The sequence below is a fragment of the Mirounga angustirostris genome, unplaced genomic scaffold (genome assembly GCF_029215605.1).
Source record: "Mirounga angustirostris isolate CCGP_5_RB_7025 unplaced genomic scaffold, mMirAng1.0.hap1 SCAF_4, whole genome shotgun sequence".
NCBI lineage: Eukaryota > Metazoa > Chordata > Mammalia > Carnivora > Phocidae > Mirounga > Mirounga angustirostris.
In genome coordinates this window covers 174530142-174600034 of record NW_026991712.1, presented here as the reverse complement: position 1 = coordinate 174600034, position 69893 = coordinate 174530142, and the positions used below count along the sequence as shown (strand labels likewise).

Genomic DNA, 69893 nt, shown 5'->3' with positions numbered 1-69893 from the left:
CTCTCTCTCAGTCTCTCTTCTCTCTCTTAAGTAAATAAATAAAATCTTAAAAAAAAAAAAAAGTAAAAGTGCATCTCCTTGAAGAAGTGTATCAGCCAGCAGAGCCCAGGTGCTACACACGGCGTGCCAGCCACTCTCTCGAGGTGAGCACGAGGAAACACACTGTCCCCAGCCCGTGCCATAGACTCAAAACCATCCTGTGGAATCTGTGTCCCACCTATTTCCAAAATACCCTAGAGAGTAATTTTCTTTTGGTCCAGGATCAAGTGGCAAAGGACCAGCTTGGGATAAAAAAAAATAATAATTAACAACTTTGTTACTGTTTTCTTTGGGGACTGTTTCCCTCCCTCCCGCCCCTCCCCCTGGGAAAAAAATAATATAAACAAAACTACTTGGACTCGGTTGATACCGTGTGAGTTGAGCATTGTTTTGCAACTAAGGTCTTAAGGTATTTTAAGAGACAGTGATAAGGAAACAGTCAAGTCCTTTCACTCAGAGAAAGATGATGACTTGGGGCCACCAGTCGCAAGGTTAGGGACCTGACTCCCAGCATCAGGACCCACTTTACACCTTTAGATGTCTGAGCACTGTGGTGTCCCTTACCAACCTCTTCTCATGAGATTAGAAGTATAAATAACATTAAACCACAAACATATACCTAGCAGGTACCAAAATTAAAACTGTACTTCTGTATCTTATTTTTAAAAGATTTTATTTATTTGAGAGAGAGACAGAGCATGAGCAGGGAGAGGGAGAAGCAGATTCCCCACTGAGAAGGGGGCCTGACACAGAGCTCAATCCCAGGACCCCAGGATCATGACCTGAGCCAAAGGCAGATGCCCAACCGAGTCACCCAGGCGTCCCTATGCTTCTGTATTTTAAATTTACTGATTGCAAAGTTCTGAATAAGATTGTCAAGATGGACTTTTGTTCTTGGGTTGTTTCAAGATTTTATTTATTTATTTATTTATTTGACAGAGAGAGAGAGAGAGCACAAGAAGGGGGAGCAGCAGAGGGAGAGGGAGAAGCAGGCTCCTTGATGAGCAGGGAGCCCGATGTGAGGCTCCATCCCAGGACCCCGAGATCATGACCTGAGCTGAAGGCAGACGCTTAACGACTGAGTCACCCAGGTGCCCCATGTTCTTGAGTTTTGTTTGGACTCAGGGAGATTGTTTTACTTTCCTGGTGTCCTGGGCACATTATTCGCCTGTACACTGCTTGCTAAGGGAGGGTGGGGCAGGGTGGGAGTATGACCTAGTCTGACTGCTGCTGCACCCAGGATCAGAATGTTGGTGTGTCACCTGTCAGGGTCACTCAGTGCCGTTTGTCTGACATTAGCCTTTTAGCCAGCCGGTCAGGACCTTGCCTTTTGTCCTGGGATTAGCTGGATTCTTAGCAAACAGTCCCAGTTTACTTCACACACACCCTCTGTGTTGGGGACATGGAGAGATCAGGAAACGCAGGTATGGAATAAGAAATAAAATAGTCGACCAGTCATTATCATAATGCAGAGTTGTGACGAGACACCTCAGAGTGTATCAGAGTAGGGCGGGGCCCTAGACCATGCCTTGTCCAACCTGTCATTTCTTTTTTTTTTTTTTTTAAGATTTTATTTATTTATTTGACAGAGAGAGAGATAGCGAGAGCAGGAACACAAGCAGGGGGAGTGGGAGAGGGAGAAGCAGGCTTCCCGCCGAGCAGGGAGCCCGATGTGGGACTCGATCCCAGGATCCTGGGATCATGACCTGAGCCGAAGGCAGACGCTTAACGACTGAGCCACCCAGGCGCCCTCCAACCTGTCATTTCATAAATAAGATTTCAGTGTTACCAGTGGCTCCTGAAAAGGAGGGACTTGGGGCATTTGGCTGGCTCTGCCAGTAGAGCATGTGACTCTTGATCTCGGGGTCATGAGTTCAAGCCCCACATTGTTCGTGGAGCCTACTTTATTTTTTTAAAATTTTTTAAAGATTTGATTTATTTATTTTAGAGAGACAGAGAGTGTGAGCAGGGGTCGGGGCATAGGGAGAGGGAGAGAGAGAATCTCAAGCAGACTCCTGCTGAGCTTGGAGCCCGACACAAGGCTCAATCCCACAACCCCAAGACCATGAACCGAGCCAAAACCAAGAGTCGGATGCCCAACGGACTGAGCCACCCAAGCACCCTTTGTGGAGCCTACTTAAAAAAAAAGAGGGGGGGGGGCGCGCCTGGGTGGCTCCGTTGTTAAGCGTCTGCCTTCGGCTCAGGTCATGATCCCAGGGTCCTGGGATGGAGCCCGGCATCGGGCTCCCTGCTCCGCGGGAGGCCTGCTTCTCCCTCTCCCACTCCCCCTGCTTGTGTTTCCTCTCCTGCTGTGTCTCTCTCTGTCAAATTAAAAAAAAAAAAAAGGATTTTTTAAAAAAAGGAGGGACTAAGTGCATGTATAATTTAATTATAGACACACAGTAGGTGCTAAAAAAAAAATCTTCATTGAAGACCTGCTGGAGGAGAGAAGAGGGTGGCACCAGGTCTAGGCTGAGCTTCTTAGGTGGTGGGGAGATTGTGGGGGAGAAAGAGAGCTGGGTAGAGTCACTCCCAGGCAAATAGAGTGTTTGCCGGTGAGTGGTTGCCTGGGGTCCGGTAGCTTCTGTATCAGCTTCTGTATCTAAGTGCAGAAGCACTGAGACTGGTGCTTGGAGGGAATAGTTTCCGGAAAGTCCTACTCCGGCCCTGCTTTGACATGTCATGACCAGCCCAACTCTGAGGCCCGGAGAAGGTCCCCCATCCTAAAGACCCTCTCCTGCTGCCCTCAGGAATGCAGTGCCCACGCTCTGGGGTGTGAGGCCATAATGTTCATTTCTACAGGCCATTTTGGGCAAGTTGCTTCCTATCCCCTCCCTCCTGGGAAGATCAGGTGATACGGAGACAAGAAGAGTATTGTGGTGCGAACCAGCATTTGGAGTGTCCTTAAATGGATGTGATTCTTGGTGCACGCTCTAGGCACACATATGGGCACATGCCTGCACACCCCCCACCGGCTTTAAGCAGGAGAAATAAGGCGGTGGCTGGGTTCTCTTCTCTCCCTGAAGAAATAAGGAAGTTGGATGATTTGTGGCTCAGGGAGAAATGAGGAAGTGAATTTTTCTGGGTAGGGCATTTTTGGAAACACAAAACAAAAACTGGAGTAAGAGGAACTGTGAGGCTGTCACTGGAAATTCCAGGGATCTCCTTGAGCCCAGGAAACTAAATGCTGTCAGGCTTCTTGTGCTGGAGGCAGGGGCTGGAGAGGCGGAGGCTGGAGCTACTCGCCCAGTGACTCGGGCAGCAGGTCACTCTTAACCGCAGATCTGAGTAACTGCGCCCTTCTCCTCCCTCGGTGGGCATGCTCCACGGCCTCAGGTTCCACACGGCTCCACACGTCCCCCCGGGAGAATCTGACCTTCCCTCTCTCTCGATCTACTGCCCTCCCCTCGCAGTTTCTTAGTTCAGATGGAGTTAGGAGACAAGTATAGGTTTTGGCTGAAACTGATGCAGGCATCTGTGTCCAGGGGCGTGCGCGTGCGCGTGCGCGTGCAGGGGAGTCCTGTGGTGGCTACTCAGAGCGGTGGGTACCGCAGTCGGGCTTCGCCCCGGGACGAAGGAAACTGCAAGCAGGCTCTCTACGTAAGTGTGGAGTGAGAACGAGAGTATGGCTTCTCACTTTGAGAATCAAGGAGTAAAAGTGGTTTGTGAGGAAGAAAGTGGGATGAGGGAATCTCATCACCTGGGTATCTAGACCCACTCCCAAACCTGTCCCGGCTTCCTCAAGGGTGGCCATGTCGGCACCGCGTGGCCCCGCCCCCACCCGGAGTTGATTGGTCCCGAAGAGTGGGCACGTGACCCAGCTGGGCCAATCCGATTCTCTCTCCGGGGCACCGGCACACCACCGCCTGCTGCCCTTTGGTGGGCAGCCCTGGGGAGGCCAGGTCCTGCTGCAAAGACTGGGGAGCGGGGCGCGGGGTCCTCAGGGAGAGGAGCGTGAAGCAGGTGAAGAGAAACTCAGAGAAGGGAAGTAGTTTGGATTGGTGACTGATCAAATCCCAGCTTTCAGTTTCCTCTGGCAGCCTCCCTGCCCTTGGCTGTCACGGACAAACTTTTTAGTAAATTCCTCTTTTCTGTTAGTCCAGCGGGAGTGGTTTTCTGTTGCCTGCAACTAGAATCCTCATTACGGATGGCTAATAAAATGGTAGTAGTAATAGCTGATATTTATTGAATCCTCATGATGTACGACACACTCTTCCAAGGGGGCTTATATACATTGTCTTAAACTTCTCAACAATTCCATGTGGTATGTATTATGCCCGTTTCACGGCAGAAGGACCTCAGGTCACACTGCTCACTGGCTCAAGGTCACTCACATACATGAAGCCAGATTTGAACCCAGGCAGTCTGATTCAGACTCTTGGGTCACCATCTATCACTACAGCCTTTTCAGTGGAAGGTGCTGGGAGGTAGGGGCTCAGGCCTTCTGAGGCCACTTATCACATGCTCACTCCAGTCCTACACCCACACAGAACAACGCACGCTGGGGGAGTTGGCAGCTGAGGTGAAGTGTTTGCCCTCTGCCCTACCCCCCCCTCCCCCCCCCCCCCCACCCTTAGAGGCAGAGGAGGAGTCTGGAGTCCCTGAGTTTCCATGACACAGCACTTTGGAGTGGTAAAGATTAAACCACTGGCTTTCCTTCCTCTGAGTGCTTGGAGCGCTCTGGAACCACCAAGGAGGAGGCTGGAAAGGAGACTGAATTGTCCTGGAGGTGCGGCACATGGTCACTCTCACTTTCCAGGAGCACTTGCTGGGCACTTCGTGAATGAGCAGTAGCAATCCTTCCTCTCTCACTCGGAGGCTGTGAGGCACCATGGTCAGGGGCTAGGAATTGCATGCTGGCTGCCTGCTCTCAACTTATTCTCCAAGCCCCTGTTTCATTATCTGTAGAAGGGGATCATTCATAATAACCCCTATCCAGAAGAAAAAATGAGATAATGCATTCAGAGGTTTGAAAACCCGCGAGGGATTGGGAAAACGTTTACATTATTACATGAGAAAAGCAGGGACCCTCAGTGTGTATTCTATGATCCCATTCTTTTTTTTTTTTTTTAAGATTTTATTTATTCATTTAAGAGAGAGAGAGACAGAGAGAACACAAGCAGGGGGAGAGGGAGAAGCAGACTCCCCGCTGAGCTGAAGGCAGCCGCTTAACCATCTGAGCCACCCAGGCGCCCCTTATGATCCCATTCTTTTAGTTTTTGTTTCGTTTTGTTTTTAAATCTGGAAAGATAAATACCAAGGTGTTAAATGGGGTATTTCTGTGTGATAAGATTACAGGGTATTTTGATTTACTTTTTCCTTATGCATTTAAACTTTCTAGCTTGGGGGCACCTGGGTGGCTCAGTCAGTTGGGTATCTGCCTTCAGCTCTGGTCATGATCCCAGGGTCCTGGGATCGCCCCCCCACAATTGGGTTCCTTGCTCAGAGGGGAGCCTGCTCCTCCTCTCCCTCTGCCTGCCGCTCCCCCTGCTTGTGCTCTTTCACTTTCTCTGTCAAATGAATAAATAAAATCTTAAAAAAAAAATAAACTTTCTAGCACAAACATATATGGTTTATATATTTTAAAATAGATTGTATGGGGCACCAGGGTGGCTCAGGCGTTAAGCGTCTGCCTTTGGCTCAGGTCATGATCCCAGGGTCCTGGGATCAAGCCCCATATCAGGCTCCCTGCTCAGCGGGAAGCCTGCTTCTCCCTCTCCCACTCCCCCTGCTTGTGTTCCTTCTCTCTCTGTCAAATAAATAAAATCTTAAAAAAAAAAAAAAACAGGTCGTACTTTACACATATAAAATACGTTTATTATTATTTACTTCTAAATGCTTTGGCAACTATAAAGTCCTCCATAAATGCAAGCATGTGAGTATTTGCCTAAGTCCCAAAGCCATTGCGTGGGGGGTATTTGTGAGTTGCCTCCCCAGCACTCACTCCCCTCTTCTTTCAGAGCAGATTGGATGGACTGAGTCTCATCCCATCTCCACCAATGGGCCTGGATCAGCTTGACTCAATCATTGTGGTGACTGTGTTAGGGAGCCCACGATGGAGGGTGGGTCCATCCTAAGACTTGTGTCTGTTTGGGGAAATAGATTTCCACTCTTTTGGATATATTAAAGGCTACTTCTGTAAGCTGGTAACATTAGCCTGGGTGAGAATGGGACCAGGACAAGAAGGAGGAAGAGGCACTGAGAAATGGAAAAAGAGAGGAAAAACCAGGTCCTGATTACATCACTGGGCCACTGAGAAAAGCCTCTCTCCTGAATGTAGACTTTTTCATTCCGTGTGCCAGTGAATTCCCTGATTTCAAAACCCTCTCTGAGAAGTTGGATTTTCTGTCAGTTATAACTTCCTAGCCAATAAAGAAACTGGGACCAGAAGTGAGATGTTGTGAGTAATAGACCCCAGAGCTTGTGGGGCTGAAGAGGTAGGGGGAGCATAGGGGGCCCCCCAGGCTCCTGGCTGAGAAATTGGCATTTCTCAAATAGCTGGTGGTGAAGGAGTCTGTTGAATCTTAGAATTCAAGCCAGGTACCTATAAGGTTGCTCTGTAAGGAGACTTGTGGGAAAATTTCAAGATTTTGGAATGGTCATTCCTTTCTTGTAGTCATTAGTAAATTCCTGTAAGAGAGGTGGGATTCTTTGGAAATAGGCCTGTTTGAAAGGAGGGAAGGAAGTGTGAGGGCTTTGTTAAGAGAAGCTCTTTTTTTTTTTTTTTAAGATTTTATTTATTTATTAGAGAGAGATGGAGCACAAGCAGGGGGAGTGGCAGGAAGGGGGAGAGGGAGAAGCAGGCCCCCTGCTGAGCAGGGAGCCCTATGCCAGGGCCCAATCCCAGGACCCTGGGATCATGACTTGAGCCAAAGGCAGACGCTTAGCCGACTGAGCCACCCAGGTCCCCCAAGAGAAGCCCTTTCTACCTGAGGTCTGCAATCCAAGTTGACAGCGAGTCCAGAATTCCTGTCGAAAAGGAGAATTTTCTATGTCAAGCAGTATTTAGTGTAAGTGCACTCCAGGAAGTGGGAACCTTGGCACAAGATAAAACCGAACACCCCTCAGGTCCCTCCCAAGCATATCCTGTCAGGCATTCTTTGTCTGACAAAGACGCCCAACTCCTACTCTTTTGCTTCTGCTGGGATGCAGCCTTGGGACAAGAGGCCGATCAGTGGTACCTCTCCATCCTTGCCATGGTTTTGAGATGCCAAGGTGAAGGCCATCCATGAAACCAAGGGCAGGAGGATGCACTGAGCCCAAGGCCAGTTGCCAGGAGCTAGATATTCTCAGGCCATGTCCTGGACACAAAGATGTGGCAGCCTCTGGCTTGGGTTACTAGTCCATGTATTTGACGAAAAGCAAATAGATTAGACACCTACTAAGCCTTTAAGAATAGAATTTAAGATTGTTTATTCGTAATGCTCAAGCTACCAATGTTGGCCTGCCATTGTCCATGCCCTAAAGCATCCTCAGGTCCCCCACTACATCTGACAGGAAGTGAGAGGCCAAATTGGTGCAGGCTCCAGGAGGAGCATCTCCAAGCGCCATCTCAGACGTGTCCATGGAAGACAGGGAGGTAGATAGATAGGCCGGTGGTGCACAGGCAGGAGGACAGATGAATCTTCAAGGGAAGATTTTATCAGAGATAATGAAAACCCTATGTTTGGAGAATGATCTTTCCCTTGCTATCCTGGGGATAGCCAGCTTTTCTCCTACTTATTAGGAATGGCTTCTCTCTTGCCTCCATTCTGGAAATGCCACAGGACTGCTAAGGCCAGGCCTGCCTGAATCTACTCTGGCCTCTGGAATCCAGCCCCCAGAAGATGGCCTTGACCCTTCCTTTTGGCCTGCAGCCTTCTCCAGGGCTGAGAATAGGAAGCAACATGCTCCCTTTCAGAGCTGGGAACTCGGAGCTCAGAGCCTGCTCACAAGTCCTTTCAGAAATAAAGGACAAAATAGGGACATTGTTCCCTGGACAATGGCGTTTCTCACAAGCGGGCTTCCCCCTTTGTGAGGAGAGCTCCCTTTAAGAGCAGCTGGGACCCAGTTCTTAGGGTACTGAGCTAGGAGAGACCTGGAACTGGGGATGGAGCTGTACGTGTGAAGGGACACCTTGGGTTAGGACTGCCCAAAAGATTGGACTAAGAGAAGATGGGGGCTGGAGCAAGGGTAGGCTCCAGATGGGATTAAGGCAGGGGCTGGGGCAGGATTAGGGAGTAAACCTAGGGCTGGAGTGGAAGCCAGTGGGGGATGAGGCTTGGAGGGTAGAACGGGTCCTGGGAGGGCATGTCACAGACAGCTCAAAAGCCCAGGCATCAGACCTAGGCAGCTCAGGTTCTCCTCTGACTGTCCGGGGGGGCCTCCAGCTGGCTCTCTCTCGCCTTTCATCTTTGCTCCAGTGTCATCTTCTTGCCCTTGAACATCTTATTTACTGCCACAATCTGCCCCCACTTGGCACTCTTGTTCCTCCTTGTAGCTCTTTATCCACTCCCTCAACATCTTCTAACATACTTTATAATGTACGTATTTATAACGTTTATTATGTCCTCCCTAACTAGAATGTCAGCTCCATGAGGACAGAAATCTTTTCTTCACTTGTGTCCCCAGTTCCTAGAACATCTAATAAATATTGGTTGAATGAACCCAGTTGTTAAGCTTCTCTGATTTGAGAGCTTTCCCCTTTGAAAAGCAAGGAGAGACATTCACCAGGCAGCCTCAGTGTTGCAGAGAGGAACAAGTGAGATCACGTTTCCCACCACGCTGGCGGGCACTTCCACCTATGACAGCTTGTATATGCCTCTGTTTCCTCATCTGTAAAGTGGGAACGAAGTCCTACTCTATAGAGTTGTTGTGAGGAGTAGGAGTAGATGGGTTAATAGGTCCAAAGGACTTAGACCAGGGCCTGTCACAAAGTCAGTGTTCAGTAATGGTGGGCATTGTGTTGGTTTAATGAAAGTGCCTTGTCCTTAGTCTTAGTTTATTATTCCACAGAGTTGAAGGTGGGGCTGGAGGGAGCACTGAGAGGCAAGTGGCTGAAACTTTGGTCATGCCTGGGCTTGAAATAAAATGATCCTTTGAATATAAGGGTCAGAACAGTCAAAGCGTTTCCTGACACCACCCTTTAAATATCTTCCTAGACTTCAGGCCGGGTTTCCCCAGGCCCGGGTCAAAGCCGACTCCTCACCGCCCGCCCCCCACCCAAAACAGACCTGAGTTTCGTCTCTTCTCTCTCTGTTCTTTCTCCTTCCTCCCTCTCCACCATGGCCCGACCCATGTATGCCCTCCATCATAGCATTTCCCACTGCAGGAGGCTCCCCAGGGGCAGTGGAAATGAGAATTAACTCTGGGCCTCCTTGCCTTCTCACCTCAAACTTGGCTTTTTTTTTTTTTTTTTAAGATTTTATTTATTTATTTGACAGAGAGAGAGAGATTGAGAGTACAAGCAGGGGGAGCAGCAGAGAGAGAGAGAAGCAGGCTCCCCGCTGAGCCCGATGAGGGGCTCAATCTCAGGACCCTGGGATCATGACCTGAAGCTAAAGGCAGACGCTTAACGATTGAGCCATCCAGTTGCCCCAACTTAAGGCCTTGTTAAAAGCAGGGGGCTCGGGGCACCTGGGTGGCTCAGTCGGTAAGCGTCTGCCTTCAACTCAGGTCATGATCCCAGGGTCCTGGGATCGAGCCCCGCATTGGGCTCCCTGCTCAATGGGAAGCCTGCTTCTCCCTCTCCCACTCCCCCTGCTTGTGTTCCCTCTCTCGCTGTGTCTCTCTCTGTCAAATAAATAAATAAAATCTTTAAAAATAAATAAATAAATAAAAATCTTAAAAAAAAAAAAAAGGCAGGGAGCTCATAGCATGTTCTTAATAGATATGGAATAAATGAATGAGTAGAAAAAAGTAGAAAAAACCCAGCTTTGATCCTGACCTTTAGGTAAATAACATCTTTGGCCTTCAGTTTCCTCATCTCTTGTGGGGATTATTAATACCTGCCCTGTCCACAAATAAAACTGTGGTCAAGGGGCACCTTGATGGCTCGGTGGGTTGAACTTCTGACTCTCGATTTCGGCTCAGATCATGATCTCAGGGTCCTGAGATCCAGCCCCGCATCAGGCTCCAAGCTCAGCAAGGAGTCTGCTTGAGATTCTCTCCCTCTGCCCCTCCCCTTGCTCGAGCTCCCTCTTTTTCATTCTCTCTTGCTCGATCCAAAATAAATAAGTCTTTAAAAAAAAATAAAACTGTTGTGAAGATCATTAGATCATTAGTTCTTAGAGCAAAGAGAGCTTGGAGGTCAAACAGTCCAATTTGCTTATTTTTCCAACAAGGAAGCAGAGCCCCAGAAACAGGGTATGTATAGCTGTAGAAAGACCTAATGTAATAATTGCTTTCTACCAGCCGAGTAGTCCTGGAATCCTGGGCTCTCAGCAGGATTTAGAGATTGCCAGTCCAACCAGCCAGAGGGCATGTGAACCTAGGCAAGGAGAGTGACTTTCTCAGCTCCCCCAGAAAGCTAGGGCAGAGCTGGAGGGTGGGGTTCCTAGTTTCCCATCCAGGCCTCCTTCCTGCTAGGCTGACAGAACCAGGAGGGGAGGTACCCAGGGAGCGGGGGCAACAATGGCTGCCGGGTGTCCCCTGCCCCACCCCACCCCCGTGGAAATTTCCCTGTGGGACAAAGCCCAGGAGCAGGACAGGAGAGGCAGGGGAGGAAGGTGTCAGGGCTGCCCAGGCAGCGGTTTCTCTTGTTGATAACCCATCAAAGGACTCCCAAGGGGGGGTGGTACCTTGGGGAAAATCACCCAGACACAGAGGCCTCAGTGCTGGCCATGTGCAACCAGAAGAGTTATCACCATAGCTTTCGGGAGATCGGAAGGCAGGGGCAGGTGCTGGGGGCTCTTGATAGGTGGGATGCGCTTCACCCAACTTCCTGCTGGCTCAGCCTCCCAGCTCTGCCCAGGCTGTGATGGGCAGACTTTCCATGCCCGCAGCTTTGCCCCTGGCTCACTGATGATGACACGATCTCAAGCCTCCTGGTATCACTAAACCCTTCCTTGGCGTTTGTAAGCAGTGACAGAGCCCCTCCCAGATGCTGGGCTCAGTTCTGGACGTTTTTCACCCACAGCGTTTTATGCAAAAGTGTTGTATTTCTTAAACTTCATTCATTTACCACCTCAATGATTTTCACCATAATAACCTAACCCATTAAATACATAAATAAATACTATTTACTCAATGTTTTGATTAACTTTTTAAAAAACATAAACTTATGTCAAAAAGGAAACTTTGTATCATTCCTGTAAATAAAGAAATAGTATCAGTTTCTAAAACTAGAGGAAGAAAAACAAATACAAAGACATTCTTGGTTTCTGGTGCCAGACCCCAGTTTTGGCTCCAATCTTATTGATAAGTCATATGCTCTTTCTGGGCCTCTCTTTTCTCTTATGTAAAATGAGATTGTTGGGAGATATGATATGCAAGATGCCAGGTCCTGAGCTGCCATGGAGCAGATAAGAGACTTCTGGGTTGGTATTGGTTCTGCTGGTGCTGACATGGTCTCCCCTCTGCTCTGGACTCGATCCCCGCCTCACCTTCAGGAAAAGGTGGCTGCAGGAAGATTGGGGCTTAGATACTGAGGATGGCAGGGATCTGGGGGACCGAAGATCACTGCCTTCAAATCTCTGGCTATTGTGGGTTAAGACACAAATTACTCCAGGCAGCCCTAAGGGCCACTAAAAATACCCTTTTCTTGGGAGGCAGTGAGTTCTTTGTCACTGGAGGCATTCAAACAGAGTTTGGGGGCTTGGAAGAAGATGGTCAGAATTCAAACTCAGTCTGGTTCTCAGGGAAAGGGAGCAAATCCTTCCCCCACCCGCCCTGGTCCCTGGGGAGTAGGGATGGGGCCCATAGCATTCAGCATCTGCTGCTGTCCACCCCCCTCACATTTATCTAGAATTTTAGAGTTTCCTGTATGCTTTTCAACCACTGTTTCATATGACTCTCCCAGCACGTGGTGAGGGAAGCCAGGGGAGACAGCGTCTGCCTGCTAAGCAGGAGCAGGCAGATCCACAGGGGCCAAGTGACTTGTCCAAGGTCACCAGGGTGGAGTCTTAAACCCGGGCTGTCTGACTCCATTGCCTAGGAAGTGTGGCTTCCTCCACTGTCACCCAGGAGGCTTGTGGCTGGGACTCAGGCTGGGACAAGTCAGCATGATCCCTGGCTGGCCCCTTCCCTCTCAGAAGAAAAGAGGTAACAGCCCCTGTCCAGCGGAAGCTCCGCTCCGGAAGCCACCCCTCCTAGGTCATCCTCTGCTTCCTTTGGCCCTAGCCAAGGAGACAGTCCAAGGGCAGGGAAGAGAGCTAGCAGAGAAGAGTGGGAGGAGAAGTGGGAGGAGAGAGGGCAGGGAGAGTCAGACACACAGGTGGACAGTAACAGAGGACACGTGGATAAAGATGGATAGAGATATGGAGAGATCCGAAGAAAACCAGGTAGACAGACAAAGACAGACACACAGAGAGGGGCACACAAGACCGAGGGCAGGAGGAAGACCACAAAGAGACACAGAACGAAGTTGGAGCCAAAGATAAAGACGGCTGGGATACGCACGCAGAGACCGGAATCCGCCCGATCTCGCAGAGAGGGAGGGACAGAGGGTCCCCGCGGGAAGCCGGGAGGTGGAGAGCGCCCGGGAGCGCGGGGGACGGGGAAAGCGCAGGCAGCTGCCGGGCCCCGCCCCCCCCCCCGCCATCCCTCCCGGAGCCTCCGGGTGTGGGGGGCGGGCGATCGGCCCGCTTCCCGGCAGGGGGCGCCCTGGCCGCGTGGCCCGGTCTGCCGGCGGAGCTCCGGCGGGGGCGGGGCGGGGGCGGGGAGGGCTGGGGCCCCGGCCTGGGCCGGCGGCGGGGGCGGGGTGCCCCGGCTGCTCTCCGGGCCCCTCGGCCGCCTTTATAAGCCCGCGGGGGAGGTGGCCCCGGCAGCGTCGCGCTCCCGCCACTCCGCGCCGTCGGTCTCAGCGCTCCGACCCCACGTCGCTTGTGCCAGGAGACCCTCGCCCACGAACTCTGCTCAGGTAAGGACTTGGTGCCGTCCTCGGCTCTCCGGGACCCCCAGGGACGGGGTCGATCCCGGCGCCTCCTACATCCTCCGCTCGTCCGGGGGTGGCGGCGAGGATGGTTGTAAATGCCAGGGCGCGGATCTCCGCACCTCCTCACCACCCACGGCAGCCCATTCGGGACCCCCAGGCACCTGTCGCGTTCCCGTTCTCGCGCGCATCCGGGGCTCCCGTCAGCGCGCGGGGCCGGGCTGGAGGTTGGACGTGGCGCCCGCGGGGACCGCGAGCTAAGGGGACCGTGCTCGGGACCGCTGCTGTAGTCCTGGGGTCTCCTGCCTCCCGGGTCTCTGCCCGGGACTTACACCTTCCATCTACGCGCCTCTCCCGGGTGTCCCGTGACTGAGCAGCCCCGATGATACCCCCTTGGTGGGAGATCAAGAGACTCAGGCTGCCAACCCCAGCACCCAACCTGGTGCCCTGCCATGCCTCCCACCTGGAAACCTCTAGCTCGCGCCACTGCCTCCTGGGGAGGAGGCTGGTGTGTCCATGTGGGGTCCAAAGTAGTTTGGGCCAGAGCTGGGATGAGTAGAGGGAGAGAGGCGCTAGGGTGTCCCAGAGCCACATGGGGTGGGGAGAGGGGACCTCTGGTGAGTGGTTGTTTGTCTGGGAGTTGGGGTGGGCACAGTTGGTGGGGGCAAAGCTCTGGAGCCCTCGAAGCCAAGGGAGCCTATGACTCACCTCTGGCAGTGCTCAGGTGAGTGGGTCACCCAGAGTTGGTTCCCATGCCCAGTTTAAATAAAAAACAGTTCAGTGCCTGGTGACAGTGATGGGGTGGAAGCTGAGAAAAGGCCCATCACTGTCCCTTCTGACCCTTTTCCAACATCATGGGGTAGGGGCCTTTACAAAGGCCTCTGGCTGGTGGAGGAAAAAGCTGGAGATCGAAAGAGGGGGCCATTCTCAGGCCAGAGGGGGCTTTGGGCCCCAGGGAAAACTGTAGGTGTGTAGGCTTCCCTGGGAGGCCAGGGTTGGTTCCCACACTAGCCGGGATGAGAGCTGTTCACTGAGTGCTTGCTGTGTGCCGGGTCTGCTCCAACACTTTACATGCATCATCTATCTGGTTTACAGATGGGGAAACTGAGGCTTACAGACATTAACAAGTGATGAGACTAGGATTCGAACCCAGACTCTAACCCACACAACCTCGGCTTCCTGATTCCATTCTCCCGCCCAAGAGCTGAAGGAGCAGACCCTCAGTTCTGGGCTCCATTCCTGCCCACCCTCCAAACTTGCTTTCTCCAGGTGTTCAGCCCTCCCCACCTGCCCATCTTGGCCCTCTTTCCCTTTTTTTCTTCCTGAACTTCATGCCTCTGAATTCACTAAGCAGAAGAGGCCCCTGAACACAGCTCCCCAACTTCCCCGCCCCTGGAGTGAGACCGGGTGAGTGTCCATGTCCGCGGCACCATCTGTAAATGGGGAGTGTGCCTCTTGCGTAAGACTCTTGTGAGGAATAAAACTGAACTGAGGCCAGAAACAAAATACTATCTTCATTCAACAAATGTGGAGCTTTGCGCCAAGCCCTGTTCTAGGTGCTGGCCAAGGAGCAGTGAAGAGAACAGAGTGATATTTGGACACTCGCATAGAATTGGAATCAAGGAATTCACAAGGGAGGAGATTAAAATGCAATAACACGTGTAAGATTGGTCGGCCAACATTTTGTTCTCACTAATAGAGCAGGCAACCTAGCTGTGTGATCTGGGATGAGTTCTGTCCACTGTTGTGCTTCAGTGTCTTCCTTTAAGCTGAGGACATCAGTAAACTACCTACCGGTGGTGAGTTCTGGGTATGACTAATGCATGCAGGTGTTTAGCTGGTGTCTGTGCTTAAGAAAATATTGGGGGCACCTGGGTGGCTCAGATGGTTAAGTGTCTGCCTTCGGCTCAGGTCATGATCCCAGGGTCCTGGGATCGAGTCCCACATCGGGCTCCCTGCTCCTTGGCAGCCTGCTTCTCTCTCTCTCTCTCTCTCTCTGTCTCTGTCTCTCATGAATAAATAAATAAAATCTTAAAAAAAAAATAAGTAAAATATTGGCTACAGTCAGCTCTAATCTCAGCAAAAAATGCAGCCCTAACCCTGGGTGTACGGTTATGTCACTCAGTGCCCCTGAGCCCTGGTCACCCACCTTCACCCGGGCTCTGCCCAATCTGTGATGGGCTGCCCTGGAGGGTGGCATGGTGCCTTTGCCCATACTCAGAAGCCACCTCCTATCATCCTAGACGCAGCCTTGGTCAGGAGCCTGGAGCTCTGTGCTGGGCACAGGTTTGGGGCTGTTATCTCTGCAGGACCTCATACCCCCTCTGCCTGTTCTTCTGTCTCACTGTGTCCCAGCTTGGAAATGGAGTGAAACAGCACTCAAGCCCTGCCCGTCCAGGGGCTTACATATCCGACATTCCCTGTAAAATAGATGCTGTCCTCGCCTTATGTTTCCTAGGAGGAAACTGGTCTTAGGGGAAGGGATTTGCACGAGGACACACAGATGCTACCGGCGGAGCTGGGGTGAGGGACCAGGTGATGAGAATTCCAAGTCTGGTGATCTCTGTGTTCTACCCATCCCTGGGGATGAGGTCCTCTTCATCCAGGAGCAGGATCCGGCAGCACAGCCCAGAGTTCTCACCTTGAAATAGGCCCGACTGAAGTTATCGATACAAACCCCAGAGCTGGAAGGGAGCATTTCGGGGAGAGTGAGCAAGCTGGGTTGAGAACCAGCGCTCAGAAATCTGCACGTGGCCGCAGGAATGCTGACTCAGCTTTCCCAAGGCAACGTAGTCTAGTCGCAGGCAGGCTGGAGCTAGGCTGGGCCGAATGGCTTCATTTTTTTTTTTTTCCTCCTAGAGGTATCCTGACTTTTAGAGGACAGGGGGCAGTAGCTTGCTGGGGGCAGTAGATTGGAGGTTCATTCCCAGCATTCCTATGTGACCCTGAACGAGTCACTTTCCCTCTGAGCCTCAGAAGAGGAAATCATTTGTAATGTGGGTTAATAATGTATACTTTGCAGCTGCTATGAGGGGCCAGCAAGATCATACATGGTTTTCCAACACTGGGATGAACCAGTGTTCCCGGGGTATTTTCCTTCACCACTAGCAGGCGATCCATAGGGCCCGAGAGAGGCCCTGTTTAGGTTAAAGGGCCCGGACAGCCCGGGAAATCCTGGCTTCGGGGTGGGCATCTTGGGTTCCAGTCCTTGCTGTGTGACCTGAGACAAATCACTTGGCCTCTCTGAGTGTTGCGTTCACAGTAGGCCCTTAGCAACTTCGGCTTAGAATGTTCAGTGTCCAAAGAACATTCAAGAACAGTCTCTATATTTTCCACCTCCCCATACCACCCCCCAACATTTCATGATTGCTCCCAGAAAAAGTTCATGCTTCAAGTTTTCCATGCTGAAATTCTCAACCTCACTGTGGCATGAAATCAATTGTTTGCATTTAATTTGACTTCTCAAATTAAGGGGTAAAATTTGAGATGAGGGTAGGGGGTTGGGGGAGGAGATGAGGAAAACGAAGTTAAACCAGATGTGTTTTTGTTTAACTGTCGGATGGTGGTTAAACTGCCTGAGTATTACCATGGTTCTTTCTGGATTCCAGTAACCGGGAGTCAGGTTTCACTAAAAATTGTAGTGTTCCTTCCCAGCAAATGTGGGCTTGCCCTCCCCATTATTATTATTATTATTATTATTATTATTATTATTATTATTATTATTCTTTTATATTCATGTGCAGCCACAAAGTACTACCCAGTGAGAATACCTCACAGATGCCTGGGATTTCAGAGCTGGAAGGTGTTTAGCAGCTGGCTTGGTCAGCTGGCTGCTTTGCAGACCAGGGAGACTGAGGCCCAGAGAGGGGAAGGAGCTTGCCCAGGGTCACTCAGCTGCTTAGGGCAGAGTTGGACTGGGAATTCAGTCTCTTGGCTCTAAGGTCCATGACTTTCCTAAAAGTAACCACTGTCTTGAATTTGGTGTGTCTCATTTCCATAGTACATCCATAGTATATCTATCTTTTGAAAAGAAAAGTTGTTCAGGGAGGATGCAGACAGTGTGGACTCGTAGGAAAAGGATCTTCAACTCAGGAGAGCAGGGTTTGAGTCCTGAGCTGTTGATACACTACCCATATGACCCTGGGCAAGTCACTTCCCCTCTCTGAGCCTCGGTGTCCTTGTTGGTAAGCCCAAATACCTGACATCCTCAAGTCTAGGAATGGCTCTAATTCAGTCAATTGGCTTTCCCATATTTATGGCCTAGGTTATGGCAGGTCTGTCACAGACTGCCCTCCAAATGGGGCAGGGGACAGCTGTGGCCGATTGTTGACTCCTGCAGTGATTTAAAAACATTGATTTAGTTGTTGCTGTTATTCAGCCAAGTGATTTCATTTTACTTCTTTAGAAAGATCAGAAGACGTGGCCACACTGGGCCGCGTCCCAGCCTGGCCACCATGGCTGGAGCTGATTAGCAGCTGCTCTGTCCACTTGACCGCAGTCCCCACGGCTCCCTTCTCCCTCATGCTCACTTACCTCATGGATGCGATCTGCCTGCCTTCTGAATTTGCAGTTTCTGGGCGAGGTGCTGTGAGGCCTTGGAAGGAGGGCTCAAATCTCATCTGAAGGACGGCATGAGGCTTGGGCCAGCCCTCGGGGGGCTCACGGTAGGAATGTGGGACACATGGACCTAAGTCCCTCTTCTGTGGCTACATAGAGGGAGCTTTCTTCCTGCTCTGGTGGTCCCCGGGAAGAGTCTAAGGGCTCTAGAGGTCTAGGGGTGACGGCAGCAGCCTGTCAGGACTTAGAGAGCTGGGCCCGGGGCCGACCCAGCTGGGGACAGGCAGCTGTGGGAGCTTCAGGGTACAGGTACACAGCTCCCTCAGGGAAGGGACTCCCTGGACTAGGGGCAGCTCACCTAAATGCTCCCAACAGCCCTGCGTGCTGTTGTCACTCACTTCCGAGACAGGGAACACCGTCTTGCGCTCTGAACCCAGGGCTCTGTTGGGCCCCCTTTGCTGAGTGCCAAGCCCTAGCCATGACGGGGCAGGCGTCATGGTGGCAACACAGACCTCCAAGTCACTGTGACTGAGCTTGAGGGCAATGTGGCAGGCCATGAAGCCTCATGGTCAAATACAGGGGGTCTGGAAGCAGCTGCCTGGACGTGAGATTCTAGAAGGTCTCCACAACTGTTCTGGGGGTACAAGATGAACAAGGAGGTCAGTTACCCCACCAGACAACCTGATAGTAACCACAGCCACGGCCCGCCCCCTCCGCCTTGCACTTGTGGAGGAGCTCAGAAATGTGCCCCGTGTGGGTTTGCATTTTCTAAGTACCTGCCAGGGACCAGGCACCTTCAACATTATCTCTGATCCCTTACCTCCTCCCCACGTCCTGCCCTTTTGCAGATGAGACTGAGGTTCAGAGGGTAGACATGCCGGGTTCAAACCCTTCCCCAGTTTTTCTGACCCAGGGAAGGGAGGGGAGGGGAGGGGAGGCTATTTCTGGGAAAAAGACCTCCATGACACCCCCCCTGCCCCCCCCCCCCCAGCCCCGCCGGGTTCCATAGCAGTATCTTCATTCTCCCAGACCTCAGTTTGTGGTTCGGGTGGATGAACTTCACCAGGTCAGGTATGCAGGCTGCCAGGCAAAGCTCAGCAAACATTTTATGTTCTTTAAAAAAGTGTTTAGGTGGCTTTTATTTGAAAAGCCATAAATCCAACCTTTAAAAGGATCTGCCATGTGACTTTTTGTTAAGTCAATCTCTTGCCTTCTTCGATCCACCTTTTCACTTTGTCTGGGAAACAACAAGGTGGGTGTCCTCTCCCAGGCTGAGGCTCCCAGTTCTCTGTCCTGTAAGCCCCCAGGCCTCTTGTAGGCTGTCACTGAACTGTGTCAGGCTTGGCCTTTCTGAGTATTATTTGTCAGTTTCTCCTTCCACCTGTCCCCACGTTGACTTACCACCGGCTTCTTAACATAACATACAGGAGTTAATAACTTACCCATCTGCCACCGTTCTGGGCAGAAAGTGTTTCAGCAGATTCTGAGTCTTCCTCCCCTCCCTCACTCCTACTTAGCACTGCTGTAGCTGCTGTTTTTTCTGCCTCCTTAAGTGAGCGCTCCCCCCCCCCCCCCGCCTCTGCCAACATGTACCAATGCTAACTAATACCTGCTAATATTACCAGGCCAGGGGTGACCTGCAATTGCTCATTGGTCTTAACAGCAGCCCTGTGTGGTCAGTGCTATTTTCCCGACGTTACAGAGGAGGAAACTGAGGCACGAAGTCACCCAGTTGGGAAGTGGGAAGCAAACACGTTTGTCCCCTACCATTGCCAGTCCACCCACTCAGGGCTGCTTCCTTCTCTGTGACATAAATGATACAATCCATTTTCCTAGAAGAATCTGGTTCCTGGGACGCCTGGGTGGCTCAGTCGGTTAAGCGGCTGCCTTCGGCTCGGGTCATGATCCCGGGGTCCTGGGATCGAGTCCCGCGTGGGGCTCTCTGCTCGGTAGGGAGCCTGCTTCTCCCTCTTCCTCTCCCCCTGCCTGTACTCGCTCTCTCTCTGACAAATAAATAAAATCTTTAAAAAAAAAAGAATCTGGTTCCTTATTTATTTTGAAATCATCAGATTTGGTAATTCATGTTTCAGTTCAGTTAGCCAGATAGCAAAGATCAACAGGGCTCCTCTCAACAGCCAGTCCAAACCCTTGCCTGAATCACCTGGATTTTTGTGTGTGTGTGAAAATGATGTGGGTTTTTTTTTTCCTCCTTTAACCTAATCCTGATAATTAACATCTAAGGGCTTCCTCTGCTTCAGGAACACGGAGCTAATCACTTTGAACGGTTGTACTGTATTTTTGTCCTCTTCATTTTACAGAGGAGCAAACTGAAGCTCAGAGAAGCTCTGTAACCTTTCCCACGCCACACAGCTGGAAAGGGGCAAGAGAACCAAATCCAGGTCTTGTGCTGTCTTGCTTAATCAGATTAGCATCTGAATTCAAATCTTTGTTTGTATACAAGCCCTCAGGGGATGGTGCTGTCTGCATTTGTTTTCACTGGAACCATCTGCCTCTGGGGTTTGGGAAGTGTGGTAGGAGGCCTGAGGGGTGGGGGTGGGGAGCCAAGTAGGCAGTCCTGTTTGGGCAGCAGCTCCTGTTTTCAGACAGTGGGTCTCAGTGGGTCTGGACACCCTCTCTTATAGTCCAGAGAAAGGACGTGACAGTCCTGGCAGGAAGCACCCTCAGAAAGCCAGAGGAGCCTGAGTTTGAATCCCAGCCCTGCCCTTTTTTATGCTGTGTGACCTTGGGCAAGTCCCTTTCCCTCTTGGCTTTCAGTTACCCCACAACCAGGGCTGTATTGAGGCAAGGCCTTCAGGCTTTTCTAGTTCACGTATGGCAAGTAGTTACACTCATCAGGTATCACTAATCAACCACTGCTCTCTTTTTCCTTCTGAACTTCAGGGCCTTCTAAATGCAGTCCTCCAGGCAGCCCTTATCAACAAATTAGAGTTGGTACACAAGACTGAAAGATATCCCAGATCCAAATTAGATGTTGTCATTGTGTGGAGGGTGGAGAAGGGACAGGCCCAGGGTAGCCCTCAGGTCAGTGTCCCCCTGCTCCTTAGTCTCCTTTCCCTTGTACAGGAAAGCAGGAGGCGCTCAGAGCTAGACTGGGCCAGAACTTCCCTCTGGTGCCGGGTGGGGACCTGTCCTGGGGCACACAGCGGTGCACATGTTTAGTCCTCAAGGCGGGGGGGGGGGGGGGGGGTGTGCTGGCTTTTGGGGCTGGTGACGACCCAGGCTTTATAGTGAGAGTAGAAAGAGGCTGGTTGCACATAGTCCTGGAGAGTTAGGCTCACCCCTCCCCCACCCTCTATAATAGTATTAATAGTATTAATTATGGTAGAGTAATAATAGTGGAGTTATTAACGTTAGGGACGCCTGGGTGGCTCAGTCGGTTAACTGTCTTTGGCTCAGGTCATGATCCCGGGGTCCTGGGATCGAGTCCCACATCAGGCTCCCTGCTGAGCAGGGAGCCTACTTCTCCCTCTGCCACTCCCCCTGCTTGTGTGCTCTCTCTCTCAAATAAAAAAATTTAAAATTTTAATTTAAAAATAATTAATGACTTTTTCAGCTATATTTTGAATATTTCGAATATTTTATTAATATTTATTATGCACCAAGCCATTCTGCTAAGTGCTTTGTATATAAATATACACTTTTAATCCTTCTAGCAACCCATTCTTGAAGTGAAGGAGATGACTCAGAGGTGAAGCGATTTGCCTGAGTTGCCCAGGCTGGTGAACTCAGTGGGGCTGCCCAGATTTTAATACACATTTGTGCAACCCTGCAGCTGGCTCCCTCCCTGGCTCTGTGCTCTTTCCCAGCTCAACATCCTCACTTCTCCTTTGTGACCGTGCCACCCCTTTACCTGTGGAGCGTGCTCTTCCCCGTGTGGCACCTCCCACAGACCGATGGGGACGGCACAGCAAATGGCATCTCCGCTTTGGCAGGTTAGAAAATTGGGCCTGGAGTCCCAAGGGAAGAAATGGTAATCCCTGATCCAGGGGATTTAGTGTTCTACCTGTTCCCTGGGCCTTGCTGAACCGATGGCCCCAGGGAGCAAGGGCGGGAGGCGGGAACTCAGGAGCAGTGCAGCTGACTGAGGTGGGACAGGGCTTGGCCTTCCTAGCTCCTGTTCTAATCAGCCATATGACCCTGGATGAGTCACTATGATACTCCCAACCTCAGTTTACAGGCTCCTATCATACTTTTCCATTTTTAAAGCCCATTCATTTATTTGTTTGAAATCTCTATATCTAACATGGGGCTCGAACTCCTGACCCTGAGTTCAAGAGTCGCATGCTCCTGGGCACCTGACTGGCTCAGTCGGTGGAGCATGCCACTCTTGATCTTGAGGTTGTGAGTTCGAGGCCCCACATTGGGTATAGAGATTACTTTAAAAAAAAGTCACATGCTCCACCAACTGAGCCAGCCAGGTGTACTTTTGAAGCTCTTTTTAAATTCATGAACTAACTGAATCCTTAAAACAGCCCCCAAAAAATATTGTCTCCGTTTTGCAAAAGGGGAAACTGAGGCTCAGGTCAAACCGATGGCAAAATCAGCCCTCAAATTCAGATCAGGATCCCAGGCTAATGGTCCTTCCCCAGACTCTTGCAATCTGATTATCTATGGAGTGTCTGCCTCGGAGTATGAATTCCTGGAGGGTAAGAGCCCCATCCGAATCCTTGGTGAATTCCAGTGTGTGGCAAGGTGCCTGCCTTCAGCAAGTTCATGTCATCCTTGGGTTAACGAAAGGCTGTCACACCTGGCAAGGCTTTCCCCAGCCCAGCTGGACTCTGTTACCATGGGGAAACCTGTGGAGGCTGTCCTGCTGGGTTTAACACCTGAGCCACCCCAGGATGAGCCCGGCTGCCCTGCCTACATGTCCATTGGCGTCTTCACGTCTCCGCCGATGACACCGACTCATGGTTTGGTGGTGATTGGCAGCAAGACAAGCCAGTTTCCTTACTGACAGCTCAGGCCCTTAGTCAGGTATGAGTTCTGCCAATGATTATCTCCGACCGGTCTTTTCATCTGTTTTGTTCAGAGATGTACCCTCAGCGCCAAACAACCTTAATTTCCTTAGTAGGAACGGCCGTCATGCTGCATCGATGTGTACCATGCTTTTTGGCACATGGTGCACACTTAATGCGTATTTGGTGAATGAATGAATACTTGCACATCACACCCTGAGGCAGGGCCTAAACAGAGGTTTCCAGGAAGGGGAGCCAACCTGTCACCTCCCCGCTGCCTGGGATAGCCCCAGCGTGTCAGCTCCCTAATTGCCCAGCACTGTCCACAGCCGACAGCAACGGAGACTAGCACCTCTCCAGGTGAGGAAGGACAGTGACCGCTCCGAGGGAGGTACTGCTGTGATCTAGAGCCCGCAGGCAGCAGGGAGGCTCAGTGCAGTGAAATAACTTGCCCAGGGTCACAGAGCCGTCGGTGGTGGAGCTGGGATTTAGACCCAGAGCCTGGGGTCTTTCCTCTTTCCCTCCCAGTCGGCTGAGCAGATTGGTTTTGGCTCTGGTGTGTCTTTCTGAAGATGTCTGGTCCAGAGTTCCAGGCCTGGCTCCAATCAACCTCAATGTATTTAATAATGACAGTAAGAGTGGCCTTTCACCGTGTGCCTATTGCAGTGGGCCCCTGCCAAGCGTTTGACACGCCCTTCTCTGTTTGGGCGTCTTAGCCTCCTCACGGAGTAGGTACCCCACGGAGTAGGTACTAGAATCCCTGGTTTTAAAGGTAAAGAATAGAAGCACAGAAAGGGACTCAAGATCCTGCAGCTCATAAGCAGTTAAGCCAGAATTTGAACCTCCAGAGTATGGGCCCGTAATCATTTAATACTAGATAAATCTCTGGAGGCCAAATGTGTAAACTCCTGAACCTCCTGGTTCTTCTGGAGCCAGACTTGGGGAGGAGGTGAAAGGCAGGAACAGACTGCATGACGCTTCCCGGCCCCCTGAGCTGAGGAGTGCAAAGTTTATCTATCCCCTGTGTGATTCCTGGGGGCAGGGAGAAATGGGGGTGAGGGGCACAGCAGGGCAGTCCCTGTGTTTCTGGGAACCAGGGTCAGGGGGAGGCCAGGGCAATTAGCCTGGCTGAAGCCACTGCTAACTCAGAAATGTCAGTGGGAGATTGGCCCCAGCCTCCGTCTGGATCTGGCCTCAGGCCTGACCTTCCTGGGTTTCTTCGATCCCAGCCTTCCAAGGTCTTCCTGGGTTGGGAAATGTCAGAGCACTGGCTTATCTGAGAACTTGGCATTGAAATTTCCTCCAACACCGAATCCCTGGGCTGGGCTGGCCTGCCTGTCCCACTTCCCCCTTTTGGAGGAAGTGGAACCTTACGTGATTTGAATAAGTGTTTCCCAACTGGCACCTGGCCACGGATTGCTCAGCTGTGCAAGCCTCCAGCTCGGGCTCTGAGGCAGGCCCACCAACCTCCTCAGCCAGTCATGGAGGGTGAAATATGGGGAGAACGCCTGTCTTGTTGGTTTGGCCAGGGCAGGCCCGAGAGGATTCCTGTGAGACGCGGTGCTGGCCTTCAGCTTTGTCCCCTCGCGGCCTGAAGTGGCTCCTGGGCAAGAGGGGAAGAAAGGGGCTTCCCCTACTTCAGGGTATTCCTGCTGGAGTGGCCTTGCTCATCAACTCACCTGGGTGTCAACTTCTTAGCACCTGTCAGGGTAGAGAAAGGAAGAAGCAGAGTCAGGAAGGGGGAAAAGATGAATGTGGGGGACACTCACTCACTCATTCATTCATTCATTCTACAAACATTTTCTTAGTCCACCTGCCTGCTGGACCCAGAGCTAGGTGCTGGAATTCATGCATGAATCTGGTCTAGTTTTTGCCTTCAGAGAACATCCAGTGTTTGGGGGAGATGCTTATGTAAACAGACCCCTTCCCAGGTGGTGTAGGATTAGGGAAAGTTCGAGAGCCATGGGACCAGAGGAGGCCTCCCCACCAAACCTGGGACAGAATGACCATAAGGGATCTCTGGAGGAGGTGGCGTTAGGTGTTTTATCTTTTTACCCCTCCAACAAATATTTACTGAGCATCTTCTATAGGCAGGTGTGGTTCTAGGTGCTGAGCATACAGCAGCGACCAACACCAAGTCCTCTAGGAGCTCCATGGTACTGGAAGAGACACACCATAAAGTAATTAAGTTAATTTCAGACAGTGGGAGTGCTGGGAAGAAAATAGGAATGTGAAATAGTGGGGGACTGGGCAGGAGTGGGGGCCTCTTCACCTGGAGGGACAGGGAAGGAAAGGATGCATGGCCTTTGACCTGAAGGAGGAGGAGTGAGCCCAGCATAGTCTTGGAGGAAGGGCGTTCCAGGCAGAGGATGGGCCAGTGCAAAAGCCCCGAGGGGGGAAAGCAGGGCAGAGAAGGTGTGAGTGGTGAGTGGTGTGGGCTGGGGGCCAGGAGGTGATGTCAGAAAAGTGGGCAGGACCCAGACTTGTAGACCTCCCACCAGCTGTGGAAGAATGAGGGGAGCCAGCCAGGACAAATAAAGGATTGGGTGACCTCCCATTTGCTGGGTGGCCCCTTAGAAAGTTTGAGTAGGAATGGCCTTTGGGACTTGACATTGCAGCCTTCTCCAAACACAAATGGGTGGCTGAGGCCCAGAGAGGGAAAGTGACCCGCCCGAGGTCATAAAGGGAGGTGGCGGGACTAGATCTAGGTCCCCTAGCCATCAACCAGTTTTTTGCCAATATGCCCACACAGCCCCTCTGAATTAAGGTGGGCATTTATTAAGCACTTAGTGTTTGCCAAGAAAGTTATGTACGTTGCCTAGTCTGACGGGAGGAAAAGGGGGAAAGGGCGGTACAGGGACCCGGTGAAGGGTCATTCAGACCTGGCTTCCATGTAATTGGCCCTGGCCAAGTGACTGAGCCTCAGTTTACTCATAAAATAGAGACAGTAATGGTTTCTAGCTCATAGACTGTTGAGGATGCAATGAGATAGTATATGTCCAGCACTGAGCATTTTTTGTTTTCATTTAAGTGATTCTATGGACCCTGGGATCTTTCAATGGCCTAATCGTGATCCTTGTATCAGGCAATCTCATCACTGGTCCACAATGGCCCTCTGTCTATTTTATTATTAAAAGTAAATTTAAACCTGGGTGGTTCAGTCGGTTAAGCATTTGACTCTTGATTTCAGCTCAGGTCATGATCTCAGGGTTGTGGGATCAAGCCCCACGCGCTCAGCAGGGAGGCTGCTTTGACATTCTTTCCCTCTGCTCCTCCCCCACCAGCACTCTCTCCAATCAATCAATCTTTAAAATAAATAAGCAAGTAAATCAATTTAAAGCCCCTATGAACTATCATCCACTACCAGGACTAGAATATTGACAGTAATTTACATCTTTCTCTGAGCTCCTTCAACCTCCTCCCACTAACTGTCTTCATGTGCGGTAATCTCTCCTGAATCTAGGGTTTCTCATTCCCAGTTTTAAATTTTTATTTTTATTTATTTATTTTTAAAGGTGTTATTTATCTGAGGGAGAGAGACAGTCAGGGAGAAGCAGACTCCCCGCTGAGTGCAGAGCCTGCCCCAATTCCGGGACCCTGAGATCATGACTTGACCCCAAGTCAGATGCTTAATTGACTGAGCCACCCAGGCACCCCTATATATACTTTACAAAGGTGTACCATCCTTTATATAATCTCCTTGGACTTGGTTTTCTCACTGAATCTTATATTGCTGAAATTGATCCAATTGTTGCATGTAGCTGTAATTCTTTTTTCGCTGGTTGTTTAAGTAGGCTCCACCCTGGAGCCAGACGCAGGGCTTGAACTCACAACCCTGAGATCAAGACCTGAGCTGAGATCAAGAGTTAGCTGCTTAAACGACTGAGCCACTCAGGCGCTTCAGTAGTTCTTTTTTTTTAAAATTAATTTATTATTTATTTATTATTATTTTTTTAAGATTTGATTTATTTGACACAGAGAGAGAGCACAAGCGGGGAGGAGTGGCAGGCAGAGGGAGAGGAAGAAGCAGGCTCCCCGTTGGGCAGGGAACCTGACGTGGGGCTCAATCCCAAGGCCCTGAGATCATGACCTGAGCCGAAGGCAGGCGCTTGACCATCTGAGCCACCCAGGTGCCCATTTTTTTTTTTTTTTAACTGCTTGCTGTATATGTGATATATACACCAGGTAATTATTTTACAATTTTATTTAATTTCTTGTTGATGGCATTGGGGTTGTGTTCAGGTTTTTGCTAGTGTAGAAAAAGTACTTATGAATATTTATGTACATGTCCTATAATGCATGCAGAAAGGACTTTTCTCTTGATGTATACCTAGCCACTGATTGTTGGGTCATAGGGTACTGAAAATTTGTTCAGCATTACAAGATAAGAGCAAAATGGTTGAGGGGCGCCTGAGTGGCTCAGTCGTTAAGCGTCTGCCTTCGGCTCCGGTCATGATCCCGGGGTCCTGGGATCGAGCCCCACATCGGGCTCCCTGCTCCGCGGGAAGCCTGCTTCTCCCTCTCCCACTCCCCCTGCTTATGTTCCCTCTCTCGCTGTGTTTCTGTCAAATAAATAAATAAAATCTTTAAAAAAAAAAAAAAGAGCAAAATGGTTGGATCTCTTTGCACTCCCGCCGGTAACGTATAAGAAGTCCTGCTGTTTGTGTCTTCTATAACACATGGTGTCAGACTTCTTAATTTTTCCCAATCCAGTAAGTATAACAACTTCTCGTTGTAGACTTGATGCATTTCCCAGATTACCAGCGAGGTTGAGTATGTATGAGTATGAGTATGTGTGAGTCCTCTTCTGGTACTGTCTTTTGCCCATTTTTCTATTTGTCTTTTTTTTTTTTGGCATTTTCTTACTGGTTTGTCATAGTTCTTTATATTCCTGAGTCTAATCATATTTTGGAAACTGACATTCTAAAATTGAATATAGGTCAATTTAGCAGTCTTTTATTTATTTATTTATTTTTAAAGGATTTTATTTATTTGTGAGAGAGAGAGAGAGAGCACAAGCAGGGGGAGCTGCAGGCAGAGGGAGAAGCAGGCTCCCCGCTGAGCAAGGAGCCTGATGTGGCGCTTAATCCCTGGACCCTGGGATCATGACCTGAGCCAAAGGCAGATGCTTAACCAACTGAGCCACCCAGGCGCCCCTCAGCCCTGGTGTTAATCTCAGGGTCATGAGTTCAAGCCCTGCATTGGGCTCCACACTGAGCCTGGCGCCTACTGAAAAGAAAAAAAGGAAAAGAAAAGAAAAGACATGGGGCACCTGGGTGGCTCAGTCGGTTAAGCGTCTACCTTCGGCTCAAGTCATGATCCCGGGTCCTGGGATCGAGCCCCGCATCAGGCTTCCTGCTCAGCGGGAAGCCTGCTTCTCTGTCTCCTTCTACTGCTCCCCCTGCTTGTGCTCTCTTGCTCTCTCTGTCAAATAAATAAATAAAATCTTAAAAAAAAAAAAAAAAAGAAAGGGAAGGGAAAAAGGAAAAGGGAGAAATTGTATCCCCTTTTCCATAATAGTTGTGTCTTAGCTCTATTTTGTATTTTTTAAAATTAATCTTACTTCAAGTTTTGACTTTTTTTAAAGGATTTGTGGCTTTGATCTTTTCAAATGAATCTTTGTCTTCTGTTGTGTTGATTACTATTCTTTATAATCTTATTTTCTTCGGGTTGCTGTTTTTTCTAACTTCCTAAGTTAGATGCTTAACTCATTAATTTTAAAAAATCCATTTATTTATTTGAGAGCCGAGGGGGATGGGCATAGGGGCAGAGGGAGAGAATCTTCAAGCAGACTCCTCATTGAACGGAGCCCCATGAGGTGCTCAATCCCACCACCCATGAGATCATGACCTGAGCTGAAACCAAGAGTCCGATGCTTAACCCACTCAGCTACTCAGGCGCCCCTTAACTCATTAATTTTTACCCTTTCTTTGCTGTGTTCTATAATTTTTGATACATAAATGTTTTTGTTATCACTCAGTTCTCAGTAATTTCAGATTTCTACTACGACTCTTCTTTGATCCATGAGTTAGAGATGCTTTTAACTTCTGAGTGTATAGGGAATTGTTTGTCCTTTTAAAAACATGATTTCTAAAGAACATAAAACAAAAGAACATGACTTCTAACTTAGTTGTACCATTGTCAGAGAATGTGGCTATGTGAAAACCGGTCATTTAAAATGAGAGACTTAGAGGGGCGCCTGGGTGGCTCAGTCGGTTAAGTGTGACTCTTGATTTCCAGCTCAGGTCATGATCTCAGTGTTGTGAGATCGAGCCCTGAGTGGACCTCTGCGCTTAGCAGAGTCTGCTTCTCTCCCTCTCCCTCTGCCCCTCCCCATGTGCTGTCAATCTCTTTCAAATAAATAAATCTTAAAAAAAATAAAAAATAATAAAGCATCCTTTAAAATCCTTTATTCCTTTAAAATAAAATAAAATGAGAAAGTTGGAGCACATGGCTGGTTCAGTTGTAGAGCATGTGTCTCTTGATCTTGCGTTTGAGTTTGAGTCCCATGTTGGGTGTAGAGATTACTTAAAAATAAATAAAAATAAAAGAGACTCGCTTTATGGCCTGGTATGTAATGATTTTTAAACTGTTTTTTGAGTGTTCCTGAAAAGAATGTGTCTATGTACTTTTGTTTCTGCCTTCCTACATTTTTATTTCAATTTATCTTGCTTTTTCTTTCATTTTAATGTTTTATTACTTAAAGATTGCCGGCTATAATTTTTCCATACAAAGACCAGGTCTCCCTCTTAAGCCCTCATATTCACTGACTTGCCCTTCAGCCCCTGTGACATCACATTTAAAATTTTCCAGATTTTTTAGCACTGAGTTATTTTTAGATATATGTTCCTCGGGGCGCCTGGGTGGCTCAGTCGTTAGGCGTCTGCCTTTGGCTTGGGTCATGATCCTGGGGTTCTGGGATCAAGCCCCGCATTGGGCTCTCTGCTCAGCGGGAGGCCTGTTTCTCCCTCTCCCACTCCCCCTGCTTGTGTTCCCTCTCTGGCTGTCTCTCTCTGTGTCAAAAAAAAAAAAAAAAAAAAAGATATATGTTCCTCTTGTTCTTTTCTTTGCTCTGGGAATTTTTTTTAAAACACTAAATTTTATTTGTTATTTGCTCTGCCTTCACATACCTTTAGTATCTGCTTATGTTTGTATTACTTAAGTAGTTACTGAAAAAGGTTTTTAGGGATGCCTGGGTGGCTCCGTCAGTTAAGCATCTGCCTTTGGCTCAAGTCATGATCCTAGGGTCCTGGGATCAAGTCCCACATCGGGCTCCTTGCTCAGCAGGGAGGCTGCTTCTCCCTCTGCCACTCCCCCTGTTTGTGCTCTCTCCCTCTGTCAAATAAATAAATAGAATCTTAAAAAAACTTAAAGTTTTTTAGAGGGTGTCTTTTTGGACAAATGTGAGCCCTTCAATGTAGACTTTAGTATCTGAATGACAGTTTAGCTGGATATAGAATTCTTTTTTTTTTTTTTTTAAGATTTTATTTTATTTGCTAGAGAGAGAGAGAGTGAGAGTACAAGCAGGGGGACTGGCAGGCAGAGGGAGAAGCAGGCTCCCCACTGAGCAAGGAGCCCAATGCGGGACTCGATCCCAGGACCCTGGGATAATGACCTGAGCCGAAGGCAGACATTTAACTGGCTGAATCACCCAGGCATCCCTGGATATAAAATTCTTGGTTCAGATTCTTTTCCTTTGGTACTTTGGTCAATTCAATTTGATACCTATTCCTTTGTAAGTGATCTGTTTTTCTCTAGACTTTAGAATGTTTTTGTTGTCTTTTGATATTCACTGTAATATTTCTAAGTGTGCATTTTTCCTTCTCTGTCCTGTTTGGTATATTTGGGGCCTTTTCAAAGGGAGATCTTTGGTCTTTCTTTAGTTCTAAGGTTATCTTCATTATCTCTTGAAATTTCTAGATGTTGGCACTTACACTTCTTTTTGTTAATGTACAATTTCGTACAATAAAATGCACAGATGTTAAGTGTGCAATTCCATGTGTTTTGACAAGTATACATTACCTTGTAACCATGATCCCAAACCAAGATTTAAAAAAGACATTTCTATCTTTCTAGCAATTTCCCTCATGCCCCTCTCCAGTCCATTTTGCCTCCCAAATGCAATCTTTATTCTGATTTCTTTCACTGTAGATTAGATTGGTTATTTCTGGAGTTTCATATAGATGGATTACACAGCATGTACTCTTTTATGTTTAGCTTCTTTCACTTAGCATAATGTTTTTGAAATACATCTGTTTGTTGTGTTCTTTGTTCACACCTTTTTTGCTGAGCAGTTTTCCCTGTGCGCGCGCACACGCGCGTGTGTGTGTGTGTGTGTGTGTGTAGGAGGGGTGGTTGTTAATCATTTGATTGTCAACTTTAGTAGTTATTTACTGGATACAGTCCTTTGTAAGTTATATGTACTATGCATGTTCTTTTCCATTATATGTCTTGTCTCTTCAGTTTTTTTTTTAAGATTTTATTTATGTGTGAGTGGGGGAGGGGCAAAGCAGGACGGGGGAGGGAAGGAGGTAGAAGCGGGCTCAAGGAGAAGCAGACTCCCCACTCAGCGGGGAGCCTGATGCAGGTCTGGATCCCAGGACCCTGAGATCATGACCTGAGCCAAAGTCACACACTTAATGGATGAGCCACCCACACACTCAGACTATTCAGTTTCTTAATGGCATCTTTTTTTTTTATGGTATCTTTTGATGGGCAGAAATTTTAACTATTGATGAAGTCCAGTTTATCAGTTTTTTTGTTTTGTTTTGTTTTGTTTTCCTTTTATGAGGTTAGGACTCTTTGTCTTCCCCAAAGTCACAAAGATATCCTCTTATGTTTTCTTTTAGAAGCTTTATGATTCTGGCTTTTGTAACTAGGTTTATGATCCATTTCAAATAATGGAGTAAGGTTGGGGTTGACGTTTTAATGTTTGATGTTTTATCCTCTCTCTTTAATCTTTTCTGTTTCTTAATCCTTCCTGGCTTCTTCCTGGAAGTGTCTGTTTCCTCTTTCCACTCTACTTCTTACCTTCATTATTTCAACTGGTTTTTCATACAGAATATTTCCACTTGGGTTCTCTAACACTTGATCTGTTTTATATCGCTAATATCTTTCCTTACTTTGTGTGTTCCTAATGCTTATTTAAAATTCTCAGTCCATCTGTTGAATACAGCTGATTCCAGTGGTATCTAATCAGTTTGTTTTGAAGCCATTGTGTTCCTTGGATTCCCTGTTCTTTAACCCGTGATCTAATTTCTCGGGGGGTCGGGTGTGTGTGTCACGGGGGTAGGTTCAGCAATTCTATCTGGTGCTGCATACTGGGCTAGGAATCTAAGCCTGACCCTAGTCTCTGTCAACACCAATGAGCCCAAGTAGATGACAGCCTAGAGTGGAGACCCTCAGTTGGGCATTGCCATTCCCCTCCCCAGGTAACCCAGCGCCCCAGGACTGGGCCTCACTTCCAGCACCCCAGGGCGCAGCAGGCAGGGAAGGGGGCTATCTGGTTAGACCAGAATCCACCAGCCCTGAGGTCTGGAACGGAAGGGGTGGGTGGTGGAGAGACCAGAGGCCTGTTGGTTTCCTCTTGATTCCTGCAACCCCACATTGCCTGCTGCACTGCCCTGATTTTGCTCCAGGGTTGTTGGGTGTGGTTTTCTTTCTTTTTTTTTTAAAGATTTTATTTTTGGGACGACTGGGTGGCTCAGTCGCTTGAGCGTCTGCCTTTAGCTCAGGATATAAACCCAGGGTCCTGGGATCGAATCCCCCATTGGGCTCCCTGTTCAGCGGGGAGCCTGCTTCTCTCTCTCGTTGTGTCTGGCAAATAAATAAATAGAATTTTTAAAAAATACATATTTTATTTTTAAGTAATCTCTGCACCCAACTTGGGGCTTAAACTCACAACCCTGAGATCAAGAGTCGAATGCTCTACAGACTGAGCCAGCCAGGTGCCCCTCACCCTGGTTTTGCCCCAGCAGACACTCAGGCCATCTGCCTGAGCAGACACTCAGGTCCAAGCGAGTGGTCCAGGGCAGTGGGTGTGCTGGGGAAGGGAGTGTCTACTGGGGAAGGCCTGATGCAAAGGGGCATCAGGTTTGAGCAGAACTCAAACCTGATTTTCTTTTCTAATGTGTTCCACCACCCTAAAGACTACGTCCCGCTCCTTCTCCTGGCTGCCACACCAACCCCCTCCACACACCAGTTTAAAACCCCCTTGGATCTCCCCAGGAGATTCTGTTTTCTCCATAATTTCCTAGGCTTAGTGATGTTTTGCTGTTTTGCTGTTTTGTTACTCGGGTGTTAATTTGAGGAAGAGGATCCAGGAGCCGGATGTCTTCCCTTACTGTTCCTTTCAGGACCGTGTGGCATCCCTGCACCCACTGCACGGCCAGCCACTGCGCCACCACCTGGAGCACGGTGGCTGCCACAGAAAAACAGCACATTGATTAGGGGTACCGCTGAGTCCGTGGTATTAGAACAGATGGGCCAAGAATTTGATTTTATTTATATTTTTTAAGATTTTATTTATTTGAGAGCGAGCGAGCGGGTGCTTTGAGCAGGAGCTTGGTGGGCAGGGGCACAGGGATTTGCTGAGCATGGAGCTGGACTTGGGGCTCCATCCCAGGACCCCGGGATCAGGGATCATGACCTGAGCCGAAGTCAGATGCTTAACCGACTGAGCCACCCAGGCAACCCTGGACCAAGAATTTTATTTTATTTTATTTTTTTTGTTTTTGTTTTATTTATTTATTTATTTTTTAAAGAATTTTAAATAAGCATTAGAAACGTGCAAAAGAAATAAGGAAAGATGTTGGCAACATAGAACAGAATAAGAAAGTATTAAAAAAAAAAAAAGAACAAGGTGGAAGTATTTAATATGAAAAGCCAACCTCATCATCTGCCCCTGCCCCAACCTTTGCATGCACCTCATAGCTTACTATTCTCCAAAAAAAAAAAAAAAGACTTTCATGGCTCCCAGAACTTTGCATGGGCTATTTCCTCTGCTGAGACTGCCTTCCTTCCACTTCTGCTGGAAAAATTCTGGTGCATCCTTGAGCCACCTTCCCTGATGGCCCCTTATGGTCAGTGTGATACCCAGTGATGGCATGGGGTTCTGGAGTTAGGAAACCTGGCTGCTTGTCCTGATTCTTCAGCTCACTGGCTGTCTGACTTGGGGGTGGGGGTGGGGGGTCATACTACCTCTCTGGATTTCAGGAACCTGCTGGGAAAAAAATACGAGAGTGTCAGGGTAGATTATTCCTAGAGTCTCTTTTGGCTCTGACAAACTGATGGGGTAGTTAAGAGTGAAGGCTCTGGAGTGGGGCTGCCCATGATCCCTTTCTGGTTCAGCACTTAATCACTGTATTTCAATGCCTCAGTTTACTAACCTGGCGTAATGGTTGAAAGTTTGTATTTCAGAGGTTCCAGGTTCCTAGTCCCAGCCCTACCACTGCCTGCTGTGTGATCAGAGGCAAGTTACTTAACCTCTCTGTGCTTTTTTTTTCTCTTCTGTAAAACGGGGTTGGTACTGAGGATGCCTACCTCAGAGGGTAGGAGCATAATGAATACAGCTGTTGTTCTGTTGCTGGTGGTGGTTCACCATTATGCAAACTTCTCTATTCAGTTCAACAAATTCTTGATGTTTGTCTGCCAGGCCCTGCTAAATGTTTTCTAAATACGCTTTCTATTGAGTTTTATCTCTTAACAGATACTCTCCTTGGCATCTTATCTTTACAACAACCTTGCAAGACGGGTTTGACTAACCTTGTTTGACAGATAAGGAACCTGCAGCCCCAGATGCAGAGTCACTTTCAAAGTTGCACAGACTCAACCCATGGCCGCCGCCTCCATGGCCAAGGTCTTTCCGCTATGCTCCAGGGTTCAGGAAGATTACACAGGGATTTTGGGGATTCCCGGACAGATCCCAGATGGGAAAGCTCAGTGAGAAGCTCCCCACCCCCTTACACGTGTATTCCAGCTGTCTGCCCGCCCTTGGCCATACACAGGATGTCTTAGGAGGTTTCACACAAATGTGGGTTTAGTGATGGGCCAGAAGTTAATTAGGGGCTCATATGACCTGGGATAGAGAGCCACAGGGGCTCTGGGAAAGCGAAGGGGACTCTTGGAGGACAGGGAATCAGCAAAGAGGAGGCTTGAGTTTCAACAAGCCCAGAGCTTGCGAGTCCTGTGGAAGTAGATGTGGGCCTTGCCCAGAGGCAGCTGCACAGGGTGGCACCAGGGCTGAACCCCAGCCTCTCTGTGCACCTGCGGGCCTGGGCTTGAGGCTTTGCCTCTCAGAGCCTTGCTTGCATCATCTGCAAAAGGGCCTCTAGTGCCATTTGGTAGAGTTGGGGAGAGGGCATCGGGGAGCCCAGCAGCACCTGGTTAGATTAGCATATGTAGGCGGACACCACATTTAATCCTGAAGCTTCCTGAAGTTTCCTTATCTGCAGTTTGGGAATCACATGCTCAGCTGCGAGGGATTACTGCAAGGGCAAATGAGATGATTGCTGCGTGAGCCTTTCTCTGACCTTTCTATTTAAAACTGCTCGCACCATCTCCTGCTTGTCCTCCCTGCCTCCTTTTTCTCCGTCAGGCTTAGCACCACCTGGCATCCTGTTGACTTTATTCCTTCTTTGTTGTCTGCTCACCCCAGCAGGGATTTGGGTGGCTCTGTTCAGTGCGTAGAGTACCCTCCAGCTGTAGTAGGTGCTCAGTAAACAGCGGTCCACCGAATGTTGGTGGAATAACAAATAGGGAAGGCCCTAGTGTGTAGGCGATGCTCAGTCAGTACCAGCTGGATCTTGGAGATGCAGGGTAGAGGCTGGGACAGCTCATTTGGGGTGCCCAGGGCTGCCTGTGAAAGCATCTGGGCCTAGATTTCTGGGTGGTGCCTGGTCCCTCACTGGTCACAGCCTGCAGGAGGAGAGTCCCATAGGATAGTAAAGCTGGATGGGCCTGAGCACTGGGGCTTCTCACAGAGCCAAGAGCCTCAGGCAAACAGGAAGCCCATGATACTTGGCTTTCTTCTTTAGAATTTTTTTTAAATTGCATTTATTTATTTTTTTAAGTAATCTCTACATCTGACGTGGGGCTCAAACTCATGACCCTGAGATCAAGAGTCACACTCTACTGACTGAGCCAGCCAGCCGCCACCCTTCTCTTCAGCTCCTTAAGCCACTCTGACTTCTGAGGGCACGAGCTGCCTCGGAACAATGACAGCCCTGTGCCAACCCTGCACCCCAAGGGCTAGGAGAGAAAGCACTGGGTCTGGAGCCAGGCAGATCCCAGAGCATGGCCTGGCCTGGCCCCTCCTTAGCAGAAGGATCTTGGGCAGGTCACTTCACCTCTCTGCATCTCCGTTTCCTTCTCTGTGAAACGGGCGTAGCAGTATTTCCCCCGGTACTCCGACCTCCTGGGGCTTTTGTATAAAACCCAGTGAAAATGGGTTCACTAGACTGAAGGGCCTACAAGGCAGAGCTTTGCACCTGCACTGCTGAGCATAGGGCCAGGCACACAGTAGACACTTGGAACGGGTCAAAGAGTTAAACTCCACTGACAACAGCTGTTGGAAGGGGAGGGTCTCAGTCCTGCCTGTAGTAGGGTTGTTAGGTCCTGTTCAAAGACCTCCTATGGTTCCAAGGGTTTATACATTCCAAAAAGAAAACCTAACTTGTGTTCAGTTGCACTTGAAATGTGTTGACCCATCTTTAGCTTGTTTGCAAGCTTTATCCTTTGGTAAGAACAGCTGGCTGAGCATGACGTAATGTAGTTGCTTACATTATAAGGGGATCAGAAAAACTTACTGAACTGGAGTTCTGAGGTCAGACTGTGTTCCAAGAAACAGGAAATCCAAGGCAAGCAATAAGGGGAACGAATTGGCTCATGTAACCTGGATGTTGAGAAGTGAGCTTCAGGCATGGCTGCATCCAGGGACTCAAGCAATGTTACCCAAGACTCCAGATTCTAAGGAGTTGCTCCACCTTTAGGCTCCACACAGTGCTCCCTGCCACTGGCCTCAACCTTAACAACACACCATCCAGGTGGAGAGTCTTCCAGTGTAAGCCAATCAGGGCCCACCTGGAGCTGCCAGGGCTGGGGATCAATCCCATCCAAACCACGGGGCTGAGAGGGGGAGGGCTGCTGTCCAAGGAGACTTCGGTATTGTCAGGAAGGGGGAATGGATTCCGGGTGGCCAGAGATCCCAGCACGTACCCACTATGGTCATCAGAAGGGGAGCCATGGAAAGCCGTCGGAACATCTGCACAGCACTTTACAGTTCGAAAAGTTCCTTCCCTCCCAAGAAGCTGATCGTGGAGGCATAGTGGCATTTATTATCCCTGCTTCACAGAGGAAGAAACAGCTCTAGACTATTTGGCCAGGACCCTGACTTGTACCCCTGGGCTGCCCCTGCCCATCTCAGCCTCTCCGAGGAGTTACAAACCTGGAAAGGGCTGTCCTGGGCGGGAGGGAGACAATGTGACCAAGCGAAGCCCCTCCCCTTATGGAGGCCGCCCAAGGGGAGTTGGCAGGGGGCGGAGGGAGCAGCCTGACTTCAGGGCCGGTGGTGGGGTGGTGGGGCAGGGGCCGGGCACACCACAACCCTGCAGCACTCGGGGCCAGGACGGCAGTGCGCACGCATACACAGGCGGAACGAGATCATCCGGCACACTGACGCAGGGCTCCCTGTACCTGGGGCGGCAGAGGCCTCGGCTCTTGCCGCCGGTGATGGAAGTTGTCCTGGCAGATGGCTGGGATGGGGGTAGTAGCAAGTACTGGCTGTGGAGCCAGCCAGGCCTGGCCTAGATCCCAGCTCTCCCACGCGATGGCTGTGTGACCCTGCTCCTCCCTCCTACTTCCCGAGTCTCAGTGTTGTCTCCTGACCCAGAGCTGATAATTCCCACCTCATAGGATCCTTGGAAGGCAGAGCCAAAAGCTCCAGCACATAGTAGGTGCTCCATTAAGAGCCTCTCCCTTTCCATCTCCATAGTGTCCTGTTCATAGCTGTGTGACCTTGGCCAAGTTACTGAACTTCTCTGTACCGTGGGAGCATTGATGGCCCATACGGGAGGGTTGCTGTGCGGGTTAGGCGAGTCAGTGCATGTGAAGTGCTTCGAAGGGGCCTGGCATGCTCGTTCTGCCCGTTACTACCAGCTAACGTTGAGTGTTTTAATGTGCCAAGCCTGGGGCATTTATCTCCCGGTTTATTGTATTCTTATGCTTAACAATCGTAGGGAGTCAGGCACACACGATGATGGTCTGCCTGGGACACAGGAGGATCCTGAGGCCCAGAAAGGTGAAGTGACGTGCCCAAGGTCGAGAAACCTGTAAGCGATAGGCACTCTGCTGAGCTGGGCACCCTTCGGGTGGGACCCTCACTTCCGTGGGCTCAGGTTTCCTGCGGGGCGAGGCGGTCTCCCTGCCCTGCCACCTCCTGGGGTCTCCAGCAAATGCACTAGGGGCATTAGTCTCCTCCTCCTGCTGGAAGGTTCTCCGGGAATGTGAGGGACGTGCTTATCCAGGGCCAGCTGCAGCGTGCTATCTCTGGGAACATCCGTGTACTCCCAGCCCTGACGCCAGCACGGTGCTTGCGAGCCCCCTGCACATGCCACCCAGGGATGCTGCTTGTGTTGGCCGCTGCCCAGCAGGTTACAAGTTCACTGCCTATTTCCCCCATCCTGAGCTGTCTCGGCCTCTCTCAGGGCCCACGTGGGGGCTGTGGAATGGTGGCTTCCTCTCCCACGGAAAGGCTGCCAGGGTGCGTGGGCCTGGGGGGCGGGGTGTGGGGAGAGCCGGGGTGGTCCAGTGATCTGCTCAAGGACCCGCTGGAGTAAGGGTGGGGTGGGGCGGGGAGGAGGCGTGTGTCTAGGCTCACTCACGCCGCGCGACCTCGGGTAAGTCACCTCACCTCACCTCTCTTTTGTAAATGGGGATAAGGGGAAGTCCTCCCTCAGAGGACTGGGGTGACGTGGGATGAGTGTGTAAGGAGCCCGAGCCCAGTAGTAGCTGCACGTGGTCCATTCATCCACAGACACGGACTACTCACGCTGCAGCTGGAGCAAACGTGCTTCCTTTCTAGACTCGCCGGCTGCTTAGGGGTTTACGCTTGGCCCCGGGAGATAGAAACATCCACAAGGAATGTTGAGATCTGGCTCGGCCCCTTACTGGCTGTGTAACCTTGCACAAGGGACTTAACCTCTCTGTGCTTCTGCTCTGTCACCTGCAAGATGGGCGTAATAATAGTGCCTACGTGGCAGGTGGTTGTAGGGATTAAATGAGTGGATGGAGGTAAAGTGTTTCCCGAACAATGGTTGGCACGTAGTAAGGGCTATGAAAAGGTTTGTTGTGATTAAGAACACAATGACAAAGTGTGAAATGAGGGCTTTTTTAGAATGGTCTCAGTTTGAATGGTTCTCTTCAGGTGACACAGATCATTCACGTCTGGAATTCCAAGACACTGGCACTAGGCTGGAGACTGCCTTGTGCTTCCAGTCAGAGCCCCCACATCGTAGCTGGTTCCTCTGGAGCCCTGTCCCTGCTGTTGATGTGCTGTGTGACCCCGGGGAGGCGTGCACCCTCCCTGTGCCTGCCTTATCGTGTTGTCGATTGTGAGAACAAGGATGGACAGTCCGGTGTCCTGGTAGCACAGGGGCTCCTGCCGCAGGAGTGCTGAGTGTACCCAAGTCTGGGGGTGGCAGGCACCTCAGAGAGAACACAGCACGTGCCCCCCCCGCCCCCCGCCATGTACTGTCCGTGGGATGCTGGAAGCCTGTGTGCCCACAGAGCAGCCATCCCTGACCTCCTCTGCCAGGCCCTCAGCCATCTCAGGCCCCAGGCACGGGTTTCGGGGCCCTGCCATCCCCCCTCCACCCCCGTGTCAGCTCTCCTCCCACTAGTGGGACCGTGACTGGCTTCAGTCCTCTGCCCACAGAGCCAGTTGGTGGCATCCAGACCATCCAGATGCCCCAGGGAGTCCCAGAAAAGCTTTGGCTCCAGAACCCAGGCCTTTGAGGCCTCTGATTCTAGCTCTGCTGTGTGGCCTCGGGCAAGTGGCACACGCCTGAGCTTCAGCGTCCGCACCTGTAAGATGGGCTGGCATGTCCGTGTGCAGGGACACGCAGGACGTGCTCTCGACCGGGCTGAGCTCCGCGAGCAGAGCCCTTTGTGGCCGGTCTGGGCTGCCCCCTCTGTCCACCTGTCAGGGGCACCCTTGTCTCTGTTCATCTCAACCCCTCCCCCCCAATCCTTCCAGCCTGGCCTGCCTTCCACTCCATCCATGGAACCTTCCTGGCAGATCCTGGATGTTCTCTCTCTCCCCTTCGAGGAAAAGAACATGTCGGGCTGCGTGGTGGGTTATTTGCTCCCCGTGTGGAGACGTGGAGCCCTTTGACTCGAAGAACTGGAACCTTGCCCCCTTCCCCTTCACTAAATACCCCCCTCCTCCTGCCACGTGGAGCTGTGCAGCGGGCCTCTGGTGGGGCCTTCCAGACAAGCAGGTCTGTGGGAAAGCCCTGAGGGTAACTAGCTGCCTGGCCGAGTGAGCAGGGAACGGTCAGTCCATTTTCTGCTCCAGACCTTCGTGTGCCCCTCTCCCTGCCTGTCCTTGGCGTATCCGTCCATCCTCCCCCACTCCTAATCCTGGCTGCTGGCTGGCAGTCACCGAACACTTCCCATGCCCTGTGGCCTGTTTTAAGCCCCTTCGTCTATTAACTCCTACAATCCTTAGTTTCTGTGGTTTCTGTTAGTCTCCCACTTTGCAGATGAGAAGCCGGAGACACAGAGGGTGGGATCGGCGGCCCTTAGCTTCCCAGCTCGAGGGGCAGAGGCAGGGTCCGAGCCCGGTGCCCCGGCTCCAGGGCTCGCTCTTCCTGCTGCTGAGCTGCGTCTTCAGCCACTCACCCCTTGGCCGCACTGCCCTCTCACCCAGCCACCGACATTCCCTGGCCGCACAGCTCTGCGCCCAGCCCTGCCAGCCTTGGGCCTGCCACCATCAGCAGAGCTCATGCCATGGTAAGGGGGTGACGGCCAGTGGCTCTCTAAGACTCTGATGGGGTGACCTAGGTTCTGGGAGCTTGGGGAGGAGTCGTACCCACCGCATGGGCTGAGGCGGGGGTGCGGGGCAGCTCTGCAGAGCTATCAAGGTGGAAGGATGATGGGAAGACTTCATGGAGCAGACAGCAGGGAACATTCTAGACCAGGGAACACTGTGTACAGAGATGTTGAGACTGGAAGTGCTCAGGGGACAGCTGGTGTCTTGGCTGAGCCTTCAAGACGCAACGGCTTGGCAGACAGCGGGGCTGACACCATGCCTCCCCGGGCACTTGCACATCTGTTTTCTGCCCACATGGCGTGCTGTCAGCAGCTGGAGGGCTGAGCCTTGCCCTGTCCCCAGCATCTGGCCCAGTGCCCTCTGGGGAAGTCCCTCCTTGGGTCTGACCTGCAGCCCACTCTGACCACCACACATTCCTTCCTGAGCCCTACACCCGGAGGCTGCTTCATGGCAGCCATAAATAACCTACGTCAGTGAATGAATAAAGTCCTGGCCAGCAAGGCTTGCCAGAGACGCCAGGCTTGGCTGAGAGAGGGATTCCGTGTCCCCTCTCTCTGACCCTGCAGCTGCAGTGTTCCTCCCCAGGCAGCTGCTGCAGCCCAGTTCGGTGCTCTAGCAGGCCCCCCAGCCCCAGCCCAGTCCCCAGCCTGCTGGCAGCTCCGGGAACACTCAGCACTTGCTGCCGCCACAGCTCCTTCGAAGAGCCAGCAAGGCCCAGCTTGACAGCCCAGAGGGTGCTGGCTTCCGCCTGTTCTCATTCTGATTGTTCCCTGTGTGTGTCCATGGGAAGGAGGAGCTGGGCAACCGGGGTAAGTCTTTCCTCTTTCGGCCTCAGTCTTCCCATCTGGGCAATGGGACAGTCTGCAAAGCAGTGTTTCCCAAACTCATCTGCTCACAGAATGATTCAGCAGGTCCTGTGGGGGAGAATGGGGAATTTGGGGGTTGGTGTGTCTCTTTAATCTCCTTTTAAATTTGAATCAGCCACACCCTTTTCTTTCTCTATGCTCCCTTCACGCAAAGCTCCTCAGGTCCTCAGCACCTAGCAATACTGTTAGCCCCTGGCTGGAGTTGTACAGATACACAAACACGCACTTCTAACTACCTCCCAATCACTGTAAAGAACACCTCCATGACTCTCATACATTTCCCAGTCTGTCCCCCTCCCCAGGAAATCGCTTGGGAGTAGGACCCCCCCCCAACCCCTGCATGCACCCCCAAGTGATTCTTGTGGCCTGGTTTGGGGAGATCTGCTCAAAGGACCCTCCCCAGCCCAGACTTTCCAGGGCTGTGACTTCTAGCCTGGAGGCTCCCCAAGGACAAAAAACTGCCCTCTGGCCCAGCCAAGTAAGGCTAGGGAGCACAAGGTGACACTCTTTGGGTCTCCTATTGATTTGGGAAGCTGGAGGGTGGGGGGAGTCTTAGAGCTGTTCCAGCCCTGGGGAGCTGGCTGGGGCAGGGAGGGTCTCTGGGTCAGCTGTGGTAGAGAGAGCCTGGAGCAGGGGTGACCTCCAGGTAGGTTCCTTGAGGGGTCCTGTGCAGGGCGTGGTCAGCATCTTCCATCTGTGTGAGCCTGGATCATCTCCACCACTGTGTCCGCCCCTCCCCCCACTACTGCCCAGGCCTTCCTTCCCTTGCCTGGGAAGGGGGACAAATGATCTAGCTCTCAGGGCTGTTAACGAGGACTAAACTGAGGTCACGTATGTCCCACTCAGTGTCTGATACATCGCAGGTGTTCTCCCGAGCGGGCGATGGCTGTAGGCTCAGAGGTACAGGGACTGACCCAAAGTCACACAGCTGGGAAGGGGGGTGGTCTGGGGCCTGGCCCAAATGTGCTGGCCTTGTGACTTTACTGATGAGCCTCAGTTTCCCTATCTGTCAAGGGGGCCAATAAGCCAACCCTGCCTGGATCACTGGCATGCTGTGAGGGTCTGATGCAATCTGAGTGAAGGGCCTATTGAAAAAGAGGCTTTCATGGAGTCATACCACTGGATTTCCTATTTTCATGGGGAGCCTAGTGGCCCTTCTGGAAAGGGGGGACCTCTTGGCACGAGAGGGTAAAAGCCTCTTCCCCTGGGCGCCTGGGTGGCTCAGTTGGTTGGGCGACTGCCTTCGGCTTAGGTCATGATCCTGGAATCCCTGGATCGAGTCCCACATCGGGCTCCCTGCTCGGCGGGGAGTCTGCTTCTCCCTCTGACCCTCCTCCTCTCATGCTCTCTCTCTCTCTCTCATTCTCTCTGTCTCAAATAAATAAATAAAATCTTAAAAAAAAAAAAGCCTCTTCCCCTAACCTTGAATGCTTTGTGTACCATAGGGTCTGAGGTGTCCCAGGTGACGGGAGGCGTAGCTGGACAAGGCCTGGCCTCATAGGCACAGCTGGTGTTGTGTCAGCTCTGGGTATGTCTAGTGGCTTCCCTTCTCTGAGCCTCAGTTTCTGAATCTGTAAAATGGGAACCGTAACCCTATCCTGGCTTGATGAGATGTTGTTGGGACCCAAGAGAGATATGGGGAGGGGACTTCGGAAGCAGAAAGGGCCCTTCAGGCAGGCAGTCGCTCAGCCACCTCCAGCCTGTGTGTGCTGACTCTCCGGGGATAGCCGGTGATTTTACTGAAGGCTGCTGTCCTGCAGGGCTGGTGTTATCCCGGTTCTGGGGCCGTGCAGGGGTCGGGGTGACCGGCTGTGGAGGCTGGGCGATCTGGGTTCAGATCCCAACTCTAACGTTGCAACTCTGAGCTTCCCTTTCCGTCGTCCTGTAAGAGGGGATGCTGATGCCTGTCTTACGGGGCCAGGCACACAGTGGGTGCTCAGTAAGAACAGTTCCTCTTATTCTGGACATAGCTTCCCCCTCTGGCTGGTTCAGTGCAGTCTCGTGCCCGGGCTTGTAAATGGGGTCGAGCAGCCACTGTTGCTGCTTCAGACGAATAACGGATCATGACCTTGGCCGGCCGGGGATGCCCTTCCTTCTGCGGCTTTTATCCCACAGGGTGACCAGCACAATGGCTACTACGTAGTAGGTGCTTTTTTTTTTTTTTACCCTGGGTGGTCAGGAATCTCCAAGAGGACAGAGATCCTGTCTATCCTCTTCCCCCAGTGAGTCCTTAGTACCTAGGACAGAGTACCAGGTACACAGCTGGTGCTCACTCAATGTTTGGGAATGAAGAATGAATGAACAAAGTTGAATGAACAGGCATCAGGTGGAAAAGGCCTGGCTTGGGGGGAGGGGAGCTTCATGGGCTGTTCCCCACCCCCCACCCATCCCGTTTCATCCCTCCAGGGCTAATCCCTAAAAGATTAACCCCAAGGAACAAAGCCAGGTCACTGGCCACTGACTCAAGGCTTTGCAGAGAGCATCCAAGGCTAGTGTGCAGGGGGCTGTGGACAGGGGGCTCTGTGGGGCCCTCTTTGCCCCAAGATGACTCTTCTGTCCCCCACCCTGGACATGGTCCTCACGGCGGTCCTCAGCCTCCTCCTCCTGATGCTGGCCTTGAGCCTCCTCTGCTTCTTCACCTGCCGCCTGGCCAGGCCACTCAGGTAGGAGAACTCGCCTGGGCCTAACTCCCTCCCCTGCCAGATCTCCTGCCCTGAACTCATTTGGCTACAATTCGCTCTTGGCGGGACAGAGAAAGGGTGGGCACTGGTCTCTCTTTGCTCTCCGTGGTGGGGAAACCAAGGCCCAGAGAGGTTAAGAGTCAGCCTGGGATTGAATCACACTTGGCCACGGACTCGCTGAGATCCTTTGCTCAGTTTCCTAAACTGTTCAACAGGCTAATGACACTTGCTGTGAAGATTAAGTAAGACCACAGATGTCAACAGTTAGCACAGTGTTCGGTACCACATGAGTGCCCAAGAAATGGTAGTGATTTATATCTGTCAACTGCCCTGGACCTTTTGGGACCCAGCCACTCAGGACTGGCTTTTTGCATGGCTCTAAGGGGCTCCCATGCCCTCTGCCCCAGGACGCTGAGTCAGTCCTCAGGGCCAAGGCTCAGCCCCTCGGCTCCCCTCTCCTGACCTGCCAAGGAGCTGCTCCTTCTCCAGGGACCAGAGCCCAGTTAGGGCTTCTGCATACTTGTCATGAGTAATCAGAGCACGTAGCTGGGAGCCTGGTGGAGACGGTCCAGCTGGGAGGTGGGGGGCAGTGGGCCTGGCACACACTCGAGACTCCGTTCTGAGCTAGTAGAGCATTGGCAGAGGGTGGTGGGCAGCCAGGGCCCCTGCAGCCCCCGACTGGGCCCCACTGAGCCCATCACCAGGGCCAAGAGAGAGCAGGCTTGGAGCCTCTGGGTGGCGGTGGGGGCCAAGAGGAGGAGCCCGCAGAGCAGACTCTGGCTTCTGAAGGGTCTCCTAGATTCCACCCCCCTCTCCTTTTCAGGCAGAGGCAGTGGGAGAAAGCACGAGAAGGCACCTGTCTGTCTCTAGGACAGGGGGTCTCAAAGCCACATCCCTGGGGCCAAAATTCAGAGCATTCCAGCCTGAATCTTGAGGCTTTTCATTAAGTTAGCATTTACAGAGCTGTTTCTGTGTGCACAGGGTTGGGGATTCAACAACGGGGAAAATGATGTTTACTCTCCCAGAGCATCAGGCTGACAGAGAAGAGAAACAAATAAGAATAATCATGCAGGCTGGATGAGCCCTTTAGATCTCCTGGGGCCACCCTTGACTTTTCTTTTTCCTTATTTCCTTGTTTGTATTGGGCCCAAGGGGCAGAGAGGATTAAGTCCTATTTTTCAGTGCATGGTGAACTATCATGAGCCTTGGTTTTCTCACCTGCAAAGGAGATCACAGCCCGCCTCTGTCCACTGTAGGGGTTACTAGTGAGAAATCATGATGGAAGTCTTCATAAACAGTGACGTGCAATACACAGGTCATTTGCATTCTGTGTTTATAGATTGTTTACCTAAGCTCTTAGTATTGTTTTTATCTTCTTGAAATAGAACATACACGCATTCATGCAGAAAAGTGTCAATATTACACATCGACCGCTTGTTTGATTTTCAGACGGAATCCACCCATGTAACCAGCCTGCAGATCAATCACAAGTCCCTTGTGCCCCCTTCGGTCTCCACACCCTCAAGTGTAACCTTTGTCTTGTCTTCTAACCCCTCGCTTCTGACCCCTCGCTTTGTCCTTATACTTTGTATCTTGGGAATTACTCTCTATGTACTCCTGGATTGGCTTCCTCCAGTCAACTTTACCTTGGCAAGATTCATCCCTGTTGTGTGGAGTTGTTGATCATGATCATTCATCCTAACTGTTGCTTAGATTTCCATTCTGAGAACTCACACAGTGTATTTCTCCATCCTGCTGAAGGTGGAGCAGTTCTGAGGCCGGACGAACAGAGCTGATGCGAATGTTCCCATACTGGTCTTTTGGTGAACGCACGTGTGTACATTTCTGTTGGAGATAGATGGGTCAGAGGACATATGTGCGTTTCGGCTTTGGTAGATGCCGCCAGTTTTCCGAAAGGGTTGTACTGATCTACACCCACTCCTGGCAGTGAACGGACACCCTAGTTATACTCTATGCACTTGCCAATGCGTGCATTTCTCGGCACACACAAAGGAAGGATTTGGGGTGGTTCTTCCCTTCCCCCTGCCTCCCTCCTTAGAGCATTGGCTTTCAACTGATGTCAATATTTACCAATATTGCCAAGCACTGGAGTATGGACAAACAAGGCAAAGTCCCTGCTCTTAGAAACTCCCAGTGTGGTGGGGGAAATGGACCAGAAAAGAATTACTTTCAAAACAGGGACATACACACAATGGTGGAGGTGATATGAAGTTCAGAGGTAGCATCCTCAAATGAGTGGCCATCCGGGAGGCTTCCTGAAAGAGGTGACTTTGGTTTTTAAGCTATTTGGAATAATATTGTGATGTATTGACACTGTATATCAATTTAATAGCATTCTTTCTGATGTTACGGTTTACTCTAGAAACATTTGAGAAGGGGGCACCTGGGTGGCTTAGTCAGTTAAGCGTCTGCCTTCGGCTCAGGTCATGATCCCAGGATCGTGGGATCGAGCCCCACATCGGGCTCCCTCCTCAGTGGGAAGTCTGCTTCTCCCTCTCCCTCTACCCCTCCCCACCGCTCCTGCTCTCTCTCTCTCTCTCAAATAAAATCTTAAAAAAAAAAATTTGAAAAAGGTAGAGTAAAAAGAAATCAGAAATCATGCCTCTCAGAGTTAAGTGCTGGTAGATGTCAGATGTAGTGTTTCCTTTTAGTTCCTGCCTGCCCTACTGCCCCCCATTAAGGAGCCAGGTGGATGCGGAAGCAGGTGGAAAAGCATAAGGGTGCAATTGGATGGTGCTTTTGGTGAATGCTGGGTGTTTTGTGGGTGGAGGTGCTGGTGAGCCCTCACCTCTGGGCACTGAAATGCAGTGTGTACTTTCCCTTAGATTTATTTATTTGAGGGAGAGAGAGGGAGAGAGCGTGCATGCGAGCAGGGGGAGGGGCAGAGGGAGCGGGAGAGAGAATCTCAGACTCTCCGCTGAGCTCGGGAGCCCGATACGGGGCTCGATCTCAGGATCCTGAGCTCCTGACCTGAGAGAAACCAAGAGTCGGACTCTTAACCAACTGAGCCACCCAGGCGTCCCCAGCATGCACGTTTTTGAGATTGAATCGATCCTCTGCTAGCAGCAGAGTGGTTTCTTTCTTTTCTTTTTTTTTTTTAAAGATTTTTTATTTATTTATTTGAGAGAGAATGAGAGACAGAGAGCACGAGAGGGAAGAGGGTCAGAGGGAGAAGCAGACCCCCTGCTGAGCAGGGAGCCCGATGTGGGACTTGATCCCGGGACTCCAGGATCATGACCTGAGCCGAAGGCAGTCGCTTAACCAACTGAGCCACCCAGGCGCCCAGCAGAGTGGTTTCTTATCTGACACGACACCCAATGGTAGAATGTTGTGCATCACTGCTGTTTCCTGCAACAAATGGAGAGTAATCGTTTTTATTTCGGTTTTGGTGGTAATATATTTTCCTTTGAAACTCTTGCCTTTTGAAATCTCTCCTCTTCCAGCAACATTTATGCACAATGGGGTTAGTACATTCTCAGCTGCAATTGGGGTTGCCCCTTGTGATCCTGACAGGATGACCACAATTTAAAAACTTTCTTATGCCATCGAGTACATGCTCATTTTAGGCAATTTGGAAAATTAAATAATAATAATAAAAAGAAGAGGAAATCATCATTCATAGTCTTACTGCCCAGAGAAAACCACAGCTAATGTTTTGGTGTATTTCCTTCCAGTGTGTGTGTGAACAGTTTTTTTTTAAATTATAAAGGTAACATCTCAACACAGGAGAAAATTTGGGGAATGCAGAAAAGAGTGAAAAGGCAATCAAGTCCTCCGAAATGTCACCACCCAGAAATGGGCACCCTTAGCAGCCAGTCTTCTTTGGGTCACTCCTATAGCTTTTATATCTCACAGTAAATGCCAAGTTCTAGAAGAGAATGTGGCAAATGTGGTTGTCCCTGTAAGAAAGGGTGGACTCTGTTTTGTCTCAGTTGTGCTTGGAACACGGGTCATTAAAAGGCTGCAGACTAGTCAGGAGCAGGAGTAGCCTCTCCTGGGAGCTTGTTAGAAATGCACTCAGGAGTCTGGGTGAAGGCAGGTGGACCCTGGGCCTATTTCCTTCTAAGAGATTCTGGTGCATGCTGCAGTTTGGGAAGGATTACACAGGAAGACCGAACTCTGATGGGGTTCAGGCTCCAGATGGACCGGAAGTGGGAGTTCACCTAGGAAATGGGGAAGGAACCACTTTGCAGCATGAAGCTCATTATACTTACATGACCGTTTTTGTGATTGAGCTTCCTGAGGGAGGGACTGCCTGGGTTTGCATCCCAGTGCCCAGCCCCATGCCGGGCCGGTGATCAATGCTCAACAAATAATGAATGAATTAGTGAATGTATAAGTGGATGGATGAATGAATTCTGGAGCTATGGCCCACATGTCTTTTGTTTCCCTTTAATTTCTAGGATTGGAACATCAATTAACATCTGACCACTGCCAGCCCATCCCCTCCCACCCACGTTGATCATACCTCTGGGCCGGAGAGAGAAAGCAGGTCTTGGAGAGGGCACCATGATTTCTCCCTTCTTAGTGCTGGCCATTGGCACCTGCCTTACCAACTCCTTTGTGCCAGGTAGGCTGGAGGACCCAGGCAGAAGAGCGGGGAAACTTGGTGCCGGTGGGGTAGGAGGAGGGCAATATCTCTGTTCAGGGTCATAGAACTATCCAAATGATCTAACAGCTGGAAACACATGTTCCCAGAGCAGGAGGTCCCAGCTCTGCTCTTGCATGTGCTAGTGTTGGACGGGCCACTCTTTTTCTCTTTATATGATCCTATTCCTTAATTGGGGTATAAACTATGCCAAGTCTTGGGATGCTAAGCCTCCTGTTGGTTTTGTCTACTTAATGCTCCCCCGTGGTGATAACATTTCCTTGTAGCTTATAATTTTTGCTGGTGAATTCAACAGGAGTTTTGTTTTTTGTTTTTTTGTTTCTTATTGGAGACTCACATGGAAGTGTTTCCATGGTGCAGTGTTGTTGTGTTTGATTCTTCAACTAATTCTAGACAAGTTTTTATGTTAATTCTTCAGTTAGGGGTTCTTATGCTGTAAATTCAGACCTCCGCGGAGACTGGGCTTAGATTTGGAGTTGCGCTCACATTTCTCAAGACTGGCTTTCTTTCCCCATCCCTTCTATAGTAACACATGCACATTATCAACCTAGATCTGTATCTGTTGGGACACCCTGAGGGCCGCCCAGCCTCAGCCCCAGCGGGAGAGGGGAGCCTGCCTTGGCTCAGTCCATCACGTGGAAGTTCTCTACCTGTCTGGTGGAGAGAGTAAATGCCTCCTCTTTAGGGCTGTTGTGGGAATCCCACAGTATAGTCAGTGTTAGGCAGGGAGTGGGTGCTCTTAGGAAGAATATTTTCAACAGATGAGGAAATTGGGGTGCAGGGAAGGGACTGGCCCTCCCCCGGTGACACAGCAAGTCAGGGTTGGGGATGAAACCCAAACTGCCGGGGTCTCAGGCCATGCCCCGCTCTCGATCCCATGATGCCTTTCAGTGTGGATCCTTGGGGATCTGCAGTCACTCTGTGGGACCACGTCCCTGCTTTCTCAACACTCACAGCCCACCTGAGTGAAAGCTAAACAGATGGATGAAAAGTGAAAAGGTGAGACAAGCAACAACGTGAAAAATCTTCAGATATTCAGCAATTCAGTCTTTTGTATTTGTTCCTTTTTAGCCATTCTGATGTGTGTGTAGTGGTGTTACATTGTCTCCCCCCTTTTTTTTTTTTAAGATTTTATTTATTTGTGAGAGAGAGAATGAGAGACAGAGAGCATGAGAGGGAGGAGGGTCAGAGGGAGAAGCAGACTCCCCGCTGAGCAGGGAGCCCGATGTGGGACTCGATCCCGGGACTCCAAGATCATGACCTGAGCCGAAGGCAGTCGCCCAACCAACTGAGCCACCCAGGCGCCCCGTCTCCTCTTTTTTTTAAATTAGGTATAACTTATAGTAAAGTGCACCAATCAAAAATGTATAGCCTTGTGAATTCTTACATATTTTATGCCCATGCAACCACCATCCAGATTAAGAGAGAACATTTGTAGTCATGGGACACTAAGGGCTTTCGTATGCACTCCCCAACCAAGCCTGCCCCCAAGCCGAAGGAAGTGCCCTAGGCTTACTCCTGCCACCACACATGAATTGAGCCTGTTTGGAACTCATGTACATGGAATTATATGGTATGTACTGGCAAGTACTCTTCCCCTAGCATTATGTTCTGAGCATTTGTGCATGTCATGTAATGTTCTCCAAAAACAATGGCCTCCTGATACTCAGTTGTCCAAGGCCATGATTGCTTAAGCCAGTCCTCTGACAATGAAGTCAGTTTCACATCCACTAACCCCTTCTCAGGGTCAGGCCCTGGGGGGTGGCGCTGGTCCAATAGACAAGGGCTCTCGCCAGTCTTTTCCGGTCTCACGAGGAGCATCCCGAGCAGGGAGTCTGGCAGAGTGGGATCACAGCTGGAAGCAAGAAGAAGGAATGGATGCAGGGCAGGCTGACGTCAGCCCAGCCCCTGGAGGAAGGGGGGGTCTGCCCGGATGATGTTCGGGAAGGGGAGGGAAGGAAAGGACTGGTTGTCGGTAAGTCAAGACGGGAAGTAGTGCATCACCACCCAGATTGCACCCAAATGGCCAGAGAAGCTCCTTGACCTACGCCTTGCCACTGTAGTAGGTGTGGAGGAAGGCAGGAGATGGGAACCAGCCCTGATCAAACCACCACCGGCTCTGGAATTTGTTGAGACTCAATCTCAATCCTAAAACTGCCTCTAGGAAGCTATGGACTCCCGTTTTCCTGGGAGCAGAAACTCAGATGGTGGGAATCTGCCTCGAGGTGCACAGCTGGTTGGGAGGGCCAAGGCTCCCCAGCCTGCAGCGTGGGGCTCTGCCTGTGAGGCCTGAAATGCGTGAAGTCGGCAGAGCCCTTCATTAGGGCGGTGGCCCCAGAGGCTGCCAGGGGGAGGCGGCGCGGACTAGTCTGCGGGGCCTCTGCTTGTAGGAACAAGGGATTCCAGGTCTGGCATGGAATTATTCCTGGGGGTGCGTGATGGTGATCTCCTGGGGGTCAAGTATGTCATTTATTGAACCCGGCCGCCCCCCTCCCCGCACAGTGACCCTGAGAGGAATCTACAAAAACCGCATTTGGCAGGGAAGGAAATGGAGTTTCAGAGAGGTGTGACCTGCCCCCACGGGGGTCCTTGGCACAGCTCTGGTTGTCACTGAGGTCTGTCAGGCACTGCAACTGTGTTCTTTCCATTGGAGGATTGACTGCTGGACACACGGGGGCAGGGTGGAGGGTGCGGTGGGGGTGGGGAAGAAGAGCATTCCTTGTTCCCAGTTTTTCTCAAGACTAAGGACAGGGACATCCTCCTCTTGGCTAATTTCTCCTAACAGGGGTGAGATTGTGCGTGGCTGCTTGAAATCGGATTCGTTAAACAAAAGGCAGTCTTGCTTTCCAGTACTGCTGTCCGTGCTGTTGCTAACTGAGGTTTCTGCTGACTTTAATGAATAAGCCAAGCAGAGTTTATAATTGATGGCTGGATACCTCTGGGGACTCCTGCAGGTGAAAGTAGTTTGTTCTCTTGAGCAGATTAAACATTACCCTCGTAATTGTGCTTGCACAATTCATTTGCTGCCTTAGCAGAATGTCTCTATACGGGGTGGAAAGAAACAGCGTGGGCTCCGGGGAGTGGAGCCAGAGCTGTGTGGCCCCGGACACATTGGTTGGTGTCTCTGAGCCGTGGACTGGCCCAGGTCTACAGACCACACAATGGCTGGCGGACATAGACAGCCCGGCTCCCTCCCCCAAGTCCAGGCAGCCCTGCCCTCAGGCACAAGAAGTTGGGGTATCCGTAATGTCTGGGGAGGGGAAGCTGCCCCCCACCCCTGCCAGAAAACTCTGCCTCTCTGTCTCTACAGAGAAAGAGAAAGACCCCAAGTACTGGAGAGACCAAGCTCAGCAGACCCTGAAATATGCCCTCAGGCTTCAGAAGCTCAACACCAATGTGGCTAAGAATGTCATCATGTTCCTGGGAGATGGTGAGGCCTGGGGGTCCCCGAGAACATGGCTGGGTGAGGGCACCTAGGTAGGGGCTCAGGGAGCCAGGCTGTGGTGGAGAGGGCTGTGTTGAAGAGGCTGGGGCCCGGCGGGGGGAGCATGTTTAAGGGGTTGGGGGGCCAGGCTGTGGACCCAACAGGTCTGTGTGCTCTGCCAGGCAGTCCCTGAGGGTCTGGGGAGGGGAGGGAAAAAGGGGCCACAGAACCGTGCTCTGGTGCCCACGCCCCACCCAGCCTTGGCCCCAAACTAGAGAAGTGTAGGTGCCCAAGATGAAGAGGCGGGGAGCCCGAGAGACTGAGGCTCCCCCTTCCCCTGCTGCAGGGATGGGTGTCTCCACTGTGACGGCTGCCCGCATCCTCAAGGGTCAGCTCCACCACAACCCCGGGGAGGAGACCAGGCTGGAGATGGACAAGTTCCCTTACGTGGCCCTCTCCAAGGTGAGTTCGGCCGCCCTGGGCCTAAGCCTCCCACCTCTCAGCTTGGCCACACCGAGGAAGGGCAGGCGGGTGAGGCGGTCAGCCCTCCTGGGGTCTCCGCGGCCCCACCGTGAAAGGAGGATAGCAACAGCTGCTCGCCAAGACTTGATCTTGGGGGTCTTAGTTGTCGATTTAAAAATCGATTGACGTATAACCGGCACAGAGGAAAGCGCACGTGCCCCAGCGGGCGGCTTGAGTTTTCACAGACTGCACCTGTCTGCGTAGCCGGCGTCCAGGCTACGTGACGGCAGCCGGCAGGCCCCCAGCTCTCCCCCAGCCCCTTGTCCCCCCGCCCCCCCCCCGGCTTCCAACACCACCGAGGAGCTGTTCTGCTTTTGTCCTTGCTGTCCGCGGAACCCCGCAGCATGTGTACTTCTGCGCTGGCCCTGCTGCATTCATTCCCTCCCCAGGCGCCGCCGGGTGGTAGATTAGTGGGGGCAGCTCTTGTGCTGGGGTCCCTGCTGGGGTCCCTGCTGGGGTCCCTGCTGGGGCCGTTATGTACTGAACATCCTCTGGACACCCTGGGTTGGGCCCAGGGCTCACTTCTGGGAGAACGGCAGTGGCCGGGATTTTTTTCTGTGGCTCACAGGCTGGTGGGGAAGGAAGACAGGCAAATAGTTTTAGGTCAACCAGAGGTCTGAATGGGGGAGGGAGGGGGGCCTTTTTCCGCATTCTAGATCCTGCTGCCCCCTCACTTTTCCTCCCTTTTTCCCAGCCTCCCCCCCCGTCACTTTTTCAAGGACCCCCCCTTCTCTAGGACTCACCTGCCTCCCCCACCCCCTTGCTGGCTCCCACAGCCCCAGACCCAGAGAGAGGCCTGAGTGACCCGGCCCCCACCCCCCTGCATGTTGGAGGGCTGCCCTCGCCCCTTCCCGCTGCCCTGGCCACCAGGGCACAGGGAGTGGGGGCAGGACACAGTGGCTAGGTGATCCTGTGGCTCTGGGGGGCCCTCAGGAGGTAGCGGGGTTTCGCCAAGGCCACAGGAGGCCTCTCTGTCTCCGTCATGCCCATCCTCAGGGTGTGAGTGGGGGTGAGGTGGAGGCCACCAGCAAGGCCTGGCCGATGCCTAACGCCCCTTCCCCACCCGCAGACGTACAACACCAACGCTCAGGTCCCTGACAGCGCGGGTACTGCAACAGCCTACTTGTGTGGGGTGAAGGCCAACGAGGGCACCGTGGGGGTGAGCGCAGCCACCCAGCGCACCCAGTGCAACACGACTCAGGGAAACGAGGTCACCTCCATCCTGCGCTGGGCCAAGGACGCTGGTGAGTGGGGGTAGTGGCAGGGAGTGGGGCCCGGCTCTGTGTCCTGTCTGGGCCTCAGTCTGCCTGCACTGGATAATGGGGAGAGGCAGAGAAAGATGCTCTCCAGGGCTTTTCCAGCTCTGGTGGCTGGGAGCCTGGGGGATGTTCGTGGAATCCCTTCCATGCCCGGGAAGGCTAGTGGCTTAGGGGGTTACTTAGATGTGGGTTCCAGTCCTGGCTCATTTCCCTGAGTCTCTTTAGTTGACAATAAAATGGCCATGAAAACATGGCCCCCTTATCCGTATGGTGTGAGGAAGGTAAAGAACGTAGCCTGGTGCTGGCCCCGTGGGAGATCAGTGTCTGCTTCTCCCTTCCTCCCTGGAAGTGGGGGCCCTGGCTGGTGTCCTGGGAACTTGGGGTCAGGGTATGAGGTCGACTGACAAGGTGACAGAGCCACACTACCTGAGAGCCCTTAGGAGGGCCCTGTGTTCTTGTAGGGCACCCGGGGGGCTTCCTGTTGGGGGGGGTTCTGCAGGGTACGTGATGGAGGGGAGGACCCCGGCCCAGGTGCTCACAGCTCAAGGGCCATCAAGGAGGGGAGGGCCACAGAGGTAAAGGGAGCTGTGCTGCCGTGATCTTCAGAAGCCACCGTCCCCCCCACCAACCCCTGCAGGACTGGTGGGGAGACTGAGCCCCAGGCAGTCAGTGGAATGGATGGGAGGCCAGCCTTTAGTCAGGAGAGGGAAGGAGAAGACAGCTTGGACAGCCCCATCCCCAATCGTCCTCTCCCACATGCCAGGGAAGTCTGTGGGCATTGTGACCACCACGAGAGTGAACCACGCCACCCCCAGCGCTGCCTACGCCCACTCTGCTGACCGGGATTGGTACTCAGACAACGAGATGCCCCCGGAGGCCGTGAGCCAGGGCTGCAAGGACATTGCCTACCAGCTCATGCACAACGTCAGGGACATCGAGGCGAGTGTGGGGGTGCAGGCTGCTCAGGGACGGGCGGGCTTGTGAGGCGGGGCCTCTGGTGGGCCTCAGGCCTCTGCCGGCTCAGGAGAAGCGGCCCGGCCTGGCTCCCCACACACCTGGGAGGCTCCCAGCCCATTAGGGGATTTGCGGTTGGGGCAGGGAGCACTGGAGGCTTTCTCCGCGGTGGGGCTGAGGGATAAGCCCTGATGTGGCTGCCACCACACCCCAAGAATCAGGCGCCCAGGGATTATTCTGTAAGTTGGGATCTGGCGCTGCACCATTAGCCCTGCCCGCCAGCACGGGGAGGTAGGGGTGACCCTGTGGCCATCTGAGGGGAGCACCTGCCCTGCACCTGCCCACAGGCACAGACAGGCCCGTGTCCCGTGCGCCCGGCCAGGAAGCCCGGAGAGGCGGTGGCGTGGGCAGTGGTTAGCACGAGTGCCCATGTTGGAACCTCCGGGCTTCCGGTCCTTGCCCTGCCGCTTGCTAGCTGTGTGACCTTGGGTCGGTTAACCTCTGTAGCTTCCCTTTGACAGCCCGTTTGTGACATGTGCCTCCCTCGTCAGCCCACTGCAAGATCCAAATAAAATAAGCCCTTGGAGTTTAGTAAGGCCTGGCGCCCAGTGGGTTCGCAGAAGGCGGTGGCGTTCGGCGCAAGCCACACAGGCCGGCCCCGAATCCCAGCTTCGTCACCCAGGCCGTCTCGTGTGCGCAGGCGCGAACACACAGCCCAGATACTGTTCCCTTCCCTACTCTGTTCTTAACTGAGGCCCTCCAGCTTGCTCCTTTTTTAGGCTCTTGTTGCCCACTTCTGGGGTCTGGCGAGGGGGCAAGGGGATTTTAGCTCCCTGAAACTAAAATGGGGGTTCAGTGAGGCTCAGAGAAAGCCCCAGGTCCCACCTACCCCTCACCTGTTCCTACCACCACCAGACAAATGGACTGGCTCCCGGACCCTCTGTCCCCCATGTACCACCCCAATTCCCAAGGCCCCTCTCCCCACCCATGACTTCCCTTTTCTAAGCAGTGGACTGAGCACCCCCTTTCAGGACAAACAGTCCCGGCAGCCCCTCCTAGTGAGCATGTATCTGAGGCCAGGCCTCTGTCCTGACTTTGCCTCCACCTGATGAACATCCTGGGGCAAGTTGCTTCCTCTTCCTGAGCCTCAGTTTCCCCACCTGTGCAACAAGAATAGAGAGCCCCACCTGCCCCCTCCCAGGGCCGCTGGAGGCCGAGATGAGGTCATGGATGTGAGAACATTTGTTGTACAAGTGCAGGGTGTAATTATGGGGCCGCTTCTCGGGGAGATGTGCCAGGAACAGCCTGAGAGGGGGACAGGAGCTTAGGGAAGACTTCTCCGTGGGGCGAGGGTGGACTGGGGTGCTCGGGTCACTGGGGGTTGAGCTGGGGCATGAGTGAGGGGGTGGACCGGGGTGAACACTGCCCCCCTTCCCCTCTCCTCTCCCGCTTTGCCCTTTCATCCGCTCCTGCATCTCCACCACCCCAAAGCCCCCCAGCCCCCAGGCTGCACATGAAACACAAATCCTAGTGTCCGCCCTGAAAATAAATATCTTTTGCTAAAAAAAAAAAAAAAAAGAAAAAAAAAAAGAAAAAGGAAAGAAAGAAAGAAAGACACAAACCCAAACCCCAAAGCCAGACAGCAAGTCTGTTATTTGGGAGTTTAATGAGCGTGTGAAGTCCCTGCTGGGGCTGGAAATGATGAGGCTCTAGGCAAGAAGATTGGGGGCTTCATTTTCCATCTGAAAATGCCAAGGGGTCAGGTTCTGTGGGAACGGGGGTGGCGAGCCGTGGGCCGGTGACCCGGGGTCCCCTCTCCTTCGTCTCACAGCCTGCCCCACCCCCAGAGCTCCTGGCTGGGGCCAGCGGGGAGGAACTCGCCTCTTTGGAAGTACTCTGATGTCCGCTACTTCGGCCAGTGAGAACGGCTTCGGCCGGGGCCGCCTGCGGGTGTCCGGACCGCGTTGGAATACTGCATTACTGCATTTCCTTCTGCGGCCATCCTGACCATTTGACAGATAAGGAAACGGAGGCTCAGAGAGGTGAAGTGACAGGCCCTCGGCCTGTAAGTGACAGAGTCGGAGTCAAAAACCCCAAGTCTGACTTCCAAGCCCGTGCCCTTTCCAGTTCCCCATGACCCAGGCTGGCCCCGGGCGCCTTCCGCACCCCCCCATCCGCCTGGACTCCGGGGTTCTCAGGAGGGAGGGAAGCGGAAGGCAGAGCAGGGAACATAGGAAATGTCAGGCCTGGGGCGGTGGATCTGAGGCCAGCCATAGCTGGGCTCTGCTCTCCCAAGGTGTCCAGGGGCGGCGGCCTGGCCTGGCACCCGCGGTGACAGGAGGACACCGGTGTGGCGGTCACCGCAGGTGGTGGCTGTTATGCTCTTGGCCCCATTTTAAAAATAGTCAGGACTTCAAACATGGACTCCCAAGGAAAACAAACAGCCCCGCGTCCGTCCGCCCACGCACGCCAGCCGTGGTGAGTAAAATTAGCCTGGCGGGGACTACACAGATGTGAACGCCGGCCACTGTTTGCCCCGGCTCCCGGCCGGGCTGTCCCGAGACCTCCCTGGCAGAGGCTCTGGCCTGCGGCATGTTGCTTCCCACTGGGGACAGGAGGCTCTGCAGATGGACCAGGGCCCCCGTGCTGGGGTCAGGGAAGCCCCGGGTTCGAATCCTGGCTAAGGCCGTGTGGCCTTAGGGGGAAAAGAAATCACATGTCTGCTCCCATTTCTTTAGTTGGAAAATGGGGACACAGGTTCCCTGGCAGCCTTGGTACTGAAGTTGATTAAGATGATGTATCTGGGGGCGCCTGGGTGGCTCAGTTGGTTAAGCGACTGCCTTCGGCTCAGGTCATGATCCTGGAGTCCCTGGGTCGAGTCCCGCGTCGGGCTCCTGCTCGGCAGGGAGTCTGCTTCTCCCTCTGACCCTCCCCCCTCTCATGTGCTTGCTCTCTCTCATTCTCTCTCTCTCAAATAAATAAATAAAATATTAAAAAAAAAAAAAAGATGATGTATCTGAAGTGTTTAGTGACTGACACGCTGTGAGCGCTCTGTAGATGGTGTTATTCTTACACGAGTGGGAACAGAGTCAGGCTTCTGGAAAGCCAGGTAGGAGAAGTTACCAGTATTTCACCCAGAAGCCCCAAACCACGGTCCTAATATATTCATGATTTCATCTCCCCAAGTGGAAAAGCAGAGGCTTGGGGTGGGCGGTGTGGACCGACACCAAGACTCTCCGAGCTGGAGAAGCGTCCACACTTGGGGACGCTTATGCCCAGCGCCTCCGGGAGCCCAGCTCTTGAGGCTTGGAACTCTGGGGTACTGATGGCTTCTGTCCCCTGTAGGTGATCATGGGGGGAGGCCGGAAGTACATGTTCCCCAAGAATAGCACCGACGTGGAGTATGAGATGGACGAGAAGTCCAGGGGCACGAGGCTGGACAGCCTGAACCTCATCGACATCTGGAAGAGCTTCAAACCGAGACACAAGGTAACCCATTCAGGGGCCAGGAGGCTACAGGGCTGGCTTGTGGTGGGAGGGGCTGGGCGACCCCTCTCTGAATCTCAGTTTGTTTCCTCCTTTGTGGGGAGGGGGTCGTAATTCTTACCTCGATGGAACCAAATGGTCTAACAGATACATGAATGGCACATAGTAGGTGATCAGTCAGTTCTTCCCTTCAGGGGCGGGCACCCAGGGGAGCTAGGCAGTGAGGAGGGTGGGCCACAGAATCACCTGCATGGACATTCAGGCCACTTGAGCCCCTACTGTGTGCAGGGCCCCTCACTGGGCATGAATTCCAAAGGATGAATCAGATGGTCAAGGGATTGTGAATCACTCTGTGCTTGGATGGCGAGAAGCCCAGGAGCTACGGGAACCCGGAGGGGACAGACTGCAAGGGGGGGCTGACAAGCCCTGAGGAGGAGGAGGGGTGGAGGTGGCAGGGAGGGGAGTGTGCGAGCCCTCCGTGGTGACTTGGTTTGGCCCCCGCGAGGGCACGTGCAGGGGAAGGAAGCCTGGAGCGCTGGACGGGCCTGAGTATTGGCTCTGGCAGCTGCTGAGCCTGGGGCAGATGGGGTCTGGAAATGACTGTGGTCAGGACTGAAGACAGTGGGGAACAGCCTGGGAGCCGCTTTGATGTCACTCTGGGGTTGGGTTTCTGAGGGTTCCAGGACTGGCCCCCGGGGGGAGCCTTGTGGGATGGGGCTGGGCCAAAAGCAAGGTGGGGGCAGGGGCCTGAGGATGGCCCCCACAGGGTGGATGAGGGTGGGACTGTGCTGCTTTGAACCCTTTCCATTCGTCTGAGTCAGCCCCGGCCAGGCCAGAGCCCCATCCTGGCCCAAGCCAGAGAGACATTGCTCCTCCCAGCCTCAGTTTCTCTACGCGGAACATGGGGCCAGGGTTTAACCCTTCTAGCCTGGGTAGGTGCTTAACCCTGGAGCTCAGTGTAGACTCCAAGAGGGAGAGATTGGACCCTTCTAGAGTCACACTCCCCTTCACTGCTGAGTGGCTCTGTCATCTGTGTCTCAGTATCCTTGTCTGCAAAATGGGCATAACAGTACTTCCCTCGTAGGGCTGATGTGAGAACCGAATGAGGTAACACAGGAGAACCAGCTCAGCGAAGCAGGACAGGGGAGCCCCACTTCCTCAGCCTTCTCACCCTCCTTTCCATAACAGCCCCCGAGACTCCAGAACCACAGATCCCAATGTCATTGCCCAGAGAAGGGCAATTTTCCTCATCCTCGTTGCCCTGAGGATGCACAGCTGATTCTTGGCCATGCCATGACCCCCAGCCCAGCGCTGAATGGTGCCATCTCCAGATAAGTCGGCCAGCTTCTTCCTGTGGCCTCTGTCCTGGGGAAGCCACACTTCCTTTATCACCCTCTCCAGTGGGGTCACTGGGGCAGAGTAGGGCTTTACTTCCTCCTTGGCTCTCCACAGCTTCCATAACACCCCCAGCCCGTGCCTCTTGATGGGCACTCCATAGCTGGGGACCCATAGCTTCCTCTTCTTGGCTCCATGATCCCTCCCTGCTATTTGAAACTCTCCTTCCTGACCCCAGGCTGATCACTGGCTTCTTGTCCTCCAGGGCCCCATGAGGACATCACCTCCACTAGGAGGCCCTCCCCGATGCTGCCTCTGGGCTCACAGCGCCCCCCAGCCCTCCATTCTCATTCTCCTGCATTAGAATTGTAGAATTGCCTGTTCATCATTTCTTAAAGGCAGATGGTAGATCCTCAGGGAGGGATTAGTAAATGGCTGAAGGAAACAAATATATTCCCTAGACCCTGAGAGCAGCTTGGGTCAGTCCTCCCAACCCCCAGCCCCCACGTGACTAACACAGGCCCTTCCTCCTAGCACTCTCACTATGTCTGGAACCGTACCGAACTCCTGACCCTCGACCCCTACACTGTGGACTACCTCTTGGGTAAGTGGGGGTGTGGGGGGTGGAGTGGAGGACACCCAGCTGGGTGCCCTGGGGCTGGGACTGTGAGTCCAGCACCTAGGGGACCAAGGCCCTGGCCTTCCCCCTACTTAGGGACCTTGCTCTGAGGCTCTAGGGCCTGGGAGAGGCGAGGAAGGGGTTTGGGTTCATAGAATTGGGCCTGAAATCTGCTGCTGTGGAGAGCGAATGGTTCCATTGAGCACAAAGGGGAACAGAAGCTCAGGTTGGGGAAGAGACTGTGGTGTGCCACTTGGCCCATTAGCATCCTGGCCCAGGTAAATCTGACCCCTGGCTGGGGCGGGAGACCTGGAGCCAGCCCTGCTGTGTGGCCCAGGCAGAAGCCCGCCAGGCTATCTCTGCTGGTCTTGACTAGGGGTTGTCCCCCAGGGAGTGGGGAGCAGGGGAGGGGCCCTGACTTGGTGGAATGAGGCCCTGAGCCCCACCATGCCAACACCTGGGTCCCCTGTCCCACCTGGCGTTGTGCCCAGTGAGTGGTGGCAAAATCTGTAAACCTTTCCCAAGGGGCACAGCCCCTAGGTCCTGGGTGTGTCATCGGAGGTTATGGGCTCAAAGCTGGGCACCTTGGAGGATCCTCCCCAGACACACGTGCACACATGCACGCGTGCACACACACACGCACTGCTTGCCTGGGTCACACAGCAAACACCCTGTGCCACCAACAGGCTGTGGAGAGCCGTGCAAGTCCCCATGTGGCACATCTGGCCCGCTCGTGGGTCTTAGAGCCAGAATGCTGGGTTCAGATCCCACTCTACCACCTGTAAGCTGTCCGACCTCGGGCAAGTGATTTCTCCTCTCTGTGCCTCAGTTTTCTCTCCTATAAAGGAGGAGTGATGACTGTTCTGTAAGATGGGGCTAATGACATCAGGGCCATCATGGGTACACATGAGCCAATGCATTGTATGAGTTGTTATCTCCAAATTACCTCCAAATTTAACAGTTTAAAAGAAGAGTAAACCAAAAATAAATAAAAAGTAAAAATAAAACGAGTAAACATTTATTACTTCACACAGTTTCTTGGGGCCAGGAATATCGAGCAGCTTGGCTGGGTCTCCCATGAGGTTGCAGTCATCTGAAGGCTTGGTCCCTGCCACATGGAGCTCTCCGTAGAGTTGGTGGGGTGTCCTTACAACATGGCAGCTGACTTCAAGGCTAAAGCCATAATATCTTATGCCCTGGTCTGGAAGTCATATAGCATCATTTCTGCAGTATTCTATTGGACACTCAGGATCATCTTAGCGTAGGAGGGGACACACAAGGGTATAAATTCCAGAAGGCAGGGATTATAGGGCGCCATCTTGGAGGCTGGTGCCTGGGTGCTTCCAAAGCCCCTAGAAGGGCATGTGGCACACGGCATTCTGTCCGTTGGAGCTCTTGTCCGGCTGTGCACATACTCCCGGAAGGGGCAAGGTGTTCTGGATCCAGAACATCTAGGGCAGGAAGCACCAACCTGGTACATGTGGAATCTTGTGACTTGGGCAAGGAATGGATCGATCGTATTTCGTAAGTGAGAAAACCAAGCTCAGGGAACAGAAGGGACAGTGAGCCAAACCTTCTAATACTTCCCTGCACAGGGCACTATGCCTTTCAAGCCTGACCTGTACATGGCAGGTAAGTATACACCCAAGCTGCTCCACTGCGTCCATGGTCCTCTGCCTGGGGGTTGCAGTGCCGTGTCCGGAGCCCTTCAGACTTGGGACCGCACTGATGGATTTAAATCCCAGATCGCCCACTTAGCAGCTGAAGACACCAAGCTACTGACCACCCATGCCTCAGCCTCCTCTGTAAAATGGACGTGGTGATCCCCTCGCCATAGTGCGGCTGTGAAGGGGGAATGAGGCAGTGCTCGCAAGGCACTGGGCACAGTTTGGACCCACCCGTGGGCAGCTTCCTCCCTGCTGGCTCTAACCCCAAGTTGTGTGTGGGGAACCTGTTCCCTGAGACAGCCCAGGCTCCTTGGGGAGGGGGGGTCCCCTGGCAGGGTCACAGGAAAACTCACTGTCCGCGTCCTCCTCAGGTCTCTTTGAGCCGGGGGACATGCAGTACGAGCTGAACAGGAACAACGTGACTGACCCGTCACTCTCCGAGATGGTGGAGGTAGCCATCAAGATTCTGAGCAAGAACCCCAAAGGCTTCTTCTTGCTGGTGGAAGGTAGGGCCCCAGGCCTGGCTGCAGGGCCACTTCCCTGGGAGCCTCTGGGTATATAGCCCTGGGATCCAGGGATGGGGTGCTCCAGCTCTCAAAGACAACCATCCACTATTGGGGAAGACGGGTTATGCATGGAGTTGAAGCTCTCAGCCCAACAAGCTGTTTTCCTTTGGGCATGAGGATAACCTGTCAGACCAACTAGTCCAGGAGGGCTTCCCAGAAGAGGAGGTGGGAGCCTTCCTTCTGGGGGTCCCTCCCTAAGGCCCCTCAGCTTCACTCCTCCCAAAAGACAGGTCCAGGTTCATCCTCGGCAGATGCCTATCAATCTGAGGAGCCCTCAGCTGGTTGGTGGGCATCTGCTGTTACCAGGCCCTTGTGGGGCCAAAGTCAGATTCATGACCCTGAGATATCCTGGGTCCCCCAGACGGGGAGAGCCAGTCCCTTCAGGAGCTGGCAGTGCTGTATGCCAGCGTTCATGGGGGTTCCTAGCGCTGTTGGGAGGCCCTGGAGTCAGGCCTGGGTTCTTTGCTGGTGCTGTCCGACCTCTGTCTGTACATTTCTATAAAGTGAGGCCAAAAATGGTCTTTGAAGGGTTATTAACATCCATTATGTTCAGAGACATAAAGTACTTGGAACAGGGCCCAGCAGAAAATAAATTTTCCGTGTTTCTATTATTACCATTATTATGATTACACAATAGCTAAGTCAATAACAGTAGGAAGTGTGAGGAAGTGATAAAGTTTCCAGAATCTTCCAGAGTTCTAACAGCCATTGTCTCCCATGGTTCCAGATGTTGCCTCACTGAACTCTCCCTGTACACACACACACACACACACACACACATTTGCACATACACTCTCACCACACACATACACACTCAGGCCCCTCTGCCTTCCAGAGGCCAGCGGCCGCCCGCCCAGCTTGGCAGCTTTCTTGCCAAACCCCGGGGTTCCCACTCAAGCATGGCGGTCTCAGCCTGGCCCGAACAGGCCTCTGACGCCAAGGACCCAGCCAGGAGCCAGTGGTGGTGAGCACGGGCTCCCCCGGGAGCAGTCCTCTTTGTGACTGCTCCCAGAACCACAACAAAGGGAGGACCCACCCTGCCAGCCTGCCAGGCCAGCGTGGTGAGGCTCAGGCCAGTGGGAAGGGAGGACGCCCAGGCCCAGGACCCTCCGAATTGGGAGTCTTCACTTGGGCAGCATCCTCCTGTTAGAGACAAAGAGGGGTCACCTCAGGTCATGCAGCCCTTAGCCATGACCTTGAAGCCAGGTGCAAAGCCAGGCCTCCTGCACCCACCTAGGAGAGTGGCGCCTCAGGCTTCGAGGCCTTTATGGAGGCCTGCCATGGGCACTGCCCAGGCATGGAGAATGAGAGTTACGCCCAAGTTCAAATCCCAGCTGTCCCACCTTGGGTACATCACTTGTGCACCCGAGGCCTCAGTTGCTCCATCTGTAAATGGGGCTGATTGTGCCCATCTCTGCCCAGGATTGTTGTGAAGGGGAAATGAGACACCAGCTTGTTAGGCCTGGCGCCCAGTAGGCACTTAGGCACGCTGGCTCTGTGTCCACCCGTTGGAGGTCTCAGACTCCTTCGAGGAGCTGAGGAAGCTGCTCTGAGAGCCATGCGGGGTGGCGGACAGAGCACCAGCTTTTCAGTCGGGTGGATCTGGCTTCGCTCTTTCCGTGCTTGGGCCCTTGGTCCACAGCCTGTCCTCGCTGAGCCGCCGTAAAGGTCGAATGGCGGCATGATATGCCTGGCGTGGTACTTGGCACGTGGCTGTTCCCCACCAAAGAATGGTTCCTCCAGCAGTAGTGTGGCAGGACCTGGGGGGCGCAGATCTTCCCCTCCCCCTAACCCAAGGCCTTTGCCTTGGTGTCTCAAGGAGGAAGGATTGACCACGGGCATCACGAGGGCAAGGCCAAGCAGGCGCTGCACGAGGTGGTGGAGATGGACCGGGCAATTGGGAAGGCAGGCACCATGACCTCCCTGGAAGACACGCTGACTGTCGTCACTGCGGACCACTCCCACGTCTTCACCTTTGGCGGGTACACCCCCCGTGGCAACTCTATCTTTGGTAGGTGGGCCTCGGTTGGGGTGGGCACCAGGCACTCCCACCGCCTGCCCATCGGGGGGCAGGAGTAGGGTTGGGAGAGCCAGCAAGCTCCGGGCCTGGCATGTGTGGGATTGTGTGAGAATCGGGTAAGAAAGAGAAGATACTGTTGTGGGGGGTGGGGGGCACGGTTACAGGATGAGGGGACCGAGTGAAGTGAGTGCTCGGGTGGGTGGATGCGTGGCTACCTGGATGCTGGGTGGATAGAAGAATGAGAGAGGATGGATGCATAGCCTAGGGAGAAGATGGATGGGTGGATGGACCGACGGACAGGTAGACCAACAGGTGGGAGGGATGTGGGCACAGTGAAAACGGAGGGGTAGTTGGTGGGAAATGAGTCAGGTTTGGAAGGTAGCCTCATGGAGTGGTTCAAGGTTCTTCGCAGGGGATCTAGGGATTGCCAAGCTAGGGCCTGGGGACTGTAGTCTTGGCTCTCCAACATGACTCCTGGGTCGATGCCTTCCTGCGCAGGTCTGGCCCCCATGGTGAGTGACACGGACAAGAAGCCCTTCACTGCCATCCTGTACGGCAACGGGCCTGGCTACAAGGTGGTAGGCGGTGAGCGAGAGAACGTCTCCATGGTGGACTATGGTGAGATTGCCCAAACCCGGGGCAGGGAGGGTGCAGGGCACCCCGTGGGGATGGGCCTGGGAACATTCTAGGCTTGTGGCCAAGGTCAGGGGGCTCCAGATAGCCAGGACTGGAGTCAGAACATCTCAAGTCAAATCCCCTTCTGCCACTGAGCAGCTCTGTGACCTTGGGCATGCAGTTTTGCCTTTCTCAGCTTCCCTTTCTTCCGTAAAAGAGTTCTACCTCCCAAGGTTGTCTGAAGGACTAAGTGGGTCTGGAGAACGTAACGTGCTCCGCACCTGTTGCTGTTAGACTGTCATTTTTACTGGCTACGTAATTCCCCAAAGCCGAGCCTTCTCGGTGTGCTCATCCAGTTCCATATTGTTGACTGTTCATTGGCTCACGATGGCCCCAGTAGTCCTTGGGGGTCTAGCTATGCCGCCAATGGTGAGAGGCTCTCCTGGGTTGACTCTTCAGGGATTTTTCTCTTCTGGGGGTCGAGAGGGCAGTCTTCTGTGTCAGAACAGACCCAGCCCCAAATCCTGTGGCCCTTGTATGAAGTGACAGCCCTGCACTGAGCCTCTGTGTCCTCAATAAGAGGAGAGCCTTCGAGCCAGCCTGGAAGGGCAGGGAGAAGCCGCTGCAGAGCCCAGCCCCCTGGCAGGCTCTCAGCAAGTGTTTCTTCTGGCCCGCAGCTCACAACAACTACCAGGCGCAGTCCGCCGTGCCCCTGCGCCATGAGACCCACGGTGGGGAGGACGTAGCGGTCTTTGCCAAGGGGCCCATGGCACACCTGCTGCACGGTGTCCACGAGCAGAACTACATTCCCCACGTGATGGCTTACGCAGCCTGCATCGGAGCCAACCAGGACCACTGTGCCTCGGCCAGCTCGGCAGGCGGCCCTTCTCCAGGCCCCCTGCTCCTCCTGCTGGCCCTGTTCCCCTTGGGCATCCTGTTCTGAGGGCCCAGGGCCCAGGCACCCACCAGCCTATGACGGATGGCCAGCCTCCCTCTCTCAGCGCGGCCCACTGCCTGGGAACCCACACCTCAAGGGCCAGGTAGGCAGGAACCTTCACAGCCTCTACAGCTGCCAGAAAGAGGACCCAGGAAACCAAAGTCTGCTGCCCACCTCGCTCCTCTCTGGAATCCTCCACTGGGGCCAGACCAGTTCCTGGCCTCTGGCCTCTGCTCCTTCCTGCTGCCCCTTTGGCCAACAGAGTAGGTTTCTCTGGGCAGGCAGAGGATGCAGACTGCAGAAATTCTCAAAGGATCTTATTTTTCTAGCAAACACATTTCTCCAGACCCGGAGGCCCTGGAGCTTCCATGGAACATTCCGGATCTGATCTTCCCACTCCCCCTCCCCTTTTAGAACCACCAGGCCCCATCGTGCTCATGTCCGTACACCTGCCGGGAGACCCGGTTCTTCTCCGCAGGAGGGGGGTTTGCTCACTCATTCCAGAGCCGCTGGGGGCTCCCAGGAAGTGAACTGGGACTGGCCATCTGACCCCAGGGCTTCCTGGGCTCGGAAGAGGAGCCTGGACAGGCAGACCTTTCTCAGCTCTTAACACACATGCCCACTCCTCTCTGAAGGAACACTCCTGTTTGGAACGGCAAAAAAAAAATTTTTTTTTTTTCTCTTTTTGGTGTTGGTTAAAAGGGAACACAAAACATTTAAATAAAACTTTCCAAATATTTCTGAGGACGGAACTGAGTCTTTGTGGTCAGTGAGGAAGAGAAAGAAATAAGCTTGGTTTCTCTGGGAGAGAACTGGACTCTGGGCCCAGGAATGTGGGCGGTGAAGGGCCAGGAGGAAGGGGCTGCCTGCTGACCTGGGGGCTTCACCACTCAGTACCTGCGTGACTTTGGACAAATTGCTTTGTATCTCTGTGTCTCCATTTTCTTAACGATAAAACGGGACACAGCCCAGTCCTGGGTTGCTGTGAGAATCCAAGAAGCCTCTGGGCCCTGAAACCCACAGCAAGAAGGCCTCCAAGGGCCCCACGACACCCTTGCCACACAGACAGAGCCACATGCCCTGGCCCAGTGGAACTCATTCATTCATTCAACAAATTGATTTGACCCTTGAACAACCAGGTTTGAATTGCATGGGTCCGCTTACTTACAGATTTTTTTGGATAAATACAGTTCTGTAACTGTATTTTCCTTATGATTTCTTTTTTTAATATAATTTTTTAAAAAGATTTTTTTTTTTATTTGATAGAGAGAGATCACAAGTAGGCAGACAGGCAGGCAGAGGGAGAAGGAGAAGCAGGCTCCCTGCTGAGCACGGAGCCCAATGCGGGGCTCGATCCCAGGACCCTGGGATCATGATCCGAGCCGAAGGCAGACACTTAACCGACTGAGCCACCCAGGCACCCCTTCCTTATGATTTCTAATAACATTTTCATTCCTCTAGCTGACTTTATTGTAAGAATACAGTCTATATTACATATAATATACAAAATATATGTTAATTGCTTATATTATCAGTAAGGCTTCCAGTCCATAGGAGGCTGTTTGTAGTTCAATTTGGGGGGAGTTGGCGCCCCTTACCCTCATGTTCAAGGGTCGACTGCATTGAGCAGGGGCTAGGCACTGTAGCAGGTCTTACGAATATTGTGGAGAACCACACAGACCTACCCCTTGCCTTCACAGAGCTTCAGCCTGGCTTGGCGATTGTGATCTCTTTTCCATTCCTGATTATCAGGCCTGGGTACTAGACTCAGGATTGCACCTGACATTGGGATATACCGGGTCCCCGGATTTGCCCCGGATTTGCCTCTTGCCTTATTGCAATGACGGTCCTTATAATGGTAATCATCATAACCATTCACATTGATCACTTAACCATCTACCAAGCTCTGTGCTTGATGCTTTATATGGATTCAGTTCATTTGACCCTCACTAGGAAGTGGGCCCCTGTCGTCCGCATTTGTAGATGAGGAGACCGAGGGTCCACCAGGTGGTGTGATTGCTCAAGGTCCCCCAAGTTGTGGGGCTGGGATTTGAGCCCAGGTACATTCTATTCCAAAGCTCCTATACTTAATGACATCCTTCATTTGTTTATAATACATTTCCAACCTCCTGCCAACACGTCTGACGCAGCCAGTACGAGGGACTCAACACACGGGTCAAGTGTGAACTCAGAATGCCGAGAGACCGTGTCTGAAGGGGGCCCTCCTTCAGGGAGAAAATGCAATCGATCAGGTTTCTCTCTGAACTTCCCGGCAGTGCTGACAAGAAGGGAGGCGCAGCCACGCCGACGCCGGGTTAGAAAATTTAAACTACATGCTCACGTTCTTACCAGGGCAAAGAGACCCCTCATATCACCTTCCCGATTTTTGTCCTCTCTCTACTACTATTTCCTAAACACTTGTTTAAACGCACAGGTGAGCGGTCACGGTTTGAAAGTTCACCAGCACCGCACCTGAAATCAACTTACATGTCTCAGGGTGCAAACTGTCCTTTGTGTCTTAGGTTGGGTTTTCCAAGGGCAGACCCTGAGATGTACGTGCAAGTGTAAAAGGAGCTCAGAAGGCCCCAGGCAGGGAGTGGGGAAGTGGGACAGGGAAAGGAAGGAAGCTGATAAAAGGTAAGTTATGAGGGACGCCTGGGTGGCTCAGTTGGTTAAGTGTCTGCCTTCGGCTCAGGTCAGGATCCCAGGGTCCTGGGATCGAGCCCCACATCGGGCTCCCTGCTCAGCAGAGAGCCTGCTTCTCTCTCTCCCACTCCCCCTGCTTGTGTTCCCTTTCTCGCTGTGTCTCTCTGTCAAATAAATAAATAAAATCTTAAAAAAAAAAAGGTTTAAGTTACGAAGCAGATTGCCATCAGGGGCAACTAGGGCTCAAGCCCACCCGGGGCCACCGGGAGACCCCGTAGAGGATGCACCTCAATCCGCCCACCGCCGGGCGATGAAGCTGGGGCATTTATTTCCCAACTCCTCCTCCACTGGCTAAGGGCTGCTTCCTGGAAAGAGAACACCCTGGCATTTCCCAACCTGCCCTTGAAGGGCTGAGAGAGAGAACCCTCCTCCCCCCAGACACGTGCTGGAACATTAAATGCTCAGAGGATACGAAGAGGGCAGCAACAGCATCTGTTAAACTTTGGGATACACTGAGGGGGTTGGAAAGCAGGGACCGGGAGTCTGAGAGATGGGGGAGCACGTCTCTATGAACTAGGGACAGTTCTTTAACTTTCCTACACCTGAATGGAGGGTGTCCAGTGCAGTGTTGAGCACATAATGAGCATTAGCTCCCACGAGGAGTAGGGAGTTCTTCCCACCCAGAATCTGTGCCGTGGGCTTCAAGATGAATCCATGGTGCTTGGGCACCCCAGGCTCCCCTCACCCAAGCTGGGCCCCCGCACTCTCAGGTCACTTGTCACCTTTATTGTAACTAATCCATGCCAGGGGGCAAGGCAGAGGTCCCAGCCCCACCCACCAGCACCCATTAGAAGCTAAGGGTGACCGTCTGCCTCCAGCACCGGTTTCCAGCGCCCTCAGATGCTTTCTCAGGGAGGAAGAACAAAGAGGGGCTGACAAGTCCACCTCTGTTCATCCACATAACCCTGTCTTCTGT

General features: G+C 52.3%; 1 protein-coding gene across 4 annotated transcripts; it reads left to right on the top strand.

Moving 5' to 3' along the window:
* The first annotated feature begins 12928 nt into the window (after nt 1-12928).
* Nucleotides 12929-67008, top strand: ALPL (alkaline phosphatase, biomineralization associated). 4 transcript variants are annotated; one of them, XM_045898513.3, is made up of 12 exons: nt 12929-13096; nt 48662-48828; nt 52178-52297; nt 52638-52753; nt 53883-54057; nt 54836-55011; nt 58372-58515; nt 60382-60451; nt 62505-62639; nt 64519-64710; nt 65218-65337; nt 66012-67008. In XM_045898513.3, exons 2-12 carry the CDS (start codon nt 48768-48770, stop codon nt 66275-66277), a joined length of 1575 nt encoding a protein of 524 aa, XP_045754469.1. In that variant the 5' UTR covers nt 12929-13096; nt 48662-48767; the 3' UTR covers nt 66278-67008. The 4 variants fall into 4 exon arrangements, with proteins under 4 accessions (XP_045754469.1, XP_045754468.1, XP_064445869.1 ...); XM_045898512.3 differs by lacking the exon at nt 12929-13096 and adding an exon at nt 40930-41499; XM_064589799.1 differs by lacking the exon at nt 12929-13096 and adding an exon at nt 43061-43084.
* Nucleotides 67009-69893: the final 2885 nt, after the last annotated feature.

Coding starts and splice junctions, on each gene's coding strand:
- ALPL (XM_045898513.3), top strand. CDS start 48,768: ATGATTTCTCCCTTCTTAGTGCTGGCCATTGGCACCTGCCTTACCAAC. Junction 52,754..53,882: donor CTTACGTGGCCCTCTCCAAG/GTGAGTTCGGCC, acceptor CCCCACCCGCAG/ACGTACAACACCAACGCTCA. Junction 62,640..64,518: donor CTTCTTCTTGCTGGTGGAAG/GTAGGGCCCCAG, acceptor TGGTGTCTCAAG/GAGGAAGGATTGACCACGGG.